This window comes from Paramisgurnus dabryanus, chromosome 24 (assembly GCF_030506205.2).
Source record: "Paramisgurnus dabryanus chromosome 24, PD_genome_1.1, whole genome shotgun sequence".
Lineage (NCBI taxonomy): Eukaryota > Metazoa > Chordata > Actinopteri > Cypriniformes > Cobitidae > Paramisgurnus > Paramisgurnus dabryanus.
Window position 1 is genome coordinate 24,753,985 of NC_133360.1, and position 72,089 is coordinate 24,826,073.

General features: G+C 36.8%; 2 protein-coding genes and 1 long non-coding RNA gene across 4 annotated transcripts in view; 1 reads left to right on the forward strand and 2 right to left on the reverse strand.

Annotated features, from left to right (window-relative positions):
* Nucleotides 1-16,716: 16,716 nt before the first annotated feature.
* Nucleotides 16,717-18,189, reverse strand: LOC135741227 (uncharacterized). Its single transcript, XR_010529386.2, has 3 exons — nt 17,650-18,189; nt 17,302-17,363; nt 16,717-17,142 (listed from the first exon to the last, which is right to left on the reverse strand). It is a non-coding gene; the product is annotated as an uncharacterized lncRNA (long non-coding RNA).
* A 9,929-nt stretch (nt 18,190-28,118) lies between these two features.
* dnaja3b (DnaJ heat shock protein family (Hsp40) member A3b) lies at nt 28,119-35,678 on the forward strand. The gene is made up of 12 exons (XM_065259596.1): nt 28,119-28,331; nt 31,560-31,693; nt 31,773-31,856; nt 32,027-32,227; nt 32,325-32,477; nt 32,570-32,717; nt 32,801-32,865; nt 34,487-34,615; nt 34,706-34,821; nt 34,903-35,000; nt 35,095-35,215; nt 35,353-35,678. The coding sequence occupies exons 1-11, from the start codon at nt 28,130-28,132 to the stop codon at nt 35,199-35,201; spliced, it is 1,437 nt and encodes a 478-aa protein (XP_065115668.1). The 5' UTR covers nt 28,119-28,129; the 3' UTR covers nt 35,202-35,215; nt 35,353-35,678.
* A 35,583-nt stretch (nt 35,679-71,261) lies between these two features.
* LOC135740996 (platelet-derived growth factor subunit A-like) overlaps nt 71,262-72,089 on the reverse strand; it is a 6,820-nt gene continuing 5,992 nt past the window's right edge. For both annotated transcript variants that reach the window (XM_065259598.2, XM_065259597.2), the window contains exon 6: nt 71,262-71,768. In XM_065259598.2, coding sequence (XP_065115670.1) covers nt 71,755-71,768 — 14 coding nt within the window. In that variant the 3' untranslated portion in view covers nt 71,262-71,754. The remainder of the gene's footprint in view (nt 71,769-72,089) is intronic.

Sequence of the window (72,089 nt, forward strand, 5' to 3'; positions counted from 1 at the left end):
TGGTATTTGCTGATCATTGGTAAATGTAGAGACAATAATAAGAAATATAAATGTGTCCAAGAAAGATTTTCTCATCCTCCGCAACAATTTTCAATCATTGTTTAAGCATTTAAAAAAAAAAAAAATTTGTAAGGGACATAATTGACTGTGACACTCAAGATGGCTACCAGGTAAGCAGTTCTTATTTTTTTTCTCCAGGTAAAAGTTGAAATTTTGTTTGTCATAGTACCTAGTCAACTTTTTAGTTCTCATTACCAAAACATGAGTTTGTAAATGAATATATTTAATGTAATATCATGTTGCGGTAATGATAATTTTTGGTGATGATAATCAAAAAAAATGTAAATAATTCTATAGGAAATATTTTTTAAATCCTCTAAAAATAATGTTTATAGGAAGTTCAGACCTTAATCTTATTTGGGCAAAACAAAATTTTTGCTTCAAGGGCTTTTTAAAAAAATCCGATGCTGGACACCTTCTAAGTCTGGATTTCGTGAGAATAACCCATATGCGTCAAAATTCCCGTAAAGTATCCTCATAAACACAACCATTTAGGGCTCAAGAGAAAGTAAACAGCAGAAAAAATACATGTGTAAAAGTATTTTAGATCCGGACTTTAGTCTTAACTCTTTGCCCACCATTGACGAGTTAACTCATCAATTAAGAGAAAATGATTCCCTGCCAATGGCGATTTTTTCCGGCAATCCGTATTTCCGCTATCATCCACCAGGTGGCGCTCCTACCCATTTTATAAAACCCAGAAGTAACCACTAATGCCAAATAGTTCGAAAGTCCTTGACAAAAATGCAATTATCTTAGCTTTTGCTCAAAATTTCGTATTTTTAAAGAAACAAACATATATGAGTGGTGATAAAAAGAAAACAAATGAAAATATGATGAAACTTTTGTTTGTATTTTGACTAAAAATACTTTTGCCTTAATAAATTACTTTTACACTTTTAAAATAGTTTGCTTGAGTTTTTTTTTAAAGTTTGTATCTCAGAAATCCCTCATGTTGGTTGATTTTTTGGTGACAGTGCAGATTTTGTCTGTGTGCACATGTATGAGTGAGTCATTGTGTCTCAATGATGTGCGTGTTATGTAAGTGAGAGCAGTAGACAAAAGCTCAAAATTCCATAAAACCAGCTGGGCTCAGAAAGCCAGAACACGGAGAGTCAATATTATTACAGATGAGCAATGGATGTTCATGGTCAGAGAGAATCAAAGATCGTAAATGATAAATGGACTGCAATTATATAGCACTTTCATAGACCAATGGCCATCCAAAGTGCTTTACAATTTGCCTCACATTCACCCATTCACTCACACGTTCATACACCGACGGCGGTGAAAGATGAATGTATGCTTATTCTTAAAGGTAAACTGTGTCATTTCTGTCATCGCTATCGTCGTTTCTAAACCACTCCCTCCATTGGGAGCACAAACAGAACCCCACCCCAATGGAGTCAACGTTGGGCCGATATGAGGCTAAGCTAACCCTAGCTAAGTGTAACGCTATAACACAAATGTAATAATTGTAAAAAGAGACGAACAGAAAATTTTGTGAAACTAAATAAATTTTTTTTTTAAATGTTTTGTAAAATATACCATTTTAAAGTACTTGAATAATATCTACAAGACATATGTAGTGCCAATAATAAATAAAAAATATAAAAAAAAAACAAATTTGAAGAACACACAAATTTTTTACGAAGTCAAATAGGGGCCGATATATCAGCCATGGCAATATATCTGTCTATCATTAGCAGAAAATTTGACTGTATATTAAGCATGAGGCTTTTACTTTGGGCCGTATCATACACCCGTCGCAATGCGCAACACATGTTGTATACATAGCAAATGCATTTGCACGCATTTGTGCGCCCATGGGCGTGCTGGTCTGAAAACGAGGTGTGTTACAAATAAAGCATTTTTAGATTACAAACCTTTTCTTGCATATTTGTTCAATTCAATTCAATTTTATTTATATAGCGCTTTTCATAATTGTTAATTGTTTCGAAGCAGCTTTACATGAGTAGATGTAGGGGAAAACACAGAAAATCAATAGATAATATAAGAAGTAGAATATAGCGGCTAAGGATAAATCATACAAGCGAGCGTAGTAATAATGTAACGTATACGGTAAAGTGCTAAGTTAAGCCAAAGTTGGCTGACTCTCCCGGGTATGAAAAAAACCCCTAGGAGAAAACCCAGTGTGAAAAACTCCTAGAAGGACAAAAACCCTTGTGAGAGATTAATATATATTTATATATATAAACACGGTAGGGATAGGAAGCGGGTAAGCGGATTAAACTGGTTCAGCCGGTGGTCGTTGGTCGCGCATCGGCTAGGCAATTATTCTTTGAGATTTCACTGATCATGTAGGCTCTCCATACAATTACAGCAATTAAACGCCTGCTAATTTCACTTCCAAAGACTAAAATAAAAAGACTTTTAAAGGTTTTAATACAAAAAAAATTCAATACAAATAAAAACAACGCAATTTTTTAAACACAATCTTAAACAGGTGGTTTTCTTCCTCCACTTAGTTGTTCAGTTTACAAATTCTGCCATCAAAATAGGAAATCGCCACGGTGCAAGCGCAACTGGCTTTTAAAGGGGATGAGAACTGAAATTGGTTTATTGAACATTACGCCCAAAACACACCCATTACTCATTACGAGAATAGGAACAACCCTTTTAGACTGTGTGCTAGGCGCACAAACCATTTTCCCGTCGTTAAGTGGATTCGGACACACCCTTTTAGACCATGCTCTTAGAACATTAAAATATGGCCCAATGTGTTTGTTCTGTTTGAAGCTTGACAGCCAATTTTCAGTATTATTTCTTATTTATTCAGGATTGATATATTTGACCCCTTTTAATGAATAGGCGACCGGTTTGGATTGTAAGGTTTATAGACTCAGCATACTTAATGTGGGTGTGCAGGATGGACCATGGATGGTTACAGGAAGGCGTGCGGTGTTGTGTGATTTAATACAAGCACTTTAGGCCCTGTTAGCATTTCAAAATTTCCCTTTCGTCCATCATAACCACATACACAAACACACTTTTCCCATTCTGGGCCCTTTCTCACCTCGGTATGCACACTGGCAATCTACCATATAATCACACTGCACAACGTAAACCTAAACAGTATGATTTAAACCCACACGAATCTGCGTTGACAACCTCTACACGGCCTGCCAGGTACTTTCCTTTGTCCACCCCATCTATCTCATCGCTCTCTTTTCTTCATGAGGGATTCATTCATTTTACATAAAGCATGAGGGACTTTTATAATATCTGGACATTTCTCACAAACTTTTGTCTTTCTTTCCAGCTCACATCATCCTGTCGTCTATTTCTGTTACAGTACTTTAACACAGATCACACAGAAAAATAAATAAAAGAATGTGAGCTTGATTCAACCACGTTTCAATTTGTTTTCTCTCCGTCTCATTACTTTTCTTCCCTGTAGCTATTTCTTTTATTTATTCTTGTACCTTACCAATAATGACAATGAATTCTCCACATAATTCACAAATGTGACCATGGACCACAAAACCAGCCATAAGTAGAACGGGTATATTTGTAGCGATAAAAATACATTAGGATATTAAAGAGCACCTTCATTGTTAAAAACACATTATTTTCCACATACCGTACATTTTTGTAGCTTCAGATGTTGCTCTCTTCCTGAAACGCACGGATTTGAAAAGCTCTGTGTCCCTGATTGGCCAGCTAATCTGTACGTTGTGATTGGTCTGAATACTTTTGAAATCAGCGGGAAATGTGATGCTCCTTACCGTGTTTGAAAGATTAAAAGCTATCCTACTGGATTTACTCTTTCCACGCCATTGACGAGTTATCTTGTCAATTAAGAGAAACATTTGCATAAAAAAAACGTGTTCCTGATGATTTTTTTATGTTAATCTGCAATACCGCGATTATGCACTAGATGGCCCTTACCCAATTTATGAAAACTGAAGCCAAAATGTTATGGATTAATTTTAAACTCTGTGTATGTTTTGATAATCGTTCTTAATCTGATCTTAAATAAAATTCCTTCACAAAATGCAATAATTTCCGCTTTAGGCTAAAAAAGTATTTTTTTTGAGAAAATTACCCGTATTTAAGAGTTTATAAGCAGAGAAAAAATATGGATAGGATGAAACGTTTTCTCCTATTTTGTTTGTTTATTGTTTGTTTGAAAGCAGATGGTCTGTTCTTTCTTTTGATATATTTGTATGTTTGTATATTTTTAGAAGAATTTTTCCTGGAAGGCATTTTGTGAAACATTTGTGAAAATCACAAAAAATGCTGGCGGGCAACTTTTCAAAAGATGTCTGGCGGGGAATGAGTTACAAACAAAAATGACATGATGCTTGTTTATCGGAAGGACAGCAGGCAAAACTAATAATAAACAGGATGTTTTATCGAACGTATCGTTCATTTCAGCATAGAATGACAACAGTACAAAGTAGTGGCGGGAGGTAGTTGCCCCTTATGTCACTTTAAAAACAAAAGAAGAAATAATAAATAGTTTATAGATCTAAATTTTTTTAAACATACTCATATAATTGTCCATTTAATTTTTTTATTTGATCTGAGAAGAAGTTAAACACTATGGGTGTACTGTTTCTTTAACTGTAGTTTTTCTCATAATAATAATGTGCTAGATGCTTTATTGAGGGAGACGGCGAGAGTGAGAGAGAGGAAGTAGGGGTGATGTCTCTATAGACTATTTTTTGTTAAATATAGCTTCATGGTGAGGCTTTCATCCAGGGACGTTCTCTGTTTGTTTTCAGTTCGTTCTCTTTTAGGGGTAGGGGGACGACGGGGGTTGGGAGAATCTTCCCACGACCCAACCAAGCGGGACGAGTAACTCATTTTGGACAGTTCCCTAGCGTAAAATGCTGTGTCCACAACTACCATCAAAACCTCTTTGGACCACCAGATTCATCAGAAAGACAATGCTGGTGACCTGCTTGTTGGACTTCTAATGTATTCTCAACACTTTTTATCAACAGATTTTTAGAGCAGAAATTATTTCTGGACGTCAGTTAACGCTTTAGGGTCCCAATTCCAAACCACAATAAACAAATGCTAGAAAATGAGCTGTGGGATCTTGATCTTCGAAATGAAAGGTAGGAGGTTTTGAGGAGAAGGTCAGACTATGTTACTGTTGGATGCTTCAGGGGCGTTCTGGAGAAGATCTCAGGGAGACGAGAACCTTAAAGTAGAGGCAAAGCTGGCGAGATGTAGCTGTGTAAACGCTGCCCAGGGATCCATCAGCGCTTGGTTCTCACCGGTGTAGACTTTCAGCAGCTGGCTGAACACACTTAAACACACAAAGCTCTAGCATGCACTATAAACTTTTTTTATTTCACTTACCCAAATAAGTACGCACGCATATACACACTTCTGATGAAAGATAGCATAAAGATGAGAAGAAACAGAGCAGATATTTTTGGAAACACAGCAGTTCCAGACAATGAGGTTGAAGGTATTGCTATAATAATAATAAACCGCAATAATGGAAAGCCAGCTTGCTGGTCTTTCAATTTGGTCTGGTTTCTTGGTTTTAGGCATTCGAATATTAGTCCCATGCTGGGACCTGCAAACTAGTTTAGACTGGTTTAAGTGGTTTTTCTCATAGGGAAATACTGTATTCCCCTATGAGAAAAAAACTTAAACCAGCCTAAACTGGGTCCGATTCTCATCGATAATAGTTGCAGGCTGTTTTTCTCCACTTTGTCTACATTGCAACATAACCATGTGCTTGTAGTTTACACTGTTATAATGTGTACACTTTAATTTTGACATGTCACAGCCCTGGCCTGCAGTGTTGACAAGATGTCAGTCAAGGATCAATCCCTGTAAACATACAAATATACACTTTCAGAAAAAAATGGTCAAAAGTTGTCCCAAGTCGTCACTGGGGCAGTACCCTTTAAAAAAGACGTAATATGTACCATTTAGATACAGAGATGTATACATTTGGTACACGTTTGCGCCTCTGAGGTACTAATAGTCCCAGACAAAAATGCATGTTTGAGCTGCCTTCGTTTAAAAACACCTTGTACTGGCACATCTTAACATATATCAGGGCCATTGTTTTGTCTCAAGATGAAAAACAGTATTGTTTTTTGTAAGGTTGTTTGTAAAAACGACTTAAATGGACTGCAAAAAATGATTTTCAAGAAAAAAAATTCTTTGTATTTTTGTTTTGTTTTCAGTAAAAATATCTAAAATTTCTTAAATTACGATTTTTTTTCTTGATGAGCAAAACGACCCAAGAAAATAAGTCTGGTTTTAAGACCAAAAATATCAAAGTTAAGTGATTTTGTGCATAAAACAAGCAAAAAAAAATCTGCCAATGAGGTCAGCAAAAAAATCTTGAACATTTTTCTTAAACACTAAATTCAAAAAATTTTGCTTACCCCATTGACAGATTTGTTTTGCTCGTTTTATTCACAAAATCACTTAAATTTGATATTTTTGGTCTAAAAACTAGACTTATTTTCTTGGTCGTTTTGCTCATCAAGATAAAGCATCAAAATTTAAGAATTTTTAGATAATTTTACTGAAAACAAGACAAAAAAACTAAGAATTTTTTTCTTGAAAATCATTTTTTGCAGTGCGTCCTAATAGAACTAAGGCCTATAAACTGGGAAACTGCCCTTTTAAGTGCAAAGGTGTACAGCAAGGGACCATTTTTTGACCATACTGTATCTTTCTGACAGTGTATGTTAAAATGCTAAGCAATGAAGATAAACATCCTGCTAAGATTAAAGAAACATTCGAAAGATTTAGGAGAAAAAAAACTATTTTTGGTCTCCACTTGGTATCCAGTGTTAAATCCGAGTTCTCAACCAAACCAAACCAAAGTTTTAATAATTTAGTAGTTTTAACATTTAATATTTGTATGCGCCAAGTTTAACAGTTCCAGTAGACCCATCACCCACAACTGTTTTGAAATCACATCCTATAGGAATTAAATCAATCATTTAGCATTTTGTTTGAGTTGGATACATTCTGACTGGCTGATGTGTCTTCGCAGAGAGGTTTGTGTATGAAATGGCTGACATTCAGGCAGCTCCACCTATACATCCAAATAGTCTTTGTTTAATTCGTTTTCTTCAGTTTCTACATATTTGTGCAGTGTGTGTTACTTTTTCTGTGATCATTTCTGCATGTAGACATATGTGTGTATGTGTGATTACACAAATGTACACAGCTGTAAAGACACAAATTCACTCGTTGCCAAATCCTCTGTTCGGCAACATCCATCATCTGGGTGTGCGCTGAGTGAAAGTATGTTTGCAATCATTTACTCTGATTTTTTCTAAAACATCTGAAAATTTTGTAGTTAACATTTATTGTGTGTTCTCTGGAGGGTTATTTCCCCCCCAAAATGTGGTATTTCTGAATGGCCTGAGGCCCAGATTAAGCAGATTTGAAGCGAAAGTATTTTATGAACATATAATATGTGCCGAGAGCATTCGGTTAAAGGGGACAGAGAATGAAAAACCATTTTTACCTTGTCTATGTTGAATAATGGTAGTCTACCCACATTCACAAACATACAAAAAGTGCTAGACATGCTAAACATCTCAGTCTCATAGAAATTCCTCTTTTAGAAATGTCAGCCAGAAAACGGCCCAATCTGAAAAACTGATGCTTATGACATCACAGGCATCTCACTGCCCCTCCAATTTAAAATAATTGGCTACATTTTTTGAGTGGTAGCAAAGTCAGCCAATCAGTAATGAGATTGCAAGTTAAGCCAATAGGGGGAGCCAAATAGGTGCAAAACCACTTGTTTAAAATCCCCCACCCTAATAGAGCTATCTGAGAGAGGTTTTTAGGAAGCTTCTAAGGCATTACAGACCCAAACAAAAACATTTTTGTCTACATGTCACATCACAGAACAAGGATAAATAACCCGTTCAATCATTCTATGTCACCTTTAATATCATAATTTATATTTATTTTTAACGGAGGTGACGTTTAGCGCCTTTTGCATCTGAGCTCCTCATATGTTCATCAAATACTTTCACTTCAAATCTGCCTAATCCCAGCATCAGGTCATTCAGAAATACTGGTTTGTTGGCAGAATGCTTTATTTAGAAAGACTTAGAGACTTTTTTGTAAAGTGGAGAGTTTGCATGTACTTAGAGGGTTTTGCAGTGAAACAAAGTCAAATTTGTTAAAGGGGTCATATCATGAATATATGACTTTTTCCATGTTTAAGTGCTATAATTGGGTCCCCAGTGCTTCTATCAACTTAGAAAATGTGAAAAAGATCAACCAAGTAACTTAGTTTTGGTAACCCAAGCATGTAAAAAAATAGGTCATTGACATTGGCTCCCCTTATGATGTCAGAAGGGGATACATGTAAAACCACCCCCTTAATCTGCCCTATCCAACCACTGCTCTTCCATTTAGTGCAGAGATCAGCTCATTTGCATTTAAAAGGACACACCCAAAACCAGCAAATTTTTGCTAAAACCTACAAAGTGTCAATTTTAACATGTTATAATAAATCTATATGAGCTATAACTTCTCATATGTACTCTGTGGACACCAAAGATTTATTTGACATCTTAAAAAATGTGAAATGTCCCCTTTAAACATAAATGAAATGATTAAAGTGACATTTGTGAAAATAAGGCATTCCAATTATTCACTAATAACCTTTTTTATTGCCATTAAAGTGTCAGACGCACTTACTGTAAAGGGTTTGCATCTGAGCTCTTCAAATATTCTTGACTGTTCTTATTTTTGCATTGAACAATTTATTTAAACCTTTAAAAATGATATACCCAAGCTGTCATTGGATAGGCTTTTCCAATGTTTAACACCAGCTTTAAAGAGCGGTTCTCAGGATACAATATTTAATTTAAACAAACATAAATCTGTTAAACACACAGACACAGATAACAATGTTTAACTCCCAACTCTTTACACACATTACAATTAGCAAACATTAAGCCTAACAAAATCTTTATCAGGGTTTCACAGGCTCATAAAACGCAGAAGGAACAAAGTTACAAGGTGTCTTCAAATGAAATAATGTTTGAACAAAGCATGATGACCAAGCTAAATATGAAAGGTCCCGTATTATCTTTTACAGCATCAGAAAGAGGAAGCACCAGTATGTATTCACAAACACAGACACGTCTGCAAATCAGCTGTTCATGATGCTGCATTTAACATGAAGGAAGAATGTATTTTCCTGGGAAAAGCTAACCATGGTTTGCGCAGATGGTAAAAAAGCACTTGTTGATGCAAAGGAGTATGAAAGATGAATATGAAGTGCTGACATAAGTTTGCAGGCCCTGGGGCCATGGTACGTTTGGAAACTCAACCATAAATATATGCCAAATGTAGAAACTCATTTGTTTTTGGAAAATTGTTATGCTCCAGACCTTATGTCATAGATGTAGTATATTCTCCCTCAAGGGAACAATTACTAAAAGTAGTACTGGCAAAACGACACACCTATCTTGCATATGTGTGTGTGTGTGTGTGTGTGTGTGTGTGTGTGTGTGTGTGTGTGTGTGTGTGTGTGTGTGTGTGTGTGTGTGTGTGTGTATGTAATGCACAATGACTTGATTGTTTCATTACTAGACTTTGTTTTATCAGATGACGTCTACAGTCCCGTTTGAAACTTTCTCTACAGCTTGTCCCTGGAAAATTACTGTACTATTAGTAACAGTATTAGTGATATGATCTAATGCTATACTGTCATGTTTAATAACCTTTGGCAGTCATTTATACTTTTAATGTCTTTTATATGTTTATTCAAAGTTCCGTATTTTGCATGATACCTGAAATAATTCATCATTGTTCAGGAGAAGTGCATTTGGCTTTTATAACCAACAAGACTTGGCAGATGATAAAACGTCTCTAGGGAGTAAGGCAACCATCCAGAACACCGAAGCAACCCCCTAGCAAATACCCAGAATACCACAACATGATGCTAACAACCATTCAAAACACATGAGCAACAGCGCTTCAGTTTTCAAATTTAACTTGAATTTTAAAATGCAAAATAAACCCTTGGTTTTAATAACTAAACTTTGAAAGATTGTTTAAAAAACAGGCAAAAATGTTGTTTAAAGTGCACCTATTTCATTGCTCAAAAACAACATTATTTTGTGCATTTGGTATAATACAATGTGTCTGCGTGGTTTATGGTTCAAAAACTCACGTCATTGTTTACTTTGGGATTTGTACCTTTTGCACATCATTAACATATGAAGAGTTTCATTGCAAAACTACGTTTTTTTTTATTTTTCAGAAATCTCGTTTTTTGGTTGTGCATTCCAGTTAATATCAATTCAACTGCAGTTTGTTTTGATTTAAACCTTCATCACTTAAAAAATACAGCTAAGTAGCACCATAAAACAAAGTAATAACATGATAACATAATAATAAACATGTTTTGACAAAAATGTATTTATCTCGTTTTGCAACGCAACTCTTCATATATTAACATACAAATCAAAGGAAATGTAAAATCGTGAATCGGATAATTGGTGCTCTTTAACTGAGCTAGCATCGACACTCAACCATCTGTCCAGTTACAGTAGCTAATGTGCGAACAGTTAGCTTAAGCAGCTAACGTTTAGCAGATGTCTGTCTTCTGTTATTAAAATAATACGTAACTCAGTCCCTCCAGAAAAACGCGATTATGCAATTGCATGATTAAATGCATAATGAGCCAAAGTCAATTTTTTTTTTTCAAATAAGCCGCACTTTCGCCACATAAATTGCAGATTTCCACAAGCAAAATATAATTGCATGATTTCATAATCCATGCATTTTCATAGCAAAAAGTCGCAAATATCTTGAAATTGAAAAATGTTGCATTTATTTCACGAGCTAGCCATGTCCCGTGTTGCCATGGGAACATTATGTGACGTAATTACGCGACCGAAGTTGTTGCAAGTTCCCGCAGTTTTTGCAAGTTTCCGCAATTTCATCGCATAAAATTGCATGAATATCCCACATATTCCATCGCGTTTTTTAAGAAAACGTGCCGCAAAATCAAGGATTTTTACCCGCAACAATCACAAAAAAAAACAACGCATTTTTCTGGAACGACTGAGTAACAAGTAATAATTACTGTAACAGTTTTTTACAATTATTATAAAAGTTTTTGCACCTTGTTTTAATGCTTATACACTGCAAAAAAAATTTTTCAAGAAAAAGTGTTCTTAGTATTTTTGTCTTGTTTTTATAAAAAATATCTAAAAATTCTTAAATTAAAATGCTTTTTTGATGAGCAAAACGACCCAAGAAAGTAAGAATATTTTAAGATCAAAAATATCACATTTAAGTGATTTTGTGCATAAAACAAGCAAAAAAATCTGCCAATGGGGTAAGCAAAAAAATCTTGAACATTTTTCTTAAACACTAAATTCAAGAAAAAATCAAGAAAAATTTTCTTACCCCATTGGCTGATTTTTTTGCTTGTTTTATGCACAAAATCACTTAAATTTGATATTTTTGGTCTAAAAACTAGACTTATTTTCACTGAAAACAAGACAAAAAAAAATAATCTTGAAAATCATTGTTTGAAGTGTAGTCAACGCAAAAATGTTTCGCCGCCTTTTCATTCCTGAGCGTCTGTATTCCCCTCTTTCGTTTCTGTCTTCTTTCCACTGTTTTCCTACACTAATCGACATTTTCCTACACTAATCGACATAAGGGGTATATACAGCCCAGCACACTTCATTTCTAGGTCCAAAAAAAGCTAAAATAAGTGATTGGAACGTTTCCCAAAACAACAGGACGCGTTCATTTAAGCGTTCAAGTTGAACTGCGTATTGCTGGACCTTGCGTCGCGTGTGCAGGCATGCATGTTGGTACGCATAAATCATTACTCAGTCATTGGCCCAATAAGTTTAGTGGAAATCACAGGTTGTAGGAGTCTCCTACCCAAGAGTCAAAGCTAACAGCACAGCTGTTTCAACAAAACTAGCAATGAACCCCCGTGTCTTCAGGCATTTTCCTCTGATCTCACACCTTTCACTGTCCTGAAAGTGACCAGATGTGATGGCAATGCAGAGCTCTTTAACAATATGAGGCAAAAAACGGTAAAACAGAGATGAATGAAACTAAGCAGTCGCGACAAGTAAGGGGCCAATCACACCAAACACATCTTAAACGGTTGGAAACGCAAGACACGCCACACTGCCTTTTTGGTCAAAAGAGCAGTGTGGCATGGCTTTTTATATTGCTAGGCAACCACTGAGGCAGCTGTCCTGTCAATCAAGTATTGAAGCACGAGCGCTCTTTTGCTGTTAGCTGTCAAATTAGCAGAAACGTTAAAGAGCACCTATTTCATTGCTAAAAAACAACGTTATTGTGTATTTGGTATAATATAATGTGTTGTTTATGGTTATTTTTGTAGCTCCAGATTTACTCTCTTCCTGAAGCACACGGATTTGAAAAGCTCTGTGTCCTTGATTGGCCAGCTAATCTGTACAACGTGATTGGCCTGAATACCTATGATGTCAGCAGGAAATGTGACGCTCCTTACCATGTTTAAAAGATTCACTCACAATGCAATGCTAACAGGAGTAAACTTACAGGCTGTGAGTCCGAAGCGGAAGGAATTATGATAATGTCGGTCTTTACTACATCACCAATCCCAGGAAGTAAACTGTTGCCTACAATCCGTATGTTTGTTGTAGTCCAAGAAAAGAAATTTACGTTGAAGACGATAACTCACGTCTTCATTTACTACAATATGTCCATCGCTGTAGATCAGACCATTAAACCTTAGTATAGCTGATCACAGGGTAATGCAAGGGCCATAAGGAGAGCAGATTCAATATTTTTCATGGACACGTAACGGAGGCCAGTGTATAAAAGCTTTGTGATAAGCTTTGTGGTTCGAGTCCTGTTTGAGGCAGGAGGGAGTTACAGACACACACGTCCAAAACTCTGAAAGGTCTAAAGTCTTCCAAAAAAGAGAATTTATGAGGGTTATTTGGCCAAACTTAGGTGGTTTTATATACCTTGGCTGTATAATAATTAACATTAACCTTAAAGTGAAATCACAAATCATCAATTGTACAGATTATCGCCAGGTTTGAATTTTTTTCTTAGACAGATTTCAAAACAGCAGCTCAGGGGAATAAGACTCAGCAATGTGAGAGGTTTTGAGAGTGATGTTTGGATTGTGGGAGTTGTGAATTTTGACAGCTGGTTTTAAGGTCTGCTCTCTTATTGGCTTGTTGTTTACAGGGCTGACCTGACTGACATCCCAGCAAACTTCCTTATATAACATATAAGATTAATACTTTGTTGAAAGCTTTTGAACAATATTGATAAATGGATGTTACTCACTGTGTATTTTCATGCGTTTTTCGTATTGTGTTTCAAATTAACAAATTATAAGAGTCCGGATTGATGACTAGTATTGCTACACTACAGTTTCATGGCAGGTCAACGTGGCCCATCTTTCTCCTATGGCCATGTTTTACAAGTCTTGTAAGACATTAAGACATGTTCCCACAGAGAGCCCGACCCCTGAGATCACCCAGTCACCAAACAGCCGCATTGGGAACATAACAGTGTGCTGGTTCCCCTGTATTATGGGGTCAGAGGTCAAGGGCAGCCTGGCTGAGAAAACATCACTGTAACATCTACAAGTGCTTCGCTTGCTTTATGTTGCTTCCACAGAAATTATATTATGAGATCTTACTTTGAAATGAGGTGTCAATGATGATCTACTGACATCTCAAAAAAGCAAGAAAATATTTTTATTATGAGTAAACATTAAGGAGTTTAATTGATTTTATACTTGGAGGTCTCAGTGTTTGATGTATGCAATTTTGTTTTAAAATGTTCTTCCTAAAATTTTATACAAGATGCAAAATGAATGACAAAGAGCTTTGGAAGATTTCTAGACTTGGAAGAATCAATGAGAAATCTGAAAATGTATTATTTTCAATTGACCCTTCGCTAAGCCACGGCCAAAAACCGCCACAGGCTAATCGCGGTTTAGCAACCGTAACTAGGCGCGGAAGGTCTGTCAAGCTTTCGAGGGAGGGAAACATGCCAAAACGTTGTGAGTATGAATTGTGTAAATCTGATACCCGGTATCCTAAAAGTTTGGACGTGGTGGTGGAATTTTTCCCTTTCTGAGACCTAAAACCCAAGGGGAAAAATGCTGTACGTGGAACAGGCAGTGTTTAAGGCCTCATTCACAACTAAATGTCGATAGGATTAACAAAAACACCTATGTTTATGTTAGCTAGCTAGCTAACTCAGCACATTATTGTTTGGAAATAATGACGGTTCTTTGTTCATAATGTATATACTTTAACGTAAAATAAGATGATTAATTCTTTTTTAAAAAGTTGCCAGCCAGTGCCAGCATTTTTCATGATTTTCACAAAAGGTTAAGGCCTTCCACAAAACTGTTATTCCTAAAACATATAAACATACAATATATCAAATCAAAGAACAGACCCTCTGCTTTCAAACAAACAAACAAACAAACAAAAAAAAATAAAAGTTTCATCCTACCTTCATTAGATCTCTTTTTATTACCTCTCAAATATGGGTAGGTTTCATAAAAAATACCAAATCTTGAGCAAAAAGCTGAGATAATTACATTTTTGTGAGGACTTGTGATAGAGCAAAACATACACGGACATACAGATGTTTGCCCTAGGGCGATACTTCCGAGTTTTATAAGTTGCGGAAGAGCGCCACCGGGTGGATAATAGCGCTATTGCAGAAATTGGCAGGGAAGTGTTTCTCTTAATTGACGAGTCAACTCGTCAATGGCGGGGAAAGAGTTAAAGGCAAGATGGAGGCTGACTGACATAGTTTAAAAAATATTTTAGCATTTTGTTAAAGGACGGCCTACCCCTGCAACCCAGAATCATGAAATTAAATTTGTCACGTAAATTAAGTCACGTAAATTTGTGAGTCTTTTCCGTGACACTGACATGCCTTTCTGCCTTTTGCGTGAATATGTTACGCATTTCTGTTTACGTGTCACTGTCACATATTTGTTACACAACTGTTTTGGGTAACACTTTAGAATACTGTATCTTACTTACTGTGTAACTAATAAGGAATTACTGCAGAATTAATCGTTAGTTCTTCATTAATTCTCAAGTCACTACTAAGGAATATGTGTTAACTAATCAGTATGTCATAGCCGTTTTTAATTGTGTCAAGTAACTATTAGTTAATCAGTAGCTAATCAATTCAGTCATGCCTCCTGAAGAACTACGATTAAGTAACTACTAATTCCGCTTCAGGAGGAATAAGTATTAAGTAATTATTAATGAACTGTGATGCTCAGTATTAGGTTATGGCCTGTCTTATTTATGGCCTGTTTTGTCTTATTTTAACATTGTTGCATTGGTTTATGGTTAGATTTACATAAATGACATCCTTACGCCGGTTTCACACCGCAAGCGTGAGCAGTGCGCAAGCGGCGCGTGTTTTTTTCGGCGCCCATGTTAATAAGTTAAAGTACACCGCACGCGTGAGCAGCGCATGCTCGCGTGGCAGGAGCGTCGCTGAAGCAGCAGTGCTGTGATCGTTTCGGCGTCTGCTCTATTTTTGCTGCTCTGCTCACGCTCAATTAAAGTGACAGTGCATTGTTTATGCTTTAAATGGTCGTGGATTGATGCAAAAAAGGGTAATTTTACCATAAAATCATAAATGTGACGGCAAGTGTGTTACAAACAGTCATGACTTTGAGCAATTTAAAAGAAAGCTATGAAATATTTAAAATCATTAAGACTGCGCTGTCATTCACTGTCTGCCAAGCACGAAATGAGTCCTCATCCATAATCTTCTGAGAAATAGATACATAAATCTATAAATCTATGCTTAAACTGTTGAAGGGAAACACGATCGACTGCTTCATATTGTAAATCACTGAGTGATTTTTATTTTATTTTATCGTAAAACTTCAGAGAAACAGATTTAATAATGTGCCATGGGCTTTTTATGTCTATAATTGTGTATTGTGTCTATATCTGACGTTACACGGACCAGAACAGCACGAAAACAATGTGGGTTAAACAAATCACAGTTATATAAATTTCACAGACCGTCAAAAACAGTCTTGAAGAGGTTTTGCTCATTAATGCATGTAAAATAATGTAATCTTGAGATTTTTATGCTGTTATTAAACTGCACAGTATGTGCCGCAAACGTAGCTGGTGTAAAAGCACAATGGACACGCAACCGGCGTTACCCAAACCCAACTCTAACCCTAATGCCACACTGTTAACGATTTCCCTGTATTTTTACAGTACGGTACTGGCAGCACGGTTGCCAGTAAGTTACTGTATTTTGGTTTTACAGTACTGTACTGTAATACCATTTTACAGTACACAAACTAGTACTGTATAGTTACAAAGCAGTACTGTACTGTAATTTTACAATATTTTATTACAGTAGTCTATTTTTACAGTAATTTACTGTAATGTCTATATTGACCCATAAATACTATTTATTACTTATTGCAGTTAATACAATAATATTATATAAAATAGCTAGAGATTTAGGTTTAAATCTATAGTTATTAATATGGTAAAAATGCTAAATTAAAACATAATGAATTAAAAGGCAATCCAAGCAATGTATGTATCAAAATTTTATTTAAAAAAACATTTAATTGAAACAAACATATTTAAAACAAGATTTTAAACAATAATAAACATAAAATCAAGTAACATAAAATAAAATCAACAAGTATAAACAAGTTTGGAGACCCCTGCTGTAACATATTTAACTCTGGCAAATAGAACACTGTTCCATAGTTTGAAGTTTTCAGTTTAAAGTCCATCATCGACTAAAAGGTAACATTTCACTGTGGTAAAAAGAACACTGGCCCATAGTTTTAAATATTCTACTTAAATTTCATTTAACACTAAAAATAAATGCATTAAACTGTGGCAGACAGACCACAGTGGCCTTTACTTTGAAGTCGTCCATTCGAACTCAATCAGGGACTGCATGAAGCTGTTCACATGGGGGTTAATGGCCACAGCTTTTCTCTGCACCAAGTTCCTTGTCTTTTTGCTTGCTCCTTGTCTGGATGTGCACTTTTTCCCATCTTTGGAATTAATTCTATCCAGAAACCTGTTAGAAATATCATAAACATTAAGTCAACAAATATAAGATAGAAAAAGATTCTTAAAAAATTAAACTCAGCCTTGAATTTACTCCTATTCTGAAACCTTTTGCTCTTATTCTACTGTTCCACACCTAATTTCACTAAAATACAGAAGATTCACTTACCGCTGAACAAACTCTTTCCTCAATGGACAGCATCCACATGGATCCTGTCATGATTGAATGTCCTGAACAGAAAGTACAATTGTTACTGATTTGGACACAACTTTTTATTCTGAAAACAAAATCTTTTGTCAATAAAGTCCAGGGACACCTCTGCTAAATAAATACAATTATTAAATTAAATTTCTTATAACCAAAGTCTGAATATTTCTGTTTGTATATTTCTACATGGCAAACTAAGACAATTGTGTACATGTTGTGTATGGTCGTGTTACAGTGTTGTGTGTGAATGAGTGAATGAGTGTATACATGGGTATTTAAAGAAACTGTAGTGGTAAAGTGCAAACTTACCGAACATAATGTGCTTGGTGTGTGTCTGGTGTCACCCGTTGTGCCTCCACATCTGCCTTAACTCCTGAAAAGTGCAATGACACTCATGTAAACTACAAATAAAAAGTGATCAGCACATTCCTGTGTACTTTTACATGTGACGTGAAAGCATTTAATATTGCAGTCGAAAAAATACATGACTTGTAACTGTACATCATGTACTTGCCTGGTGCCTTTAAAGATGATCCATCTTACCCAATCCAGTTTACAAGCAATGGTAAGACTGTAAAAAAGACAAATGTTACAAAATCTGTTAGCCATAGAAATAAATAGACATTGTGAAGGAAATGGTAAAAGAAAATTTAGTAACACTTTACTATAAGAGTTTATTCCTTAACATTTGGTAATGCCTTAGCTAATATGAACTAACAATGAACAATATATTTTACAACATTAATAATATTTGATAATGTTCATTGTGCAGAGACAAAGTGATTGATTTAAAAATTTATTAAGTGTTTAAATCTAATATCATGCTATGCTAACAAATAAAACATTACTGTAAGTGTTTAGTCAGTTGTAAAACAAATATATATATATATATATATATATATATATATATATATATATATATATATATATATATATATATATATATATATATATATATATATATATTAGTTGTTATATTATATATTATATCTAAATAAGTCTTTTTTTAATTATAACATCTTGTCTACAGAAAATCTCTGAAAATGTCTCTTTTAGTGCAGAAAATAGCGATTTATAGTTATAAGGTAAAAAGACTGTCCCTTTAATGTTTTACCCGGACCGGCTGCGGTGTAACACGCTATTTCACGCAAAGTTTTTTAACAAGTTAGTAGCTAGCTGCTCACTTTAAAGATAAACATGATCGCCTAAATCTGAGCAATCCTGGTGATGCCAGTTTCCTACACGATGTTATAATGGACTATTTTACATCCAGAGATGAAGGATCAGATGACAGAGACGAGAAGACAAAGGTACGTAAATGCGGAGCCCATTCTCTTTTCGTGCATTGATTTGATGTGTTTTGGAAACTTATATATACTGCATGTAATGCATCTGAAGTGGTGGAAACAATATGCCATAAAAATGTATTGGACAACTTACTGGGAGTGTAAAACGCTTAAGAGAAGATATTCTCTGCTTTTGCGGATATACCGTAATATAATAACAACAACAATACGCGCGGCAATCCCTTTCGTTCATCTGATATTAAGATGGTCTGAATGATATTTGGTCGAAGTTAAAGCTGCGATGAGTTCGATGCATGTATCCAGTTAAATATGAGGTTTCTTGTTTTCACTTCTGTGGAGGAGTTCGGTATGCTGTGTACGGCGTGTCAAGTCCTGTCTGTTTACAACCACAGCCTTACCAAACAGTCGAACTTAATACTTTTCTCTGACGCTAACTGAACGGATGAAACGCCGAGATAAACGACCGTTATGCTGGGACCGCAAGACCGCGCTGGCGGGTTGTCTTTGTCCATTTCGTTAAAAATAGTTTCATTGTCACCACACTTTCATTACAATATAAACTCACCAAAACCCTCATAATTTAGTTAAAACAACCCTATATTCATTAAAAAAGGTGTAAAGCGAGTTAAAGCAGTGGTAGACATCTGTGTGTAACGTTAGCTTACTTTCTGAGGGAGATTGAAACTTTGTTGGCGACCGTTTTTTTCTCTCATTGCACGTTTAAAACAATATTGTGACAAACTATTGACAACATTCTTAAACTAAAAATTAAGTTTTCATGAAACAGAAATATTTCAAACTTACCGAACTGCCAGAAATCAATCATCCTCCTTCAGCTGCAGCCAGGAGTTGTGCTCTCTCTCCCTCTGTGTGATTTGACGTTGGCGCACTTTCTCTGATTATTGCAAGTACACCTGGCACATTACAGCAATGGCTACAGCAAGGTTACATCAAGACCAAAATATACTGTAAAATTTTCCCGCTCAAACAAATTTACCCAGAATGCATTATGAACTGCAGTACTGTACTGTAATGTATACATACAGTATAGTACTGTGGATTTTTACAGTAATGTACTGCTAAATCTACAGCGACATCTAACAGTGCAGGCAACAATAGTTAAAAAAATCATAAAATATAAATAATAAATCATGAAAAAAAGGTATAAACCAATACTTAAAGTGACATCCTAACGCAAACACCAAATCAAGGTGCAAGGCTTAGTAAAGGATCAATTGTATACTCTTATTAAACTGTGTTTTGTTGGAGGAGGAGATAGAAAGACAAAATTTGGGTTGATTGCTTCCATATTTCTGCTGTATTTTATTTTATTACAAATTTGTCTGTTTTAAATAACAATTGTCATTAATTTATTCATTACTCTGTAAAATTGCTATCCGCTATACCTGCCCAGGGACTACAGGTGAAATTTAGCAACTGTTGCTACAACCTGGCTCGAGACATGTTCTAGTTTAATGTTTAATTGTGCATTGTCCCTGTTTCAAATAAATAATTTCCATTCCATTAGATTGTGACTTGCTGACATTTCATCTGAAACTTCAGAGGAGACATACAGGACAAATACAGTAGAAGACTTTCGCTTTCCACACTGTTGTCTATAGAAAGAAACAACTAAAATATAAAGTATAATATGTACTTAATCTGATATATAGCAATTTACTATTGATGTAAACAATCTCCTTCAATACATATCACATAACCCCTCTTTAGATTTGCTTAGAGGTTTTGTATCAGTCGGAAAGGCTCCTTGTAAGTTTTCCTTCTTAAGAGCTTGCTGCCCATAAATCTGACAAACTCCACACACCGTCACCAAATTGAATGTTTATGTTCGGAGGCTCCAGACAAGAGGGCAGCAATGGGCCATCACAGACAGCGACTGGATCCACACAAGCTGCAGTGATTTTGGAATCTGTCAACTCACATTGGATATAACACAGGCAATACAAAACAAAACTACTTTTATTCTCGGGCTAATTATAACCCGGGCTTTAACCCTGCATAGTGTTTTTTTTTTCTATTTAATTACATGTCTAAAAATAATAAAAGTAGTTGTTTGTCAAATGCCCATTGTAGTTTGTAAGTTCCCTGCCTATAACAAGAACACATTGTGGGTAGAACACATACACTAAACCACAGTCACAATGACAGAACTGAAATGCATAGTGGCCAAGCTTTATTTAAATTCTTCCAAGACAAGTTTAATAATATAATCTTGGTCCAGATGGTATTGGTTTGCATTCAAGTGTTATCACACCAGTTTTTGGGGTTAAAAAAACGTGTAGGTGGGTTTTAACGAATTCACAATCCGATCCAAAATCAGATCATTCATTGCATGTTAAAGGGGACATTTCTTATACTGTGGGTTCACACAAGATGCGAGTTCAACAATTGCACGAGTAGATTACATACAGAGTCAATGCAATCGCATGAGGCAAAACAAATGACTCAATATGGGCGTGGTGCGTTTTCAGTGGAAACACGCGCTATTCGCCTCAAACGCTTCTTCGCCCAAGTTTAAAATATTCAACTCGAGCAAAAAATTAGCATGACACAAAGTTAAATCCCGCGAGTAATCTAGAGCAAGTAACGCGATACCCCGCGTTTGTTGTGTACGTAGCATTATGCTGCGTTCAGACCAGCCACGGTAGAGGCGTCAAGCGCAAGTGATTTCAATGTTAAGTCAATGTTAAGACGCATTGACGTGCGTCTGGAGGTCTCGCGGCGCGAATGAGGCGTTTAGCGCAGTGCTGTAGACTCGATTCCACCTCATTTGCGCGTCTATTTCGCTCAAATGGCGTGAATTGAGCGTTGCCGCAGCAAACGCACGAGTTGAAAAATTTGAACTATGGCGAGTGTGGGTGTGTCCTTTAAAATGCAAATAAGCTGATCTCTGCACTAAATGGCAGTGTCGTGGTTGGATAGTGCAGATTAAGGGATGGTATTATCCCCTTCTGACATCACAAGAGGTGCCAAATTTCAATGACCTATTTTTTACATGCTTGCAGAGAATGGTTTACCAAAACTAAGTTACTGGGTTATTATTTTTCACATTTTCTAGGTTGATAAAAGCACTGGGGACACAATTTTCTATCGGCGTGAATGAGGCGTTTAGCGCGACGCGGTAGACTCGATTCCGCCTCATTAACGCGTCTAGTTTGCGTGAATGGCGCAATTTGAGCGTTGCCGTGGCAAACACATGAGTTGAAAAATTTGAACTTTGGTGAAAAAACGTGCCACGTTAACCAATCAAGAGCTTGCTCTAGTAGTGACGTGATTACAGGAAGCGAGCGGAGTCGCAGAAGCCCCTCCCATGACGCGAATTTCCGCGTGAATGTCTCGATGACTAGAATTAATTTCACGCGCGGCTTTCATGCGTAAATGAAGCGAGTAAACTCAAAATATTCAAGTGGCAAACTAGACCTGATAGACGCGATTTTGACGCCTCAAACGTGGCTGGTGTGAACCCACGGTTAAAATGCCAAATAAATCTTTGGTGTCCCCAGCGTACGTATGTACGTATTTAGCTTAAAATACCATATAGATAATTTATTATAGCATGTTAAAATTGCCACGTTGTAGGTATAAGCAAAAATGTGCCGTTTTTGGGTGTGTCCTTTAAAATGCAAATGAGCTGATCTCTGCACTAAATGACAGTGTCGTGGTTGGATAGTGCAGATTAAGGGACGGTATTATCCCCTTCTGACATCACAAGAGGAGCCAAATGACCTATTTTTTCACATGCTTGCAGAGAATGGTTTATCAAAACTAAGTTACTGGGTTATTATTTTTCACATTTTCTAGGTTGATAAAAGCACTGGGCAATTATAGCAGATTTTCATGATATGTCCCCTTTAATTTTTTAGATTGGCCTCCTGTTGTCTTTTCAAAGAGGAGTATATTTCCTTTCCTGGTTTTCATTGAACCTCTGTAATTGCTCTGTTAAAACAAAGTTTCTCTGATTGATACGGCTGTAATCAAGATACCGCTGGGACCGTACCAAACCCTTGCTTGATTCAGGTTTAATTACTTTGTCCCCAATCCAGACAGTTTGGTCAACCTATCCATCTGCTGTGGGTTTACTTCCAAACTCCTGGGAAAAAATCTAGGCTACATATTGATCCAAAACACTCCACCCAGCAGCATCTAGCTTTCTCAAATTTTCCCAAAACAGGAGTTGTGGTCACTGGAAAATTAAAACAAAACAAAGTATCTATGGAACAAAAGATTTTCTAGTTCCAAATAAAACGCTGTGTATTTCTCCAGAATCACTCTTTAAGCCATCTCGGTTATCTGATTGGTTGTCAGGATGTTGTGCAAAGACGTAAAGAAATTCTGCCAAGTGCCTAAACTTTACATAATAGCCCACTACCCATAATACAGCTTCTTCATTTTATCCTATTCATTTCTAAATCCATTACCCTAATCTAAGATCCTCAATAACACCAACCAACCTACACATAAATCAGGTTATAAACGTATGTTATAAACGCTTTTAAGGCTTTCGTTTGGGGTAATGTGTGGCCTTGGTTGAACAGACGTAATCAAAGTAATAGCTCTGTAATGCAACGCTGAATTGCGGTTAATTTTGGAAAACGATCAACATCCCTCCGACCTCCAACCTTTGGTCCCTCCTCACTCTGCCCCTCGACCCGCATGTGGCAGTTATCAGAGCCAATAACAGTGCAGGATCTGAGAATGAGGGGAAATAGGACTAATGGGAAACATATACATGCACATTTATATTTTGCAAAGTTGCAGATATCTGGTCTGTGAAAATCTCATTGTGGCTGTCGAGCGGTTGGTGTTGAACTCTATGATTAGGGTTAAGCTGATGTGTTGTCTATCATTTGTGACTTAAGATCTCTCCACATCTCCACAAAATCACATAATTTTTTTTTGCTATTCCTTCAGATTTTTTCTTAAAAGTGACACACCCATAAACCACCACCAGTACGTTAACTAACTGCCTGTTGCATGTTGTGCAAAAATATCACTTAGGAAGTTTGTTTACAAGTTCAGGTTGATCCAATATGCACTTTTGAGAAGCAGCAGACCACCAGATTTGCTAAGTAGTACCAAAGATATTAGATTGCATGAATAGGAGACAATGCAGCGCTCAATAAGGCCGCTCTGGCGTAGAAGCAAAAATTATGGTACGGTTGATGTCAGGATTATTTGTTGGTCAGTAATATGCTGTTTAATTGTGATTTTAGCACACGATTGTAGAGCTATCTGTCTTTCCCTAGTCAAGTAGACAGAACTTTAGTCTTGCATGACTGAAAAAACTGCTGGAAGCATTGTAAGGACCTAGTGACGCGACTTAAAGGGACACTCCACTTTTTTTGAAAATATGCTCATTTTCCAGCTCTCCTAGAGTTAAATATTTGAGTTTTATGGTTTTGGAATCCATTCAGCTGATCTCCGGGTCTGGCTGTACCACTTTTAGCATAGCTTAGCATAATCCATTGAATCTGATTAGACCATTAGCATCGCGCTAAAAAATAACCAAAGAGTTTTGATATTTTTCCTATTTAAAATTTGACCCTTCTGTGGTTACATCGTGTACTAAGACTGACAGAAAATTAAAAGTTACAATTTTCTAGGCAGATATGGCTAGAAACTATAATCTCATCCTGGCGTAATAATCAAGGACTTTGCTGCTGGAGGCTGCAGGAGGCGTAATAATATTAAGCAGCTGCCGAAAATAGTCCCCTGCTATTGAAAGTTACAAAAGGGGACTATTTTCAGGCACTGCGTAAAATCGCAACTTTTAATTTTCCGTCGGTTTTAGTACACAATGTAACTACAGAAGAGTTACATAGGAAAAATAGGAAAAATATCAAAGCTCTTTGGTTATTTTTTAGCGTGATGCTAATGGTCTAATCAGATTCAATGGATTATGCTAAGCTATGCTAAAAGTGGTACCGCCAGACCCGGCGATTAGCGTAATGGATTCCAAAACTGTAAAAATCAAATGTTTAACTGTTGGGGAGCTGGAAAATTAGCTTTTTTTTTCAAAAAAAGTGCAGTGTCCCTTTAAGGGACATGGTAGTACCCAGTAAACTAGATACCGACAACCAGAATTTTATATTCCAGTTAAAAAACACAATCATTGGTCCCCTTAAATGTCAGTTAGATTGGTTCTTGTCAAAGTGGGTTGATGTTGGCCAGATTGCTTTAATAGTCCAAAACCTGTCTATGCAAGACAAATGGCACTATGGGAACACCAGATGTTACTCAAGAACCATGGACCACCCCAAATCCCATATGTACATAACGGTAATAGTTGAATATTTGTAATGCGCTCCTGCACACAGACAGCAAACACTTGCTGAGCTTTGAGTACATATAATAAAATGAATGTTTAGGGAGCAACCATGTATTCATATGGAAGAATGTCGTAGTCAATCGTTGCCTTATTGGTCTTTAATGAGTTTAAGGGCCCAGTTATATGAAAGACCATTGGTTTCTACGATCATGCGTAGATATACGCTCTTGCTCTATAAACCAGGAGATACACAATTACAAATATAAAGTTTGGTCATTGTTGTGCTCATAATATCCAAAGTGTGAAAAAATAACAAAGACTTGAATTGGTGGAGAGATCCAGTCATAGAGAAACCTTTGACCAGTGAAGAAAACATCCTAGCGACCACATAACAACTTGAGTATTAAGTCTGCTTAAGTATTATTAAATGTGTGAGATAGATACACAGAGTTAAAAAAAAAAAAGTCAAAATGTGTACCCCAGCTGCCGCTAGGGAAGTACCTTTTAAAAGGTCCTAATGTGTACCATTAGGTACTCATATGTATACATTTGGTATCTTTATGAACTCTTTAAATGCAATATTTTTTGGAAGAGTACTGTCCTATTGAAATTGAGGTACATATTTTGACCATATCATCATATAATGCAGTATAGTAAGAAAAGAATAAGAGAAACTCATCTGGAAATGTAGAGGAACGGGCCTTTCGTGATTGAACACACATGTTACTCATGCTTGTTTTTGTGATTGTAAAATTATTACCTTTAAGATTTTAGTAAAAAATGACCAGAACTCGCTTTTTGCAATTCCCACTACATCAAACGTCAACGGGTTTGTACACACGCAGATAATTATCTCAGTGAAGTTTCCATAACTCTATAAAAACACACCACATATGGGTTCCCAGAGCTGACATAAGCCCATGGAGACACTCCATCCCCCTCTTTAAAATCTTTATCTCACACAAAAATGGGCGTATTTCCACTTGCGGAGGTGGCGTAGGAGACACAGTGGTTAAATTCACCACAGGCACAAGCCTCTGCATCCAACCAGCAACCAACATCATCATGACATCAGCCACATTCATTATGACATCATCAGTGGAGGGTCGCATGTCTTTCCAAACCGTATTTACCGCAGGCTACCAATGTTGCGCTGTGCTGTATTAAATACAGCCAGGGTTAAACCGCACTTGGGGAAATTGTGGAGTTTTACGAGTACAGTATATGTTGTTTAAAATATACTTCCTTCCCCAAAAAACCTCAGGCTAGTTCAACTTCTGACTGATCTGCTCGGTGGGAAAGACAATGTGGAAGTACTTAAATATACATAAACTCATAATTGTAAAGATGGTACCCCAAGGATAGCGGTTAATGGCTGCCATTTATTTCAGCAAAGAAAACCGGTTCAGCTTACTGTATAATACAGAGCTTTGCACATACAGTATTCAAATGTGGATCATAACCTTGGCCTGAGTCTAGCACTGCGTCCCAATTGGCATATTTTTCTTCCTAAATATTATTCAAAATTGATGTCCCAAATCGTAGTATGTTGAAATGAGTACCCCGGATGGTCTAGGTTGGGTGAAAATTCAATGCAGATGCATGCATACCCTGACAGCCGAACTCGCTGCGATGAGGACTTTAGTACTGCTACACTAAATTAATAAGTTAAATTATATATGAACACTACACAAGAAATAATGAAAGAAGACAAGTATTGTATTTTGATATTTGCGCCTGTTAACAATTACAATGTGCATTTAGGTAACAACAGTCAATTCTGTTACGCATTAAAGGGGACATATCATGAAAATCTGACTTTTTCCATGTTTAAGTGCTATAATTGGGTCCCCAGTGCTTTTATCAACCTAGAAAATGTGAATAAGAACAACCCAGTAACTTAGTTTTGGTTAACCATTCTCTGCAAGCATGTGAAAAAATAGGTCATTGAAATTTGGCTCCCTTTGTGATGTCAGAAGGGGATAATACTTCCCCTTAATCCGTGAGCTAAAACTTCACATATGTACTCTGGGGACACCAAAGATTTATTTGACATCTTAAAAAAGTCTCGTGAGATGTCCCCTTTAAGTAACAGTACTTATACTCTTTTACTTTACATTCTCAAACATTTAAATTTACATTTATGTACTTTCCCAGAGGTGCAAAGCACGAGACTGAGATGCAGCATATGTGTCTATGTTTGGTCTTCAGATCTGAATATGCTTGGTCTTGGACTGGGTCCTGGTTTTGGGTTTCGGGGATTGGTCTTGGCTTGAATCTTGGCCTTGACTGGGTTAGTCTCTAATTATCATATTGACCACATTGCCAAAAATTTAGCATCACAGAGAATCACAGATGTAGAAAGTATTTTAGTACATACAGCAGTGAAGCAGAAGCATGTATTTCGATCCTTAAGTCACGCTTGAACTGTCTGAATGTCATTGCATTGGATAACAATATAAAATCAAGTGACATCTGCATACACATTTTGCTGCAATTCAAGACTTCACTATTTTTGTAATGCAATTTTTGCAATTATTTGTAACCAATTGATGTCCTTTCAACCTGTATACTCATTATTTATATATTTTGCAGTGTAATTTTATGACATTTCTGAAATCCAGGATAAGATCTCATAATCTAATGATGAGATTAGGAGCATCAAAGTTTGATTTTGATCATTGATTTTGATCTTTGACATGATCTTAGTCAATAAGATATCAGTGTTATATTTTCACATTATATAGGATGTTTTTATGTAGAAGATCACAAAAATTTGACTTTTATAGCAGTGTCACATTTATAAATTGACTGTTATTTCGAGGTCACTGCACCTAATCCTAAAGTATCTGATCATACTACGCCTTTGGTCTCCAACATGGTACCCCCACGAAGCAAATTTATAGCCTCAATTTTAATATTTATTTATTACATTTTTTTATATAAGCTTGGCTTCTTTAATCTATGTTGACATTTTAAACAATGATAAAACATATTAACAAGTAAAACAAAATAAAATCAACAAGTTTTGAGTAGACTATATTAAAAAGTGGCCCTCCAGATTATTTTATCCATTTTGGTAGGTTGGAGACCCGTGCATCACGCTCATACAGCGCCATCTAGTGCTGCAAGCCGCAAAGCGCGTGTTAAAATAGTTTGCGCATGCGCAGTGCACAGCCGGCCCCATGTAAAGATGGCAGCGTCCAGTGCTCGCTGTGCTACACGGTGCCTGTCAGCCGGTTTACCTGGACTTCGCAGCACCCGTGGGCTTTTGAAGTCCTTTAGACACGGAGATATTACGGCTTTGGCGATATGCGGTGCTCGCAGTTATGTGACGAGAGTCAGTTTAAGCTGCTGGAGGAATGAAAGAGGAGTGACATTGAAGGGGGCGTCAGGTGAGCTGCTTACATGCCGAGTGATTACAGTAGTTGCCGTCAACTCCTGTTAGTATATTCAACTTGTTATTAAATTTCAGGAATAACATAATACGAGGCTATAGACAAATATATTTGTCAATTATGTTATTAGTTTTGGAAGAAAATTATGCACAAATATGATGCAACAGTCGTACGTAGTTGCAATATACTGTAGGCAAATAATAAAACATATATAACTGTAAACTGTATTTTAACTGTAATTGTAAATAAAATCCTTATTCTCACTGTTAATGTTATTACTGCAAAACTGTGAGAACTGTCATCAAAAAAAATTATTTATTAATTTATTATGACTGCTACTGTGCATGCTTATGGGACCCATGATGTTTAAGGTAACTTTGCAAAGTAAGATGTTAAAGAAGGTGCCAAAGAATGCATTAAAATAATATGTTAAATTGTTATTTGATATTTACGTAGCAGTATGCAACTTTATTAAGTGTAAAAAATATCCAGAAACGTTGTAAATTAAATTTACAATTCTAGGATTTTAAATGAAATGGTCTATTTTTGCCCTATTTGGAAGGGTCATGAATAATAATATTGAGCTCTGCTCTGATTGGCTCTGCTTTGCCAAACTTGTTGGGGCGTACATCTCGCCTGTGACATCACAGTCGGTGTTATGTTGAGATTGGCCTGTTTTCCAGCAGTCTTTTAGGTTTACATAAAAATAAGGAAACAGATGCGTTTGACATCCACATTTAACATCCTCCTGTGAACATAAGTATGTCACCCTGGACCACAAAACCAAAAGGGTCTTTGGTAACACTTTACTTGAAGGAGTGTTCCTAAGACTGACATGAAATGTGTCATGAACATGAAGGAGATTTTATGCATGTTAACTGTCATTAAGTGTCATTTGTTCAATTATGTCATTTTTAATGCAACGATGGCATCGTTTGAAATGTCTTTGTTATGACTTCTTGACATAAACCAAAACATCATAACTTGTCATAAATCTGTCATAAACATGGCAGAATTATTATCAAACTTAAGAAACTACCTAGCTTTATGGGTAAACATGACATTATATGTCATTAAATGTTAATGCTATGTCAAAAATAATTTTAAATACCTTAACAAAATGCAACAGACACGTCAAAAGATTATACTTAACTTTATGTATGTGCACAATAAATAATAAAACTGACAACTAACAGAACTTGTTCTTCCTCAAACAGGTGGTCCTGAAATTTTCTGACATAGGAGAAAAAACTAACAAAATATTAAGTTGATTAATTTAATGTAATCAACTGTTTTCCAGCAATATGGACCCACGGCTGCATGGCTTAACTCATTATTGTACTTTTTTCCATTTAATTTTAGGTGATTGTTCTCCAAATGCAATAAAATATTATTTTATTAATTTTAATTATTATTATTATTATTGATTTTATTTGTTAAACACATGGAGGAAACTTAAAAAAACATTATAAACTTAATAATATTCATGATGCTGTTATAGAACTATTTGAGTATTAACACTTAATGACATTTTAATGACAAATTATATTTGTACCACTGTAGTTGAGGTCAAGAAAAATATCCATAATGCTTTTATAAAACTACATGACAGAGTATTAACACTTAGTGACATTTTAATGACAAATTCAATTTGTATCATCGGTAAAAAGTGGTCAGTTATGTTGTCTTGGTAATGTCAAGTTGTCATGACAAAGACATCTCAAACAATTAATTAAATTAAACGAATGACACTAAATGAAAGTTGTCATAAACGTGCATAAAATCTCATTCATGTTCATGACACGTGTCATGTCATGATTATGAAGGTGTCATGTCAGTCTTATGAACACCACTTCAAGTAAATTGTTACCAGGGCTTTATTAACATTTATATATCATCTGAAAAATGAATAAATATGCTTTCAATTAATGTATATTTGTTAGTTAGGATATGACAATATTTGGCCGACATACAACTATCTAAATTCGAAAATCGCCTTTAAAGTTGTCCAAATGAAGTTGTCCTTGGCAACACATATTACTAATGATAAATACATTTACAAATATCTTTATGGTACATAATTTTATTTTTTATCTTAACCTCTTACACTCTGAGGCTATTTTGGGGATTTCCACCTGGATTTGGCCTACCCAATTTCAAAAGCTTCTCATACCCACAAGCAGAGGTGCACATACAAAAGTTTGGTATCATTTTACAGGAAACCCTTTGAAATTACATAAAACACTGTTAAAAGTGCTCAACATGGTTATATGTGTTGTCAGTCCTCTAATAAACACAAAAATAAATAGGTGCTTTTTGATGTTTTTTTTCTAAAGTCTGTATTTAAAAGTGTATAACTCTGGCCCTCAGTGGTAACGAAGCCTACAGACAGTTTTGTTTGATTCCAGCAATTGCCAGCTTACAGAGGAAAAAGGAATTTTTTCTCTATCATAATAAATGCAAAAGTTATTTTACTCCAACTGATGGGAGGAATAATACCCTTTTTGTATACAATTTCTGCCTAAAAACATTTGAAGTGTCCCCATAACCACATACAGTGGAATAAATGCAATATCTTTATATCATTTTGCAGAAAACCATTTGAAGTTACATAAAAAGCTGCTGTTTGTGACAAATATTGCTATTTATGTTGTTTTTCATATGATGAAACACCAAATTTTCTTTTTTTATGTTGTAAATACTGTTTTGATAGTGTATAACTCTGGTTCTGGATGCTCTAGCAGACTGCAGACAGTTCTGGTTGTTAGCAGCAGCAGACAGTAAACACCCAAAAAAAGAATGATCTCTTTAGCATGTCGCATTATATAGATATTCTTATTTTACTGAAGGGTGCGAAAATACATTTTTCATATAAATATTAATTTTTTGTTTTGCACATATAATAAATAGCAAGGGATTAAAAAATGGCATTAAAAACTGATAATTTGGATCCATACAATATATTGTTGGATATTGCTACGAAAATACCCTTCGACTTATAAGTTTTGTGGTACAGGCCTACAGGGTCACATGTTAGGTATTCTTTGAACTAGACAGGCCATATTTTTGAAAATGTACATCTGTTTAAAACTATTACTACTACTACAACTGCTCATAATAAACATCAATGCAGTCGCATTAATAAGATGCAGAAATATAGCAGAACAGCGATATTCTGATGCCAGACGTATCTGATGACTTTCGATAATGTTTCTTTCTTTTTAGAGTTGAGAAGCCACAATGTGTCCAGCTCTCATTTCTTCCACACCACCTCTGTATGTCATCAGCAGGACTTCTATGGGATTCTGGGGGTTCCTCGGACAGCCACTCAGAAAGAGATTAAGAAAGCGTACTACCAGGTTTGAGAACCCACTTAAAAACAACAAATCTCTGAGGTCACGTCAGCTCCAAAGAGTTAATGTGAACGTTTTCTCTCAGTTAGCCAAGAAATACCATCCGGACACAAACCCAGATGACCCCCAAGCAAAAGAGAAGTTTGCCCAGCTGGCAGAGGCGTACGAGGTGAAGAAAGTTTTCAAGTGCATTTTATATCACGAGGTGTACCTTTTTTTTGGGCGAGAACATCTCATATTCCAGCCCAAGATCAAATGAAGCTCACAAAATGTGATTTTGCACAATGAAAATAAAAAATTGTTTTGCATGTTTTTACCCATGTATTTGTTGGTGTGTAGACCCTTAGCGATGAGCTAAAGAGGAAACAGTACGACACTTACGGTACAGCTGGTCCAAGCTCGAGTGGGGCGGGGCAACAGCAGTACTGGAGAAGCGGGGCCAGCATCGACCCAGAGGAGCTGTTCAGGAAGATCTTTGGAGAGTTTGCTGGAGGGCGTGGCTTTGGAGACCTCAACTCAATGTTTGACCAGACACCTGAAGTGAGACAGCAAAAACCTAGCGATTACCATCTCTCATATGTATTTCTTTTTAAACCCTGACCATAAGTACATACATATAAATCTTCTTTCTCCGTAGTTTGTGATGGAGCTGACGTTCATGCAGGCTGCTAAAGGCGTGAATAAGGAGATAACGGTCAATATAGATGATATATGTCCACGCTGTGATGGTAAAGGTCATGAACCGGGAACTAAAGTCTCGCACTGTCACTATTGCAATGGAACAGGCATGGTGAGAATGCCAAATCAATGAGAATGATATGGCAATACCTTGCCCAGCTTTGTTACTTATACATTTATGTTTTATCCTCTTTGTATATATAGGAGTCTATAAACACCGGCCCCTTTATGATGCGGTCTGCATGTAGGCGGTGTGGTGGGCGGGGCTCTATCATCATCACGCCTTGCATCATGTGCAGAGGAACGGGACAAACCAAGCAGAAACAGACAGTCATGGTGCCTGTGCCTGCAGGTGTGTGTCTGTCTTTTGTGGTAGAAGCACAGAGCTAGTTGTGTATACAAAAGTACTGACCACCTGTTCTGGTTGTGTTTTAGGTATACAAGATGGACAGACAGTAAAGGTGCCAGTTGGGAAGAAATACATGTACGTCACATTCAGGGTGAGTACAATTTTTTTACACTAAGGGTAAGTTTACCAGTTCTTCCAGAAAAACGCAGAGTTTTGTGTAATTGAAAATCCTTGATCTTGCTGCACGTTTTCTTAACAAATGAAATGGAATATGCGGGATATTTATGCTATTTTATGCGATGAAATTTCGGGAACTTGCAAAAATTGTTTGCAGCTTTTCAATTATGTTCACGTCGCGTACTTGCATCACATCCTAACATTCCCTTGACAACAGGGGACATGGCTGCGCTTGTGTACAACATTTTAACTTTCTGCTAAGATATATATGACTTTTAGCTACGAAAATGCGGGAATTATGAAATCATGCAAGCCCCGCATATTTTGCGAGCAGAAATCTGCAATTTATGCGGCGAAAGTGCGGCGTATTTAAAAAAAATCGGGCCCCACATAAATATGTGGACTTTGGCTTATGCATTGAATCATGCGACCGCATAAACATTTTTTTTTTTTAGAGGGACTGGTTTACACAACACCGTTTTAAACAAAAAAATAACATTTTCATCTCTGTGTAAACTACAAAAAAGTGAATATGTAAATGCAGTGCGTCAGACACATGGTATTATGTGTTCAGACATCATGTGACATCGCCAACTACTGCCCTGGTATATGCAGCGTTTTTAGTCCTTTTCGTAGATCATTTGTGCGATCTTAAATCAAATTGAACTTGAAGGCTACACTGGAGAAAAGCGTTTTTTTTTCTGATAAAAATAAAGACTCTTCGGAGGTAATACTACTCTATAGACGGTTTCAGCAGTAACAACATAAACAAGCGGCTTTCGTGGTCAACACGTAACTTCCGGTAAACTCTGCTAAGAATAAATAACAACAAAGTACTTTAAACGTAGTTTATTTATATAACAAGCAAAATAAACAACACATAGATTACCTAGGAAACCAAATTTTTTTTATTTTCGACGAGGTATTTGTTTAAGAGTTCATTTAAGCAACTATTCAGACCTTAAAAAAAACTGAAAACGGAAGTAAAGTTCGGACCAGACTTGTATTGCGTCACCGCATGTGCGTCCGATGAAACTGTCTATAGGTACTCAAGTTCAGTGTTGGGGGTAACGCATTACATAATAATATTACTTTTATAAAGTAACGAGTAAAGTAACGCATTGTACAGATTAATATTTGAGTTATTTTTTAAAAAAGTAATGCAAGTTACTTTTCAGTTTAATTAAATCAAATTAAAAATAAAATAATGTACTGAATTAAACTGAACATATTAACGTAGAATAACGCACTCTGTGCACCTGAGCAGGAACAATTTGAGCCAGAAACGGCAATGCCAGCCCATAGCTTGACATTTTTTTTGCGATCATAAAAAACACCTGCAAGCCCTGAAAGAGATCAAGCCTCAGCCAAGTAAGAAAAAGTAACGCAAAAGTAACTTAAAAGTATCGTAATCATTACTTTCCATGAAAAGTAACTAAGTAATGCAATTAGTTACTTTTTTGGGAAGTAACTTAATATTGTAATGCATTACTTTTAAAAGTAACTTTCCAAGATTAACATGTGATGAGCAGAAACAGCATGTGTTATGTGAGCTTCAAAGGATTTTAATGTGTGTCTCATGTCCTGTGTTGCAGGTCCAGAGGAGTCCAATATTTCGTCGTGATGGGTTTGATATCCACTCTGATGTGATGATTTCAGTAGCCCAGGCCATTTTAGGGGGAACAGCTAGAGCACAGGGCCTGTACAGCACCATCGACATTGCGGTTAGAGAATATGATGGACATATATGGGATCCATACATATAACTTAAGCATATTTTCTAATAACTAAAATAAAACAGGCCTTTCCTGCAGATTCCTCCAGGCATTCAGACAGACCAGCAGATCAGACTGGCTGGAAAAGGCATCCCACGCATGAATAGCTTCGGTTATGGAGACCATTACGTACATATCAAAATCCAAATTCCCAAGTAAGAGGCATTGGCAGAAACTCATGCACGGATGCGTTTCCAGTTTGTGTTTGTCTTATGTATTGCATGGTTCATTCGCAGGAAATTGACACAGAGGCAGAGAACGCTGCTGCTAAGTTATGCAGAGGACGAAACGGATGTGGAGGGAAATGTAAATGGAGTAACCAAACCAGCTGCAGGTAGATCACCACACCAACATGTGCATGCAAACCAATCTGGAAATTTACCTTTAATGTAATACGAGAAATCGCCATCTATCCTGTGGGTTTGTAGCTAGCTCTCAGGACAGACAGACCTCAGAATCAGCACAGAACAAAGACGAAGAGCCAGAGAAAGAGGAAGGTGGATTTTTCTCTAAACTGAAGAAGATGTTCTCCTGAAGGGAAGAAGGAAGGTACAGTTGCAGCCTTAATAATAATTTAACAGACTTATGTAATTGAACACACATTTATCTAAATTGCCTTTACATAGAATATCCAGCAATTAACACTTTCAATACAAATATGGTTCTTTTGTGGCTCTGTTCATCAGGAAAAATACGTTCACCGGACTGAACTTTAGGTGCTTGGGTTGTACTTCTCTTATTTGCTTCAACGAAGGAAAGAAGTATGCACACTAAGAAAGAAACACAATCACCCAGCAGAGGGCATCCAAGCAATTCCCGCCGAAGAGAAAATGTCAGGAATGTCCTGGTTCTGGTCAAGATTGATACTGGTCTGGTCTGGTCACCAATTTAAAACCGTTTCTCTACCTATTATCAACCTAATGCTTAGCATCCCTGTGCTGATGTGTGTTGTTCCTTGTATGCTGTTGTTTTTGTAGGGAAACACCTGAATAAATGTTTTACTAAATACTTAGTGTTGTGTTGTTAATACAGATATGCTGATTTGGAATTGGGCAATAAAGTATAAGAGACTGTGATGTATATGTAGTCGATGTTAAAGGCGGGGTGCACGATCTCTGAAAGCCAATGTTGACATTTGACACGCCCCTACCCCAATAGAATCTGGACTGTCTTTTGATAACCCGCACCACACATATGGGTGATTCTCGCGAAATTAGACTCATGAGGTGTCATGAAACATTTTGATAAAAAAAGTAAATGCAAAGTGTATCAAAATAAGAAGCATAAAGTTACAAACATCTCTTCATGTACCTTTTGCACATGATTTCAAATGAAATGCAAACCAATTTTGTTGTTTTTTCCACATTTAAGGGGAACATTTTCATTACCGCAACGCGTCCATGACTGGATTTGGGTTCTTTGACATGGAAAATTTATAATTAAGAAATCTAAAAAATAAAAAGCTTAAGTGCTTTTTATTTTTTCTCAAAATGTAAATAATTCTATAGGAAATATTTTTTAAATCTGGACCCCTTCTAAGTCTGGATTTCGTGAGAATCACCCAATGCAACCCAGGCAACGATGTTGGTTAGTAGACACGCCCCTTACTGCTGATTGGCTACAAGTGTTTTTGGTACTTGGCCTGACTCCCTTTTCTCAAAATTAGTGCACCCCGCCTTTAAAGAGTTTTGTTTTGAATTCTTCCATCGAGAATTGATTGGATAGTTTGAAGTTGGGTTGTGTTGCTAATTGCTAATCACTGTGATCGTTTACTGAACCCCACCCAGTTCGCCATACCACCGGAAATAATGAGTGTTCTTTTTGAGGAGGGGAGGAGATTTGCGGTTTTTTTTTTTAAAGATTATGAGGGCACATGCATTTAAAAAAAATAATGAAGCTCACAAGTAAGTCATTTGTAAACATACCACAATTTTTTAAAAAATACAGTTTTTCATTTCAATTTCATTTCGACTAGCACCTTCATTTGTGACCGTAACATATCCTGACTCAGGATTCCCGAGGGAAGGGAAGTCAGATGCATGCAGACGCTTTTGCTTAAGGGCTCTCGTTTTTGGAGACAGATTTGTTAAAACAATTACCTGAGCTGTAAATAATGTCCCAACATGATGGCACCACAGTGCCTCTCTATCAACTATCCTGAGCTCTGACATCAAAGGACAAAATTCAATCACTTCCATGGTTATAAATGCCTTCCAAAAAAGTAAATGACAAAACATCCCAGACTAAAATCCACGTTTAAGCTGCATAAATGTATAAGTGCCATTATTTTGTCTCAATATGCACACAAGTATTGTTTTTATATGGTATGTCTGTAAAACTAAAATGTCCTAAAATAACTAATGCCTAGTCCTGGATTAATCTAAACCCTGTCTGGGAAACCGCCCCTAGTAGTACCATTACTAATGACCCATTGACAGTACTACCAGAATCTATAGTGCCAGCCAGCTGTAAAATTGTAAATCATTATCTATACATTTAACACACATTTTAGCTTTGCAGCTGGTGTTGTTGCCATGAATTTGTTTTTAAATGACTTATTATTAATAAGTTACTATAAAGGAGCGGTGAATCAAAAACTCAATTTTAACTTGATAATTTATTATATAAGAGGTCATCATACTTAAATGAACATCCTGCAAGTTTCAGAACTGAGAACGTCCGTGCTACTGAAATATAACAGTTTTTGGCACCAAGCCAGCTAAACACTCCATTGTGGAATTCGGAAATCTATGACGTCAAAGTAAAATTGAAGCACCTACCCATAGCCAAATAGAGACAGAGCGCCGCGCGTCATAACCTGAAAACCACGCCCACCGGGGGGGAAAACAATCCAACCGTCTCCATTGACTTTGTATTGCGAGAGGCTGCCTCCTTGTCATTTCTGGCTTATAACAAAAAACTGAATAATGCCTAAAAACTGCTGTGTGACAATATCTACAGCTAACAAGCCAAAGAACCCAGAAATAAGTTTTTATAAGCTGTCGAGCCGTAAAACCCTGTCTTTAAGTAGAATAAAGTGGATCGCCGACTACGTTTCCCCCTATTGGACGCAGTTCTACTAATAGTATTACTATGAAAAGTTGCCTGTTTCCATTTTTGTGTCTTTAAACGCTCGTTTTTGGGGTCGACAGCTTATAAAAACTTATTTACAGATTAAAATTAAAAACAGAATAATACATAAAAGCTGCTGTGTGACAAGGTGTACAGCTAAAAAGCCAAAAAACCCAGAAATAAGTTTTTTTTAAGCTGTCGACCTCATAAAACGAGCGTTTAAAGAAACAAAAGTGGAAACAGGCAACTTTTCATAGTACTTCTATTAGTAGAACTGCGTCCACTAGGGGGAAACGTAGTCGGCGATCCACTTTATTCTCCTTAAAAGCTGGGTTTTACGGCTCGACAGCTTATAAAAACTTATTTCTGGGTTCTTTGGCTTGTTAGCTGTACATATTGTCACACAGCAGCTTTTAGGCATTATTCTGTTTTTTGTTATAAGCCAGAAATGACAAGGAGGCAGCCTCTCGCAATACAAAGTCAATGGAGACGGTTGGATTGTTTTCCCCCCCGGTGGGCGTGGTTTTCAAATTTGCATATCGGCGCTCTGTCTCTATACAAGGACCACTTTTATAGCCCCGCCCACAGCTTCGCGTGACACACGTGACGTGTGTCTCAATCAGTAAACATGTCTTTAAAGATTGCCAAATGTAACCAAAATGACTTTTAAATACATTTTTTCTGATAGACTTTTATTTTGACGCGGTGATCTGTTATGATAGAGAAACCATGGTAACGAAGTCATGGGTTGTGGAAGAACCGCGTGGGAACAACACAGAAGCATACTTTAATTCGGAGGCTCGGAAAATAACATGTAATGCGTGGATACAGGTTGTTTTGAAGAGTTCCAGCTCGCATGGGGAGTGTTTGATTACCTTGTGTACTGTGCGGATTCACTTGTAAAGAAGCAAGTCGATGCTGGAGAGACTGTGATTAAAAGCATCCCTAATGGACCACTAATCGTCTGGATCTGACGAAAATGACACAGCAAGTGAGACATTTTACTTTATTAAGTTACTGCGTTTCACTATTGCTTTGTTAGAAGAGATCGCTTGATATGTTGTAACACCCGTGTCTAAACACATATGTTTGACTGTTTTAATTTACTAAAAACATTAAACGATTAATAAAGGTACAACACTTAAGAATACGATTGTAATTTAACGGTAGAAATATGCAAAGGAAGGGCTTATCCTCCGCAATTTAGATTATGATGCCCGCTTACTGTGTTGTATACGGTAATTTAGGCAAGTTGCGTTTGAACGGTCAAACACTCAACAAAGCTTTTTTTATCATATAACTGTGGTATGTAACGTTACGTGTATCTAAGAGCAACTTCACAAGCACAATAGAAATATACAAAGTTATTGATAGAGCTTATCAGCCGCAGTTTATAATCTGATGCGCGCTTACTGTGTTGTATACGGTACTTTAGTCACGTCGAGTTAAAAGTTTTGTTTCTACTTTACTATACGGATTGTAATTTATGTGTATCATCTTTAGCACCCATAATCTTTTGTGGCTCAAACATATATGTGTTCGGCTGCTATTTTCACACATTAATGTTTTTAAAACATTTCCCCACATGTAATGACGGTGAATGAAGCTGTCCAAACATAGCAGTGGGTGTTTACGTCCAGGTCTTCAATGCGGCCCGCCCCTTCAAAGAAGCTTTTCTCCATAGAGAACCTATTCCATGTTACAAAATAGCCTATTACTTATTGTTTTTGATGTTTTTGAATGTAAAAACCACGCGAACATCATAAGTAGACCTCAGACAACAGTATAAAACAATAAAATCGACAAATTCACCGCCCCTTTAAAACATATTTACATCAATATTAACTTTAAACGTTTTATTAATAAATAACGCTTAAAAATCAATGTAATGTATAACAAAATGAAAAGTAACTATTAATTGAATTACCAAAACGTCCGAGTGCGTAGGTTAATTGGCGCCAATCTGATGAGGTAACGTTAACTATAGCAACGGTTAGCACGAGCGCTTTCCAAGGGGTTTCTGCAGTAGCCTATTTCGACATAAGGTAAGTTCTGTCGTTATATTTTACAAAAACTTATTTGTTAAAAAGAACTTGTGTGGAAAAGATGTTATAAAATACATTAATTTGACCAAATATGAAACCAACATTACTCTTGTTGCGAACGTCACTATTGTCCACTAGGTGGAGGACGTTCCTAAATCATAAAAATGACGACTTTACAGTGAGTGAAAAGAAGAATGAATGATTGTTTAAAAGGTTAAACACATTTTTTTTTCGTAGCTGACCCATGCTTACTTAAATTTGTAAAACCTTGATGATGAGCATCACAATTGTTCATCAGAACAACATCCAAGTTGTTCTTGATCAAATGTAGGCCTACCTGCAGTACTGTATCCAATGTACATTAACATTTATGCGTTTGTCAGACGTGTTGTCCCTGGATATTAAAACCACAGCCTTTGCATTGTTAAAGGGGACATTTCACAAGACTTTTTACAAATGTAAAATAAATCTTTGGTGTCCCCAGAGTACATATGTGAAGTTTTAGCTCAAAATATCATATAGATAATTTATTATAGCATGTTAAAATTGCCTCTTTGTAGGTGTGAGCAGAAATGTGCCGTTTTTGTGTCTTTTAAAATGCATATGAGCTGATCTCAGCACTAAATGGCAGTGCTGTGGTTGGATAGTGCAGATTAAGGGGCGGTATTATCCCCTTCTGACATCACAAGGGGAGCCAAATTTCAATTACTTATTTTTTCACATGCTTGCAGAGAATGGTTTACCAAAAATAAGTTACTGGGTTGTTTTTGTCACATTTTCTAGGTTGATAGAATTAGATTAATACAATGGCTCTCCTTCTTTTTAATTGGAAAACTCCGCTCACAGGATAGCAAAGTGTCCAGGAACTTTTCGCCTACTGTTTTTCGAATACTATCTATTCGGACATACTACTCGACTCGTCTACTGCTTATAGTATTTGCCTACTAGGAAGTAGGTGGTTTTGGATGTGGCCTCTGTTGTTTCTCTCCTATGTTGTTCCGGGAATTGCTCATTTCCATTATAGCTTTCCATACTGCATAGACTAAGGCCTCTGTAAAGTGTTTCTGCTTTCCGCTGTGTATAAACTGTTTACATGTACACAAGTGTCTCACAAGTCACTTTGAACATGGTGAAGCTGACCTATAAATTGTTTCTTTGACTAATAGGCCTGCAGAGAATGAAGGGTAAATGGACTTGTATAAATGCATGTCAATCTCGTCTCCAAAACAGTGGCACCATCACAGCAACATCACCTGAACAGAGCCTGGGTTGCAGTCAGAATGGACTTATACAGTAACTTGGATACGCGGTGGCAAAGAGCGAGATTATGTGCATGAAGGAATGTTGCTCCGGGGTTGTTTTAGTCCTTTTTCGATATTCAGACCCTATCAATCGTCACAGTGTCTTTAGAAAGCCAGATAGCTGTGAACTACAAAAGTAAAGATATGTGCACTACAAAAGTAAACTATGTACATACACACTTACTCAACGCACACAATTGCAAACTAACCTATGCTGTAGAGGCCTTAAGCAATGCACTAAGCTCTTAAACTCTTGGGTAAATAGGCAGTCGTACAGGATGAATGGGTAATGTATAAACCTGTAGTATATAGGTCATTCGACACACACAGACAGTCATGCAAGACACATCCAGTGGTGTAAAGACGCATACACTGCAGCTTGTACCTGTGCCTCAGGCAGGTGCTGTAGGATTATATAGACAGGTCGTACAAAGGTGAACCACACCAGCTCTATGCATTGAATAATGAGCAAAATATATTAATAAATAATAATTAATATAATATATAATATAATAATATAATAAAAGTAACTTAATATTGTAATGCATTTCTTTTAAAAGTTACTTTCCCCAACAATGAAGATCTTTATTAGAAGAGGTGTCCCAATATTTTCTCTATACAGACAATGTTTCGGACAGGAACGTTTTGAAAACATGAAAACAACTGCAACCATATGGTATATTATTATACTCACCAATACTGGTGGTCTGCAATATAAGAAATAAATTCTTTAAATGAGCAGTTCAGCCAAACGTTTGTCATTAATTACTCACCCTCATGTCGTTCAAATCCCCAATGGCTTTCTTTGTTCTTTGGAAACCGTAATGTCTTTCCTAAAATAAAAGATTATATTTTAATTAGGTTTTCACCAAACATGTCTTTATGCCTTTAAGACAATTGGAATATACGGCATGGGCCGCCTGGAGTTATTTAATGATGCTTTTGCATCCTTTTGAAGCTCGAAGAGGCATTCACCATCCAAAAAACACTTTAAAAACTGCGTTTTTGTTCCAAATAACAACATGAGAGTAAGTAAATAATATCTTTTTTTACATGAGCTAACTTTTAAAACTGTATTATTAGTTGGTGCATTATTTATCCTGTTTTATAGTCTTTAAAGGCTGTCATGCTACATACAGTACTACATAATAGCTAGAGTAAGTAGCCTATAGATTTGACATTTTCTAAAGAAAACATTAATTTAAAGGGATACTTCACCCAAATCGTGTTCCTTGTGTTTTTTAAACCTGTATGAGTTTCTTTATTCTGTTGAACACAATAGTAGATATTTTGATAAATAATGGCAACCACACTAGTGATGCAAAGTCCAATTCATTTCGGCTCATTGAATCAGTTGAAAAAGCCTGGTTCCTGACGTCATCAAGAAATGACATCACTACGATTTTATTTTCTAACGACTTATATATCAATGAAACATTCAAATAAAGTTGTTTGTGTCAACACATTGAAACATTATTTTTTGTTATTTTTCTGAATGCATAGCTGATTTATTACCTTTCATTCACTTAGTTAATAATTTTTGTGTCACATTTTTAATCGCGGATCCTAAATGTCAGATACTGACCAGTGTGAAGTATAAAGAATGAATAAACTTGTCTTTTAAACTCATTGGTTTTGCTTAAACAACTAAAATAAGATTTGCATGCACAATAAAGCGTACTAAAATTCAACTTTTCAATAACAATTCAGCTTTTTAATAAAACAAGCATATCTCCGGTATCCAACGTTTTGTTTGTTTTAAAGAAACTTCGCGCATCAGACTCATTCCAACAGCCTGGGTGATACACGCACAGTGTCAGCAACTCATTTGTCAGAAATCCTCTGTAATCCTCTGCAATCTTTGACAGTTGGTTGAGCCGACTCATTTTGTTATTTTTGACTCTGACGTGCTATTTCGGCTGTGCATCCTGCGTCATTAACTCGAAACTAAAGTTCGATCCAGTTTGATTTGTGAATCGGGTCGACTGGTTACTTCCTGAGAACCGGCTCAAAAGAACGATTCGTTTAAGAGCCAAACATCACTAAATCTCACAGTTTACGGTACCCATTGACCCAGCCTGATCTCACGAGAAATCGTACATATTTTACGAGTTGGCTATGGCTAATTCGTATAAATTCATGCAAAGTTAATTGTGCAAAATCGTACGATTCTCATAAAAACAACAACAACAACAAAACCGAACCCATAACCCCACCCCTATCCCCAACGTCACAGGGGTCAAGGCAAATCGTTCCAAAACTAAAGTTTGATTCAGTTTGATTTGTGAACCAGCTCGACCGGGAACTTCCTGAGAACCGGCTCAAAAGAATGATTAGTTTAAGAATCGAACATCACTAAACCACACAGTTTACGGTACCCAGCCCAGTCTGATCTCACGAGAAATCGTACATATTTTACGAGTTGGCTAATTTGTATAAATTCATATGAAGTTAATCATGCAAAATCGTACGATTCTCATGAAAAAACAACTACGAAACCGAAACGCTGACCCCGCCCCTAACCCCAACGTCACGGGTCAAGGCAAATCGTTCCAAAACTACAGTTCGATTCAGTTTGATTTGTGAACCAGCTCGACCTTGAACTTCCTGAGAACCGGCTCAAAAGAATGATTCGTTTAAGAATCGAACATCACTAAACCACACAGTTTACGGTACCCGGCCCAGTCTGATCTCACGAGAAATCGTACATATTTTACGAGTTGGCTAATTTGTATAAATTCACATGAAGTTAATCATTCAAAATCGTACGATTCTCATGAAAAAAACAACTACGAAACCGAAACGCTAACCCTGCCCCCTAACCCCAACGTCACAGGGGTCAAGGCAAATCGTACCAAAACTTACGAATGTGGTCCTATGAATTAATACTAATTAGCCAACTTGTAAAATATGTACGAATTCTCATGAAATAGCGTTGATTGACGTCCATAGTAGGATAAACAAATACTACACTCTAAAAATGCTGGGTTATTTTCAACCCAGCAATGGGTCAAAAAGGGACTAGCCCAGCCCACTGGGTTGTAATTTAACCCATGCTTGGTTTTTTCAACCCAAAATACTTGTTGGGTCAAATACATTGTCTGGGTTAATTTTTGACTCAATGTTGGGTTGAAAATAACCCAGCATTTTTTAGAGTGCATGGTAGTGAACGGGTACTGAAAGCTGTGTGGTTACCATAATTTCTCGAAATATCTTTTTCTGTTTAACAGAATTTTTTTGGCTAGAATAAAATCACCCTTTCAAGTAAAAAATAAGCTTAAGACTGAGTCTTAGGACTGATAAAGTAATAGCACATTTCTTTTACAAGCTGCATGATTTGAGATATCATTAATGTCCAAAAAATGTGTAAGATGAGTTACTTTCCACAATTTAGTCCTTCTTGTAGCGTTAGCTTTAAAAAAATAACCTAATAATAAAATTGATGCTTCAAGTAACCACATAATTTGTTAAGTCAAGGTCAGGTATGTAAAGCTTTCTGTTGAGGTATTAAAGTGGACCCTCAGACTGTAGTTGGCATCACCTCTAGTAGGGCAGTAAGGGGGAAAAGGGCTCCTTTGTGTGGTTGACTTAAGGATATAAAGTACAGAGGTGAGCTCCGATTACTTTACAGTACATGTGTGTAGAGTGAAATGGGTGGAGAGCAGAATGGATAGGCTTCAGTTCCCACACTCCTTTAGACTGATATATACTTTTTTTCTTCTGTGATGCAGGCTTTCCACAGGAGCTGCAAAGTTAGGCAACAAATTACTGGATTGCCACCACCGACTACGAGTGTGTGTGGTAATAAAAATATTTGTCTTTGGACAGACAGTTCAAGTAAATTGGCCCCAGTATTTTGACAGCCCTACTTATAGGGGCGGTTTCCCAGACAGGGTTTAAATTAATCCAGGACTAAACCTTAGTTATATTAGGGCATTTACTGTAAGTAGTTTTTTACAAACATACATTACAAAAAAGATACAGGTGTGCATCTTAAGACAAAGCAATGGCATTGATATATGTTATGATATGTCAGAACAAGATGTTTTAAATTAAGGCAGCTCAAACATGCATTTTAGTCTGGGACCAGGATAAGCCCTGCACAGGAAACTGCCCCATTATGTATAAATGTTGTATTATTAGCTATTAAAATATTCAATATGCAGAAAAAGTATTATTTTAGTTAATATTCAGGTGCCGTTCGGTTTGTTATTTTGTTTTGGAGTAACAACTGTGACACAAGTCCCTTAAGTTTCCTTTCTTCATTCTTGGGACTGTTTAAGAACCAAATCTGTAAATGTGATAGTAGTATATTTGTATGGTTTGTTAGGATAGGACAATATTTTCCGAGATACAACTTATATATTTGGAATCTGCAAAAAAAATAAAAAAACTTATGAGAAAAGCGCCTTTAAAGTTGTCCAAATGAAGTCTTTAGCAACACATATTACTAATGATAAGCATTTTATATATATATATAGGGTATTTTAGGGTAGTACGTTTACAAAATATATCTTCATGGAACATGATCTTTACATAAAAATCGATAATTTTTACCCATACAATGCTTTTTTGGCTATTGCTAAAAATATACTAGTGGTGTAAATCGGAAAGTTCATTAAGATTCAAAACAAATTTTATTTTCTCCGCCAGCGATGCAATTATTATTTTTTTACAATACATTGAACGCTTCTTCGATGCGATTACGTTTCGATTAATCATTTTCATGCTGTCATTTACTTTTCATTATATTTATATTGCTTTTCTATGTTTGTTCTAAAATGTATTTTCTTAAAAATACGTTTTATTACATAGCTTCGTTCGCATCTTTCATTGTAGTTTTAATGTTGTGTGCAAGTTCGGCTCATGTTTAGCGTTACAGTTCCCTGTTTGATAATCCATATAATTAATTTAATTCTACCGCTATTTTGTATATTTTTACATTTTTACTTACAAATGCAACCAAAATATATAACATAAGCATTTAATTAGGGATGCACGATATATCGGCCAACATATCGTTATCGGCCGATAACTGCTTATTTTTAATATTATCGGTTATCGCCCCCCAAATATAAAGAGTTATCGGTTATCGGTATCGGCCAAAATTTCCATATCGGTGCATCCCTACATTTAATTAAACTCTTTAAAAATGGTACAATCTTTGTCCCAATTGAAACATTTACAACAACAAACAAAATATACACTTTTTTTAAATATGTAATGAATGGGCGTAAATGTAGGCTTTTATGTGAAGGAATGAGGAGAGTGTCAAAATAAAGGTGCCTCAAATCGTTTTTTACATGTGGCATCCATGCATCGGATCATTAGAAATAAAATCAATGTATCGATCCATATTGATGTATTGTTACACCCCTAAAATATACCTGTGCTACTATGGTCCAGGGTCACTAATGTTTTGGGTTCTCAGGTATAAACACCACACCCAGCTAAGTGCTTTAACCCAGGTGCCCTGCAGGTACTGGACAGACTTATGGCCACCATAGCACAGGTGTGCTGGATTACCAGTCGGAGACTAGATAAGTATGCGAGCAGGGCAGTATTACTGAGAGTTTGTATGTGGACCCGGTGGCCTCGGGTCAGTGGGCTGTCATAAACAGCAGCCTTAAACACAGAGCGGGTCATGTAGGAGACACCCGTACCAGCCCTGCCTCGGGGCCGAAGAGTGATATAATACAGACCTTCTCATTAACTCATTTGCAGAAGATAATGTACAGTGCAACACACCCAGGCTTGAATCTTTCGTGGCCTAGATGTCAAAGCATGCATGTGCATGCACCTGTAAGTCTGTGATAATGGATGGGCAGTGGTAAAGCTCTAACTGTAACTGACCCCAGAGCAACCGGATGGGATGGATAGAAAGAGATTATTGTCTTTGAAATATGACAGATGAGTTATAGAGGAGATGGCATGCGATCATGCGAAAGGCTTCACCTCGACCTTTCCGTCATCTCTCATTCTCTGCTGCGTTCCATCACGGCCTTTTGTTCCGTTTCTCTTGTTTTTCTCTCTCTCCATCTTTCACTTCCTTTCTGTTTCTGAGTCATGCGAATTCTTGCGAGTCCCCACTGAGACACTAGTTTTCTCTCCCGCTGTTGATTGTTCAAAGCCTTAAAAAGGAGAATAGGATGTGTGTGTTTTTTAAACACAGCCTTTGCGGTTTGCCAAACGTTTTTCCAGCAGGGCTGTTTTAGAGTTGCACGATAAAATCCAAACCAGGCTTAATCATGTTCCCTCCACGCCACTTAACATCGGAGGAGCGGGAGGGTCTAAAACCAGACGATATCCTGAGGAGACCCAGACCAGACCACCCACATACAGAGGGCAAGCGGGGGACTCCCGCTTGACAGAGCCCTCGCACAGAAAACCTGAGCTGGCTCCGTTTCCACAGGCGCTCTTCTGTTCTCGAAGAATACCTGAGCCCATGACATCATCCTGCAAATAAATGGCTGTGATCTCTTGGGTACAATCATGCACTGATGACTGAAACATATCAGAAGATGGAGATCAAGGAGCGTGGGGGGAGCGTGTGTTTATGAAAACAGCATGGGATTTTATGTGAATGAAAGGAACTATTTGAACGAGTGTAGCAGTGCGCGTCTGTAAGAGTTCACGCGCTGTGCTGTGTTTCCTGCACTGCTTGTCATCGGCACTGCGCCACTGTTGCATCTGTTGTCAAAGAAATTATGTTTTAATAGAGATGAAGAATGATCAAAACAACGAGGGACCACAAAATAAAACAAATACATGTCTTTTGGTTATGTCACTGTAGATGTGCATCCAAAAGCAGGCTGATCAGGCTAAGTACTAATGATACATTAGTTTAGGAAAAGCCAATAAAGCACATCTGGCCCACCCTGTTTTGATCAGGTTAAGCCTCCATGTCCTGAAGGCATCTCTAACCGGCTTCCTACTGAACTCCCAGGTTAAGCCGTGCGATTTGAAACCCCACACTTTGGCACCTTCACTAAGTCCTCCTAAGTTTTTTTGAGGACTTCAGTGACTTTCTGATACCAAGCCTCCAGCTAGGTCATTGTGACCAACTGTGCAGATACAGATTTGTTTCAACATGGTAACCTTTATCCAAGACCACCAGGCCACTTTGCACTTGTAGCCCCAGGAACCTGTCCGATCTAAAAGTCCAAGTCCACAGTCACCATCTAAAAACATTCCAATCCCCGTAGCCTTAGGATATTTTGGCTTTGCCAAAAAAAGGATCTGGAGACCTAGGGCATATTTTAAACTTGTTGATGCTCAAAAAGCTCCTCAGTGCCTCGGGCAATGAATTAGAAATGTGTGTCCTAATATCTCAGAACATCTCCTGAACTCCCGAGGGCTGAACCAATCAAAACACAGCATAGGTCACAGAGGGCATTGAGTGCACTTTCTTCTGATTACAGTGCTCGCAAGGTCGCCCTCAAATTCTTCTTTTACATTTTCTGCAATTCATTCCATTTCAAACCCTTTCATTAAAAGAATAATTTACCAAAATATGACAGTTCTCTCATAATTTATTACCTTCATACCATCACAGATGTGTATGACTTCCTATAATCCTGTCTTGTGAACCAATAAGATTCAACCATATTGATGTGCCACCATATTTGAAAGTACTGCACTGATCTGTATATTTAAAATGCACCTATTTCATTGCTAAAAACAACGTTATTTTGTGTAATTGGTATAAAATAATGTCTTTGCGTGGTTTATGGTTAAAAAACACATTATTTTCCACATACCGTAAATTTTTTTGTAGCTCCAGATATACTGCTTTTCTCGAACGCATTGATTTTGTACAAAACTCGTCAATTTGAAAAGCTCTGTGTCCCTGATTGGCCAGTTAATCTGTACGTTGGGATTGGCCTGAATACCTCTGACGTCAGCAGGAAATGTGACGGTCCTTACCATGTTTGAAAGATTCGCTCACAATGCAATGCTAACAGGAGTTAACTTACAGGCTGTGAATTATGATAATGTCGGTCTCATCCACATCAACAGGCCCAGGTAGTAAACTGTTGCCTACAATTGTTGTAGTCCAAGAATAGAGATTTACGTTGGAGACGATAACACGCGTCATCGTTTACTTTGGGATTTGTACCTTTTGCATATCGTTTATATGTACTAATACACACTTACACACCAAAGGAAATGGTAAAATGTGAATCAGACGATAGTTTCTCTTTAAAATAATACACAATGTATCGTTCACTATATAAAATATTTAAAATATTAATCGTTCTATCTTACAAATGTATTCTCACGATTCAGTTGCAGGCGGTAAGTAAAACTGCATCAAATATTGGTTGTGTAAATATATTAACATATATTTCAAAATGTATTTCAGGGGCAACAAATACAGTTCATTTATAATTTTACAACTCATATGGCAAAAAAAACTTTTATAAGTATAAAATGCATAATTATGTATAAATTATACAATTATAAGTATATTTTAATCTTCTCAAACCTGTTATGTTTACTTGTAAAGTTTTTTCCAATGCAATGTTAATATATAAATAATAAAATGTTAAAAATATGTTTCAAAATATACAAAAATGGCCAAAAAAATATATTGGTAAAAAATACATTTTTGTAAACATATTTCAAAATATATTTCAGTACATATTTTTTTTATATATTTAAAATTATGTTTAAAAATAAAAAAAATTGCCTTATGGATAAAGACTCTTTGGATATATGAAGGATGTAATACTACTCTACTCAAGATTAACATGAGATAAGCAGACACAGCGCGTGTTATGTGAGCTTTAAATCGACATGCAGTATGTTTGCAAACAAAATTGTGATTGATGTCAAAGACAAGCAGGTTTAACCCAAACTTGGAGTCTATGCCAGTGCAAGCTGTCATTCTAGTTAAATACTTAGTAATTCTGCACTTCCTTTCGTTCCAACTATAAAATTAGTAACATGTTAAATAAAAGCTTTTTACTAGTGAAACAGCTGATTGGCCAATAAAGGATCCTATCGATATCATGACCAAGAACAAATGCTTTATATCATGGCAAGAAGAGAATTCATATGACATACATGCAAGTGAGGGATGAATAGGAAAAAGACAGCTGCAGGCAGAGGAAGATGAAGGGGTGAGAAAGATCAGGAAGAGCAGGGATGTTGACAAGGTATCTCTGGTTCACAGACACACATCTGGTGAGAGATTAGAGCTGGCACGCCAGTGCGCATAAGAGCACCGCTTCATTGCCTCTACAGTGTCTGAAAGTGATCAGAAGTCATTTGTTTTCAATATACGTAGGTGACATGAGCTACAGAGACTGTTAGCAATGTGACAACGATGAGCAGGGGAAATTTAGATGCATGAATTGCACTATTGGGATAAATACAGTAGATTTATGCCCATGATGACCTAAACTGATAAAAGTGTATACTTTGCAATACGGTGCTAGTTGCTTTGGATTAAAGTGTCTGCTAAATGCATAAATGTGTAGTAAATGAATGCCCACTGGCATTTAGGAACAATTTATTTGAAAAAGCAATAAAAAATATAATTCTAAAACAATTATTAAAGGAAAACACCACCGTTTTCAATATTTTACTATGTTCTTACCTCAACTTAGATAAATTAATACACAGCTATCTTTTATCAATCCGTGCACTTAATCTTTGTACAGCGTGTCGTGAATGTGTTAGCATTTAGCCTAGCCCCATTCGTTCCTTAGGATCCAAACAGGGATGAATTTAGAAGCCACCAAACACTTCCATGTTTTCCCTATTTAAAGACTGTTACATGAGTAGTTACACAAGTAAGTATGGTGGCACAAAATAAAACCAGTCCTTCTAGAAAAATTTGTAGGTTTTTTGTGATCGTTGTGGGCAAAAATCCTTAAACTTGCAGCAGTTTTTCTTAAAAAATTATGATGGAATATGCGGGATATTTATGCAATTATATGCAATGAAATTGTGGGATCTTGCAAAAACAGCGTTTTCGTAATTATGTCACTTCATAACGTTCCCATAGCAACAGGGGACAACATGGCTGCGCTTGTGTGAAGTAAATGCAAAATTTTTCAACTCTCTTCTAAGATATATGTGACTTTTGCTACGAAAATGCAGGGATTATGAAATCATGCAAGCCCTGCATATTTTGCGTGCGGAAATCTGCAATTTATGCGGCAAAAGTGTGGACTTTGTGCGGATTATGCATTGAATCATGCATAATCGTTTTTTTTTCTGGAAGGACTGTAAAACATTTTTTTTAAGCTGATGAAAAATTGGTTATCATTTTTTATCCGGTTAAAAAATCGCCACGTTTCATTTTGTGCCACCATACTTACTCGTGTAACTACTCACGTAACATGTCTTTAAATATGGAAAACATGGAAGTGTTTGGTGGCTTTAAAATTCATCCCTGTTTGGATCCTAAGGAATGAATGGGGCTAGGCTAAATGCTAATTCTTTCACGATGCGCTGTACAAAGATTAAGTGCACGCATTGAAAAAAGATAGATATGTATTAATTCCTCTAAGTTGAGGTAAGAACATAGTAAAATATTGAAAGACTGTGGTGTTTTCCTTTAATATCATAAACATGTTTGCTTATCAAGTAATTTTCTGTTGCACTGTAAAAGAAAATGCTGTAATGCTGCATGCAAGTTTATTGAACCTAATATTTTAGGTTTTTGACTAGTGATTATAAAACAAGTTGAAATTATCAAAAACGTTAAATATGATATGACATGATTTAGCTACAGTATGACGGTGTGGAAACTGACAAAACTACTTGCAAAGAAAATGATTTTTGCAGTGCAAGACCTATAGAATCTGTGCATAAATCCTTCTCCCTTTCTCTTTCCCTTTTTCTCTCATTTTTCCGCCATATCATTTTCCCAACCTTTCCCCCCACCCTTCTATCCCCTTTGATGTGAAATGCATCTCAAATCTAAAGACATCATGATCGCATTAAAACAGTTACCCGCTTGCCAGTGAGGCATTCTGTCTTTGATGAAAGAAAAAAAGTGACAGAGGTGGGCTTGTCAACTCAAAATCCCTTTTCTGAATCCTGCCCCAGCACGCCCAGACAAGCAGGGCTTTCCCCAAGCAGCTATCAACTATACCAGTGATTCCCAACCGGGGGTACGCGTACCCCAGGGGGTACGTGAAGAGTTTCCAGGGGGTACGCGAAAAGATTTACATTTTGCTTTGATCTCATTTACTTTTAATAAAAATGTCTTTCGTTTGTCCAGTCATTTACCTAAGATTGATTTTTTTGAGGAAAGCATTGTAAAAAGGAAAACTTTGTAATTTTAATCTTATCATTAATATAATTAGCCTTCAAGAGTAAATGCGCTGCATGATCCAAAACGCAATAGCGATGTCCAACTCAAGAACGATCTGACTATTTTCAATGAACCTGAATAGTTTCTAAAGACACAAAGTTTATAAACTATAAATAATGTTCAAATAATGCTATAATAATCGTTCCCGCTGCCATTACATTTTCAAATTATGCAAAAAAACTTTTGCATTGTTTTTGGCTAACATATATTGTCCCGTATGATGTCTTTTGTATTTTTAAAGAATGTCTTAACACATTTTGTTTCTCTTTATATTTTAACAGAATAATTTAACTTATTTGCACACTTTAATTATCAGTAACTTAAACTGAGATTTGAGTAAATTTAGGGCATTTACTAAAAAGGACGTGAAAGCTCAATTCCAAATAAGCGCCGGAGTGGATAATTTGCGTGTGATTTACTACAAAGGCGCAAATAAAATACACAGGCACAATAATGACACAAGCACATTTCTATAATGACCATTACAATCTACTAAGAGCAGCGCAAATTAGGTCGCAAATAAGAGAACTCGGCAGGACATCGCAATGAAAAGGCGGACTGCGGAGTGTGAAATTCCAGCTAAGTGAAAGTAAGACGAAAGATGAACGGTAAAAGAAATTTTGAAATACCTGATTTGACTTCTCCTCCTCTTTTCTCCAGCAAATTAAACATAGCTTGGCTTGGCAAACTCTCTATATTTTTTTTAAGTATTTTCCTCTGGCAAAATGTAATACTCTCCTCGCATTAATGCTGCTTCAAAAGGAAAAAATCTGCAAATGCAATAAGGTCGCAAAAATAACACCTTTTCAGAGCTAAATATCTACTGCGTGTCTTTAGTAAGTTATTTAACGACAAAATGATGGTTTGCGCAAGCTGTTAGTAAATCTGTCCCTTAAAGGGGTCATATGATGAAATTTTTTAATTTGTAAAATAAGTCTTTGGCGTTCCCAGAGTCCATATGTGAAGTTTTATCTCAAAACACCCTACAGATAATTAATTATAGCATGTCAAAATTGCCATTTTGTAGGGCTGAGTAAAATGTGCCGTTTTTGGGTGTGTCTTTTAAAATGCAAATGAGCTAATAAAATGAAAACACTGATCGCAATGATAGTGGTTTGTTGAAATAAACATGCTTCATCAGTCAGTGCTTTTTACTTTAATGTTTAAAATTAATAAATATTACTAATTATTTTTCTTTAAAACACAATAGGATTAGTTTCGATGAAGGGGTACTTGAGCCTTACTGATACGGCTGTGGGGGTACTTAGAGCAAAAAAGGTTGGGAACCACTGAACTATACGACACCTAGCTATATATCAAGTTATGTTTTATAAATATAATATAGTGCATAATGTGTTTTTTATATGGGGATAAGGGTGAGACATGCCATATTTCCTTTACAATATGTTTCCCAGCGATCTATCTTACCAAGGTCTCTCTTTTAAAATCTTTATCCACCTCCAAATCTTTTTCTCTGACCCGCAGGCCTTTCCATTTCTTTATTGCTATGCTCTTCTGATGTTTTTGCCCTAATCTTGGCTGTTCTGCTAGTTGAAAGACACATTTCTCTGTGTTTCCCCACTGTTTGATCTTGCACGTTAAGCTTGAGTATCCTTCTCAGTTTTAAGTCTCAGAGCTGCAGAGACCCTGAGGTTACGGGTAGCTTAGAACAAAGACCAGAATATTTCAGCTTTGCTCACATGAAAACAAAGATAAAACTGTCTAAACTCCGGCGTATGCACTTAAAGCCGAATGTTCAACTCTTGTCATGCAGGGATATCGCTGCGCATAAACAATCAAGAGTTTGCAGGTCGGTGCAGAATACAATGACTCTACCTTTGGCTTTACATAAAAGGAATTACTGCTGTGTTTGTGGAAATAAGATAATTAAAAAAATGTGCAATCTGGTTTATGTTCTAGTGTCATAGCTGCAATAACCAGGCTTTCGAACCACGTTTCTGATTCTGGCCAAAAACTGCCCACTTAGATGGGAAGGGGCCTAAACCACATGGAATATGACCGGAGGGGGAGGTAATCCTCTAATAATCAAAACTAGTAAATAACAACCCCCCAAAATGTATACAATGATTAATGAAAACATATGTACACTACATGACACCCCCCATGTTTAAAACAAATCTATGCCCTTGAATATGACTAACCACAAAGTTTATTAACATGACATTCAGGGAGGAGTTACGTAACAAAGCATAATAACATTCTGTTGAACACAAAAGAAAAAAATTTAATAAATGATGGTAAGCACACAGTTGAGGGTACCGCATTTTCTAGCAAAAATCACATATATCTTAGCAGAAAGTTGAAAAATGTTGCATTTACTTCACACAAGCGCAACCATGTCCCTTGTTGTCATGGGAGTGTTAGGAAGTGACGTAATTACGCGACGTGAACATTATTCAAAATCTGCAGAGTTTTTGCAAGTTCACGCAATTTTTGCAAGTTCACGCAATTTCATAGCATAAAATTGCAAACAATTCCTGCATATTCCATTGAATTTTTTTATAAAAACATGCCGCAAGATCAAGGATTTTTGCCCGCAACAATCACAAAAAAACTATGCGTTTTGCTGGAAGGACTGATAGCAGCATTAGCAGCGTTGTTATGCTAAGCTTGCAGGCTTTACTAGAGAGGGTCTTTGCTTTAGTAGGCTAACCGTATTTGCATTTCCTGTATCTGCCATTTTCTGCCATTTTGGCCATTGCTTTTTCAACCACCATCAAGTTTTATCGATTTAATTCTTATCGACAATTAATCGAAGATCGATAAATTGTTAAAATCCCTACTTGAGGGTGAGTAAATCATTTTTGGCTAAATTATCCCTTTAACATGCGCAATCTGACAATCTCTTGTCAGTACGTACATGTTTTACAAGGTGGCTATTGCTAATGCGTATCTCATTTGTAGGTTTCAATATGATCTGTTTTCACCTCAGAAATCACCATAAGTGCATTTTTCTGTAAGATCAGAATGCACTTTCCAACAACGAACATTAATTTAGCTAACTAAGACTAGCATGAAGGATTGATACAGCACAGTGAACTGAGAAGCTCTCTTGCCCTAAGCGCTGAAGTCCAGTGAAGATAAGTGACAAAAAAGATGAAAGTAAAAGGGCAGATCATATCAAACAAGTTATCAAACAACGCACTAAACATATCAAATCTCAATCTTGTCATATTCTGACCCAGATCAGATTACCACCCATATACTGTACCCAGGAGCAACTTTGTTTCCTGGTGGACTGATAAAAATCTAGTGCATTCTGATTCCTAGAAAGCCAGCCAATAGATAAGACCTTGTGATTTTGAGAAAAGCCCTTGTCGTTTCACATCAGATTGTCTTTAAACAGTCTGTGAATTGTTCGTAGGTGCGTCAATTGAGGCCAATAACACTGCATTTCCTACAAAGTGAGGAAACGAGGCAGAAAATATAAAGGATGAATGAGTGACCCTGTTGGGAATGAGAAAGAATGATGAGAAGATCAGTATTACCTATTACACTCGCAAGAGCCACAAGCCAAAAGTGTAACAAAAGTTCAACATGTATTAAGATAAGAAGCCAACTTTTGCAGTATTTCACACAGCAAAAAAAAAGAAAAAAAGATGCAAGCTTGCACACCAACCAAACAAATCAAACTCTAGCAAAAACTCTCAAAAAGATAAATACAAGTACATATGCATCTCCTATGTCTATAAACAGCACAGACACAAGCTCAGGACTCTTCAAACCTACTCTTTGATAGCTACAATGGGTATCCATTGGTAATCATTAAAGGCATTTAAGCTAAACTAGCTGTCTGAGCTGCCGAGTCACCCAGTGGATGGTCCCTAGAGAGGCTCTTCTCTTTCATCAGCTGTGCAATAATGCTAAATCTTATTTGTTTATCCACCGAGAGTACAGGGCGAATGGGTTCGTATGTGAAAGGGAGGGAGATGAGGAGGGGGGTGATGGAATCCCATTTTGCCTCGGGGCAAGTTGGCACCTGACTGCTTAACAAAGACCCGGTCAGAGGTTAAAGGTCAGATGTCACGGAGAGAGAGCCCCTACATGGAGGGTGCTGAATAAACGCCAACTAAATCTTCCTTTATGTCCCTTTAACTCATCTCTTTCCTTCCCCGTCCTCCCTTCTCTACTCGCTGCTTTCTTTATCGGTCTGGACTGGGCGTCTTGAGCTCTATTCTTTGGGTGTGATGTATGTAAGACAAGGGTGAATGTAAACCCGAGGGCTCCTCAATCATCTGCCTGAGGGAAACGGTTTAAATCCTCATACCCAACTCAAAGACCTTTGTTCAGTAGATGATGTTGAAGGTGCTGAAACTGACAATACACTGGATGTGGAGGTGATGAAAAGGTTTAAAAATATGACGTTGTAAGATGGTCTTAAAGTCAACTTTTGTGTTCTGTCTGGGGTGTGTGAGACAAAAGCTTGCATCTTGCTCACATCCATGTCCAGTATTTGGTAGACTGTTTGTAAGTCCCAGGTCATGGGTTTGATCCAGAACACACATACTGATAAAAAAATGTCCATTTTGCCAAATGCATAAATGCAAATTGTAATTGTAAAGAAAAATTGGTTCAACTTTAAAAAGTAACCTGGTTGCCTTAAAGGGGACATTTCACAGTTACACAAGATTTTTTTAAGATGTCAAGTAAATATTTGGTTTCCCCAGAGTACGTATGTGAAGTTTTAGCTCAAAATACCCCACAGATAATTTATTATAACATGTTCAAATTGCCCAACATGATCTCACAAAGTTCCGTGGTATAGTCACCAAATGTTTTGCTAATTTATCCATGTCATTGTCATGGATAATCTTTGTTTTCACCCTCGCAAACGGAAATACCTATGACGCAGTTTTTTTACCTGACAGGAGGGGTTCTGGTGGACCAATCACAGCACTTGCGGTCTGCGTAGAGGTGTATGTCAGGCTACGCAGGGCTATGCACAGGCTATGGATAACCTACGGCGTAGAGCTTACACACGACTATAAATATGGCTTTAATTGAACAAATATTTACTTTTTTGAGTGATGTTTTTTAAGTTGTATTAATTCAACCTTTTATGGCAACCAGGTTACTTACTTTTTTAAGTTGAACCAACTCTTTTTTACATTGTATTTCCCAACCAGGGGGCCGGGGCCCTTAGCAGATTTCCAAGGGGGCCTTAAGATGACTTAAAATGATTTAAAAAACAACCATTAAATAAGCTAAAACAATCAAAATCAAGATGTTTCTTATTTCTTTGGCCATTTTAGTGGTGAATATACATCTGTGTAGTCGTTCCAAGTCCTATTTTATTTTATATGGAAAACGTTGAGTAAGTGGGGGGCCTTCAAATATTGTTGTGCGCAACTAGGGGGGCCTTGAAGTGAAAAAGGTAGACAATCACTATGAACTTAAATGACCTTAAATTGTCTAGTTTTGTACTTTTTCACATCGCACGTAATAAAAACATCACTTGAGTATGTAACGGCATGAACAACCCCAAACATAATAATGAAGTTATCTCAACAGAGCATAAGTTAGAACATTTATTAAGAGATTAAGTGTGTGGATGAATCATGGGTTTCCCCTTCTTTCTCTTTAACACTCTCGCTCTTTTTTCCTCTCTCTCTCTTTCTCTTGTTATGGTCCAGTGGTCTCTAAATCACAGAACGCCTCGGGTTTCCCCTTCTCTCCTGTGTTGTTTTTACACCTCCCCTGTTTCTCATTTTCCCCCGTCTCCCGAATTCCTCCACCTTGTTTTCTAAACATCTCCTCCTTGTTCCGTGAAGTGTCTCACTTGTTCTCCCGTTCCTCCTCTGTGTCTTTCCTCTCTCTCTCTTGGCTTTGAGGTGTTGTTATTCTGAAGAGCCAGACATCCTTTGAATGGCATGCGGCAACTGCTTCTTTTCATTCTTCACTTCTGCCTTTATTCATCTCCTTCGTTTCCCCTCCCCTTCATCTTGAGCCAGCACTTGTACAAGCCATGAGTCAAGCGTGAAGAGCAGGCAGGAGATTTAGTTGGAGTGCAGGTCACAGCGAGGACCAATAAAGTGTGTGGAATAAAGCGATACAATAGCTTTCAGTATATGTTTTTCTAAAAGTTTGGATAAAACACAGATGTTGTGTTCTTGTAGTTTAATTCACTTGTAGTGTCGCATTCGCAGTGCAAATGTCAAGGGATAAAATGTATACATCAAATGTACTGTAAGTCACTTTGGATGAAAGGGTCTGCTAGATGCATAAATGTATGTGAATTGCTACCAAAGCCATTATATTCAACACAATCTCAAGGCAAGTCGTGTTATAGTCACAAAGTATTTGATTTATTTATTCGTGTTCATGGACACGATTTTCTGATTTTTTTCGTGCCAATGAGCACGACTGTCTTTTTCGTGTCACTCAGCACAAATTTCTATAAGTTTTTTGTGTCCTTGGCGCGACTTTATTTTTCGTGTTATTTTATATTTTGTTTTCTCATATTTCTTTCCTATTTTTAAATCATTGTTCCTTGGGGTTTGGGTTAGGATGTCTGAAATGTAACAGAAAGTTATTCTAACCCCAACCCCAAGCGACGATAGTAAAAAATAGGGAAAAAACTATGAGAAAACAATACATAAAATGACACAAAAAAGAAAGTCATGTCATAAAATTTTTTATAGAAATTCATGCATAGTGACATGAAAAAGACATTCGTGCTCAATGTCATGAAAAAAGGGGAAAATCGTGTCCATGAACACGAATAAATAAATCAAAAAAATTTTGTGACTATAACACGACTTGCCTTGAGATTGGGTTATATTGGGCCGCTGTGTGTGTGTAGTGAAGATTTAGTGATTCAACTTGTCAGCTCATAAGCTTCCCTTTGTCTTTTCTGTGAGGCTAAATCTGTTTTATCCCTATAATTCACTCCTTTGGTAATAAAGACTTACTTTTGCTCCAGTGGACCTGAGTACCCCTGCTGCCCTTACCCCAAAATACTCAACCCCAGCCCTTTAACTCTCGGCACCTCCGACCCTATCCACCACTTTCCCATTATCTCTTTAAACCTCTTAAGGCATCGGGGATTAGCTCTCATGCTAATTATGAAACAACTTAATTCAATATAATTAAAAAAAATTACTTTATAAAGGTTTTTACTGATGCTACACCCTTTAAACAATAATATTAAATCAACGTATATTTTAATATTATTTTAACTTAACAATTTAAGTTTAACAATTTCAACTTGTTTTATAATTTATTTTACAGTTGTCTTTAGACTATTTATACATAGTGGGGGCCGGTGACTTATTTTTTCGAGGGCGCCTGATGCAAAGTTCGTCACAACATGTATGTAGCCCGTCATGTTTGTGGTTTGTAATTTCAAAATATGTGTTCTGCTACAGACGTGTCTAAAGGGTTTATGATAAAAGTGACGCTTGCATTTGCAAGATACTCGCATAATCTCATGCATAATCAGAGTTTACTGTTAAGTGAGTCTCTTGTGTTTATTTTGTGAACATGTGCGTCTTTTTTATCATAAACGGTTTTGACGCATGTGCAGCAGGCACTTATATTGACAAAACACTTGATGCACATGGTTCACATGATGCAACAAACACATATTTTGAAAACACAAGCAAGACACGACACTCCGAACACCCTCTGATGAGCCACGAGCCGCCACTGTTTATATATAAATACATAACATAGAACCTCCAAGTGCGATTTCTTGTTCATTAGCATTTTTATCAGACTCTCAATGGATTCTGCCTAAACATTTTTTATTTTTAAATGGTTTGAGAGTGACATTAAATGGATTTTACGTGAAGTCACGTCGTGCCGCATTACCACCTTGGGTGTGCATTATTTTCTTATAATTCAATGGCCCGTCGTCAATTATTCCTTACATATATCATTGTTTCAATGCATAAAATAAATAAAGAAATCCATGCCCTTTACTAGTGCAACCAAGTTATAAATAGCTGTATATATTAATCTGGATTAGAAATCTTAGCTCAGGATATCTCGGTCTTTCATTTCTCTTTACCTCTCATTCTCATGTGTACTCAAATGGTTTTAACACCAAATCCCTCAGTGGAGTTTTTCCACGTTAATCCCTGTGTCTCAAATGCATTTGCTGTGCAATCTGTAATTCTGGAAAATCCAATCCTTTCTTTGAATGATGTCTCAAGTGATGCCCTGGTGTGTTCAATAGTTTTAGAATTTCTTTCTCTCGCTCGCTGTCTCTTATATGGTCACTCGCCCTTACCAAGCATCCCCAGTCTTTAATGGATTTGCGAGTAATGAAAAACTGCCAATGGATTAAACCAGAACGTGAGCACAAACTGAGTTGTCGTCACTGCCACAGGATGAACAGAAAAAATTGATAATCCTGCAGATGGGTGGCATGAGTGTGACATGGAAAAGAGTAGATTGGGGACAGTCTTTTAGGAGGAGACAATTAGGGACTGTGTTTGGGACATAATGTGTTTGTGATGTAATTTATTCTGGTACGTGTGTTTAAATTTAAAGAAAAAGTTTTTATTAAAAGTTTAAGAGTCCTTATAACTCAACCTAAATTAAATATAAATAGTTAAACCACAGGGCTGTTAAATGCTTTATTATGATTGGCTGAGAAATGTTCCATGGGTATGCATTATTTTTTGGATAAACGTACACCTGACCTTTCAAATCTCTTAAAATAACCACCAGAGCAATGTCTTAGCAATGTCTGTTGTAACCGTGGGATGAGTGGAATAATTGACTCTGTTCCTTTATTAAAGGGATAGTTCACCCAAAAATGAAAATATTGTAATTAATGACTTACCCTAATGTAGTTCCAAACTCATAAGTCCACCGTTCATCTTCGAAACACAGTTTAAGATGTTTTATATTTAGTCTGAGAGCTTGTTTACCCTTCATTAAGGGGTTACAAAAAAAATAACAGCTGGGGCGCACCACATAACACGTCAGCCGCGTCACTGCAGTCACGTGACTTTAGTCTCGTGCATTAGCTTCAAGACAGACGCGAAAGAGAAGACAATGCTGAATAAAGTCGTAATTTTTGTTATTTTTGGCCCAAAATTTATTTTTGATGCTTCAACATATCCTAACTGACCCACTGATGTCACATGGACTACTTGATGATGTTTTTATACCTTTCTGGACATGGACACCGTACGTATATTTTCAATGAAGGGTCAACAAGCTCTCGGACTAAATATATAACATCTTAAACTGTGTTCCAAAGATGAACGGAGGTCTTACGAGTTTGAAACGAGTCATTAATGACATTATTTTTATTTTTGGGTGAACTATCCCTTTAAGGAATAATTGATGACGGGCTGCTGAATTACGTAAGGAATAATCGAATCCGGTCCTTTAAATTATTCTAAAATAATGCACACCCAAGATGCTTTGCATCATGCCGCATTATCACCTTGGGTATGCATTTTTTTCCGATAAACGTACACCTGACCTGTCAAATGTCTTAAAATAACCACCAGAGCAATGTCTTAGCAATGTCTGTTGTAACCATGTTATAAGTGGAATAATTGACTCCGTTCCTTTATTAAGGAATAATTGATGATGGGCCGTTGAATTACGTAAGGAATAATTGAAGATGGGACGTTAAATTGTTCTAAAATAATGCACACCACAGGTGGTTACACTGCAAGTGTGATTATTTTGTAAATAAATCGAAGGACCGGAGTCAATAATTCCACTTATACCACGGTTACCAAAGTCATTGCTCTGGTTGTTATTTTAAGACATTTGACAGGTCAAGTGTGCATATATCGAAAAATAATGCATACCCATAAAACATTTCAACCAAATAACCACCAGAGCAATGTCTTAGCAATGTCTGTTGTAACCATGTTATAAGTGGAATAATTGACTCTGTTTCTTTATTAGGGAATAATTGATCATGGGCCGTTGAATTATGTAAGGACTAATTGACAACGGGCCGTTTAATTACGTAAGGAATAATTGAAGATGGGACGTTAAATTATTCTAAAATAATGCACACCCAAGGTGGTTACACTGCAAGTGTGATTATTTTCAAATAATTCAAAGGAATGGAGTCAATTATTCCTCTTATACCACGGTTACCAAAGTCATTGCTCTGGTTGTTATTTTAAGACATTTGACAGGTCAAGTGTGCATATATCGAAAAATAATGCATACCCATAAAACATTTCTCAACCTATCAGAATAAAGCATTCAACAGCCCCGTGGTATAACTGATAATATTGCACATTTGCTTTGCATCATGTCACATTATCACCTTAGGTGTGTGTTATTTTTTTTACAAATTTAAGAGCCTGTTGTCAGTAATTCCTTACTTATACTCTTACTCCTAAAACTACTTTTAGGAATCACCTTACTTCCTCTTTACTCGCTAAACAATTTCAGTTTACTTTTTAGGATGATTTCTCGCTTTGAAGAAAAATCAAATTGGTGCCATAGTAACAATGCTAACACTAGAAAACTCATAAACTCAAAACTAATTTTTAACTCATAAACATCTAAAAAAATGAATTTGCCAAGACAAACTTTAGTTCTAGAAGCTTTATGTTTAAAGATATAGTTTAAAAATAACATAGACAGACAGATAGAGCCAATGTAAATCCAAGGGCTTTTAACGGGATTTTTGATTGTCCCCTGTGGGAAAGCATCTAAAAAAAGAAAAAATTACACGTAGCAAGCTTATTAAGTAAGAACAGCCTGGAGTGATATTCAGAGTTTGGTGGATGGTTAGAGATTTTTAAGAAGCCCAAACTGAAGTTTGTACAAATCAAGTTGACGCAGTAAAAATGTATAATTGCAGAAACTATTTTGACAAGTTAAATGGATGAAAACAAAGATGTTATAACACGAATGAAACATTTTCACGGCAGAGTTACTCTGAGAAGCAAATCTCATGGTAAATCCCCTCCATTAGGACCAATCAGTTCTACCTTTTACATCACTTAAATAAATAAATATATTTTCATCTTTTTTTCTTTTACACTCACAAACAAAGCCCACCTGCTGTTTAAGTGACTGCAGAGCACAAGCAGAGAGTTCATCAAAAAGCACTTAGCGGCCACAACGCATCCTCTTATCAGTTCCTTTTATCGCTCTCTCTTTCTCTTTTTCCTTCACCCTCACTTCTTTTGTCTCAGGGTCTTACTCAGACAAAATGGGAGTTCAATGGGGGGGCTCGTGGATGAGACGCACAAATGTGTGTGCGTGTCAGGGACGATTGACGGATAGATGAATGGCGCTAAAGAGCTGCTCTGTGTGGAGCATTTAACTGATAGCGATCAGCCAGTTTAACTTAGATCTACCCTGTCCCACCTCATCTTCCCCCTTCCACTCCATCCATCCTTTTGTTACGGACCTGCATGTCTCGACTTCTTATTGTCGCTCTGATTGAGCTTCAGTAGTTCCCATATCACCACACACACACAAATCAAATCCTCCATCCCTCCCCCTAAAGTATTAACCTATCCTGTTCCTTTAAGTAAGTAAAATGTCACAGCTGGACTAACCCTTCACAGGCAGACCTGAGACACTGGAGTTAGTATAAGTAAAACATTTATAGCTCTGGGTGCAAGCTGTTGTACAGTATATAACCGTAATAAAATCACTGTAACCCCTTTATTACCATATACTATTTAATACAATGATGAATAAGTTTCGGCTCAGGTACATGACATAAGAGGTGTGATTACATGTAACTCTTTGGTTTTGGAAGTGGGACGGGTTAAAACAGGGAATGGACATACCCGCCTGGCGGCCTTGTCTTACAGTATTGTATCCTTCGTATGAGATCACTTTGTGAAACAAAAGCCGTTTTATTTAACAATCATGCTGTGTTCTAGAGAATATATTTAATCCTACCCTTAAGGAGGTAGCGATGGAAGTCAAAGGGGTGATGATATCAAAATCTGGCAATTGCTGATGTGTAAGGAATACACAAATGAAGTATTTGTTTATTATACTTGCAAGAAAGCTTTCAGGATGGGGAAATAAGAATGTAAGGAGAAAAGGAAGAAAATTGGGCTGAAATGTGAGTGTGAGAAACAAATTCCCTGTATCCTTTCCATTGTTTGCTTCCGTCTGGGGTCAGAAACCCGAATCCAGAAGACACTCTTGGAATAGGCCGTTCTGTAATTCACACTATTAACCACAATAAACCTCATTTCCACACATGACAGAGTTTTAATAGCTGAATTAAGCTTCTGTGCTTCAACGCAAATTGTGTGAAACAGATCTTCTCTCCCTCTTTCCCTCTCTCTTACCCTCTCTCTTTCTCTCACGGGGTAAATAAGTTCAGACTGATCAGACTATACCTATTTCCAAACCTAGTGACCAAAACTTTGTTTTTCCCCAAAAATTTTAAGAAACCCATTACACAAATAGTACTACTCATGATAAAGACCTGAGATGGCGAGTCCCAATTCACCACTCAAAAAAGATTTACGATGCAATGTCGCCTCCTTCCATTGTAATGAATTGAAGCAAGAAATGTTCGACTATGGTCGCCGCCATAGCATGGGGCATGCGCAGAAGGAATTGTGCGTGTAGCCAGAGGCGGAGTCGCGATATCAGACTTCCGCCCAAACACTTGCACGCATCAAATTACTAGCTAAAATAAAACTTAGCATAAAAATGAACAATCGAACATATATTAGCGTGCAACCCAGTATCACGAAATTACGTACCTATAGTCACGTATATTTTTGATTCTTTTCCGTGACACTGTCACGTATTTCCGCGTTTATACGTGACCGTATCACGCATTTCTGTTTACGTGTCCCTGTCACGTATTGGTTACTCAACTCTTTGGTCCTATTTTCTTACCATTGTCGCTTCAGTTTAGATTCAGGTTAGATTTACATAAAATTACATTCAAACCCAACTCAAACCCTTACACCAGGCGACAATGGTTTAAAAATTAGAAAATATAAAAAGTAAATCATAAAAAATTGTATAAACCAATACTTAAAGTGACATCCTAACACAAACACCAAATCTAACCCTAAACCGAAGCGACAATGGTTTGAAATTAGGAAAATGCAGTTGAGTAACCAATACTTGACAGGGACACATAAACAGAAATGTGTGATACGGTTGCGTATAAACGCGGAAAAATGTGACAGTGTCACGGAAAATAATCAAAAATGTATGTGACTATAGGTACATAATTTAGGGTTAGGGTTGTATCGTGATAAAAACTACCTGAAAGGACCAAAACCATCTTTCGAAAAATTTTATTGGAAGTGTAAATAATTTTTTATTTAGAGCAGGTCCCATTCGTTTGAATGGAGATGGCGGGGTTTATGACTTGTACCGCAGCCAGCCACCAGGGGGCGATCAAAGAGCCAGAGGCTTCACTTTTCAAGACTTATGAGGCACACCCGACTTATACTATGCATTAAGGGGATGTGCACACCAAAGCTTTTAAATGTGGCTGAAAACACCAGGCGGACGTCGACTGGCAGCTTTTTTCAGCTGAGCGCTTTTATTCCTACGATAGCCAGCTGCTGGCTTTTTTGAAAAGCGCCGGGATTCAATTGGAAACAACTGAAAACATACGCTGTTGCACGCCCGTTGCCCGTTAACAGTATGTACTGTTTGGTTATGGGAAAGTGTATAGATTTTAGTACATAGCAAAGGAGTATGCAATTACCACCAATAAACATGTAAGTTGTGTCCCAATTCGTAGGCTGCAACCTCCGAAGCTTTTCAGGAGCGATTGCGTCACAGCAGCGACAATGCAAAAGAAGGCTAGTTAGGGCATCCCAATGCAAAGGATGCTTAAAAATGCGTCCTTCTTTCCAAAGGATAGAACGAATGGATCCTTCACAGCCTAGCTATCCCAAAATTAATTGCACGTCACATTCGAAGGATGTGACCTCTGAAGGATCCAGCCTTCGAATTGAGACACAGCTAAAGGCTACTGTAAAGGAAGTGAACATTGTTATCTAGATGCATATTGATCATTTACACACATCAAAATACAACTCCTTGCATTTCAGCCTTCTTAATTCATTATTCATCTTTTATAATGCATTTTTTACAGTTTATATAATGTATTAATGCATTGCAGCATCATTAAACTCGTCTCACAATGAGTAGTGGGTAATATCAGACGTTAAAGCGTGCTTGGATGATCTGCACTTTAAATTTTCACCATAAAAGCAGACCATTCATACTTTAAGGAGACTCATTTTAACATTGTACCATTTGAAACATATTAAATCTTATATCTATTGTGGACGAATAGTATGCGAATTGGAACTTAATCAAAGAAAGCTATTCATCCATTGCACTCCAGAATTGCCTTTTCCATGTAAGATCCTGACTAAGGGGGCGTGTACACCAAAGCAGAGTTTACACCTGTTTTCAATGGTTTCCAATGAAAGTGCCACGCTTTTCAAAAGCGCCAGCAGCAGGATGGTTTTATCCACGCTGAACGCCCAGAGTTGAAAAATGAACAATTTCAATTTTATAAAAGTGCTACGGTTTTCAAAAATGCTGCCGTTTTTTTTTCACGCTCAGTGCCCAGAATTGAAAGAATATTCAACTTTGGGTGAAACGCTCAGCTCGTCAATGTCACTTCTCACTCGGCTGTCCAATCACAGTGGACAAGGGGCAGGACAAATATCACAACAACCAACCAGCACATCGTTCAACGACTGATAAATAAAGGAGAAGTATTATAGCAACCGAAGCGCTTAGCTGAAAAAACTATGGCAAAGCGCCACATTCGGCATCCGCCTGGCATTTTCAGAAGCACTTAAACTCTTTGGTGTACACGGCCCCTTAATCATGTACTGCCATCGTATAAAATTTACATAAGCAGATTTTCATTGATTTATCTCCTTTGTGTTCCTCTTTGAAAGTTTGAAAGAATATTTTTGGATGAACTGGTTATTTAAAATGCTGTCTAGGTAGACAGCTCACTGTCTAAAACACAGTCACATGCCTTACCATTATATGGTGATGGACTGATAATGCCAATTCACGCACATCCTTACACACACATCCTACACATACCATTTCTATTGTGCTTTCAAACACACCCAACCCGGTGGTTTACAGTAAAGCATGAATCTTTAAGCGTGTGTTGGCACTTGAACCGACACGCAACAGAATTGTTGTGTTAGCATATATAAAACACACATCCTCGCATTTGAGGGAAAGACTTGTTACGTAACAAGACCTCAAACTGTTATGATGTTATTCTGACCTTTTCTCTTTGCTAACCACTGTCTGCACTTGTTTGTTTATGTATTTAAAAAGTGGTGACTGTGACAGTAGTTGGTCATTCTAATTAGCCCTTATTTTGATAAAATAGCATCATTAGTCAGCGTCTCTGGAGAACATAGACATAGAATGGTCAGGAAACAGCTAGGGCTGAAGTGATCATTGTGGTTTATGTTTGACTATGTGTTGGTTGTGCCAAAATCATTATAATGTAACTAGGCAGTCTCCATACTTCCAGTAAGTTTGCATAGTTTGCATAGATGACCGATTTAGCATCCTTGAAACATCTAGGCTTTAAGGCTACACACTAACCTAGTGACACCGTAACCTAACCAAGTTTACAGCATCAATTAATTTAAAATGGATAATCAGTGTTGAAAACTGTCTCCTTACCCCAATTCACAACAGTAAGCTTATAAAATATTTATAATTTAAGCTGTCGTGAACGATTGCACACTGAGTAATTTCAGTTTGACTTTATTTGATGTTAACCCAAGAAAATAACTCTTTTGGAAAATTTAAGGTAATTTTTTTTTTTTTAATTACTTAAATTGGCAACACCTAAAAATTTAATTTGTTTAACTTAAAGGTGCCATAGAATCAAAAACAGTATTTACCTAGGCATAGATAAATAATAATAGTCCTGTCCATGGTAATGACATATCGTGAGCCTCAAATGCATTTGTTTTCTCATTTTCTCATGTAAACCTCATGCATGTAAAAGACTGCTGGAAACAGGCCAATCTTAACATAACACAAACTGTGATTTCACAGTCGAGATGTACGTCCCAACATTAAATGACTTACAAAGTAAAATGCTAGCTCTACATGCTAATTAGTGCTATATGCTAACGTTTAGGCTGAAATTCTACTATTGACTCTACAGTTACGTTTTGCAGGTCCATACTGAAAAAAACATCTTACCACTCAGAATCGTTAATTAACAATCTCCAAACAATAAGTTGTTCCTCAAAATCTGTATTTTCGTCTGAGACTCAAACATACAAGGTCTCATTTACTGTGAGCTACTGGCATGAGCCTCAGAGCAGAGCAATTAGAGCAGAGCTCAACATTATTATTCATGACCCTTCCAAAGAGGGCAAAAATAGACCATTTCATTTAAAGGACAAATCGTAAATAGACAAGTTAAAACGTTTCTGGATAATTTTTGCACTTAATAAAGTTACATACCTTCTATGTAAATATCAAAGAACAATTTAACATATTATTTCAATTAGGGATGCTAAACAATTAATCGCGATTAATCGTTAGCAGAAGAAAAGCTTTTGTTTACATCACATATGTGTGTAAACTGTGTATAATAAATATGTATATATATATATAAATATGAACACATTCATGTATAATTTTAAGAAAAAAAATGTATATATTAAGTATTTATATTTATATATAATATAAATTATACATAAATATACAAATGTATATACACATGTAAACATTTCTAAAACATATACATGCATGTGTGTACATTTATTTATACAAAGTTATTATACACAGTTCACACACACACATATATGATGTAAACAAAAACTTTTATTCTGCTAACGATTAATCGCGATTAATCGTTAAGCATCCCTAATTTCAATGCATTCTTTGGCACCTTTACATTTTCTCACTTTAATTGAAGAGTTGAAAAAGCTTACATTATTTTTAGGTGTGACCAATTTAAGTATATTTTTCATTCACTTTAAGTTGAAAAAAAAAACGTTTTTAAGAGTTACCAATTTTTCAGAATAATTGCACCATAATGAGGCGAGAAATGACGAGTGAGAAGGTCAGGAGCGAGGATACACAAGTGTATCCCATGTGGAAGTGTTTTATCAACTAAACCAAATGCGCAAATAAATTCTCCTCCCCCTTCACTTCCTAACCTCTGTAAATCATATATCAACACACATAAATGTTAGTATTTAAATTATCATAAATGTACATTAATTTCTGTATATTTAAAGGCGCTCTAAGCGAATCTGCGAGACGTCACTTTTTGTTGATGTTTGAACTGTTTTCAAACAAACGGAGCATAGCTAACTCCTCCCCCTCCCTTCCGTGCTTTCATGAACGCGCCCAACCCCCACCCCCAAATCCTTCTTGTCGTTTATTGGCTGGAACACTTTGTTTTGTTTCGTGGGGCTAGGTTTGGCCACTGTGTTTATATTGAAGTTTGTAGAGCCTGGGCTGTCTACAGAGATCGCGTTTTTTTACAGTATGATCAGCGGACAGGCAGCAAGCAGATAGTGAGGAGATGTTTGCTGTATGTAACAAAAAAATGTTTTATGGTCTAAAACGTGTTAATTCGCTTAGAGCACCTTTGATATTAATGTTTGAACACATTTTTATTTTAAAGCACTTTTGAGAATGTATTTCACATATTACAGCACCCACTGTAATATGAATAATTCAATTCAATTCAATTTTATTTATATAGCGCTTTTCACAATTGTTAATTGTTGCAAAGCAGCTTTACATGAGTAGATGTAGAGGAGAACATTGAAAATCAATACATAGTATAAGAAGTAGAATATAGCGGCTAAGGATAAAAAACCGTGTAAGCGAGCATATTAATAATGTAACGTATACAGTAAAGTGCTAAGTTAAGCCAAAGTTGGCTGACTCTCCCTGGGACTAAAAAACCCCCTAGGAGAAAACCCAATGGGAAAAAATCCTAAAAGGACAAAAAACCCTAGGGAGAGATTAATATTTATATTTATAATATATAGACACGGTAGGGATAGGAAGCGTGTAAGCGGATTAAACTGGTTCAGCCGGTGGCCGTTGGTCGCGCATCGGTTGGGCGTCACGTTGAAGGACAGCCAGTTGATCAGTGGTGCGATGACCTTCACAGCAACAGGAACTGGGTCTGTTTGTCTCATTGTCCTCAGAGTCGAGGACGAGACAGGGAGACAAAAACAGAATTCTATTAGCGTAGGGGCCGTTCGCATGTAATGCAAGTGTCATACATTATAGTGGTTTAATTCAGCTCGGTTCCAGACAGGCTAACTAATAAGTCAGAACATATTCAGTACTTTTCTGATAATCTATTAAAGTTTCGACTTACAATTTTGAAATTCATAATGTTCACATACTTTTTCACATTCCGACAAAGACAGAGCTTTTCATTTTGTTGCATTGGTGCATCAAAATGAAAAGCGAATGATGCGTTTTATCTGAATTTTTTAGTTCTGATGCCAACAAAGCAATGAGTGTCAATAAAAAAAATCTGGTTTGTGTCACTTTGGCACAGATCAGCTGGAAGAAAATTCCCCACTGCTAAATATAATATTGTGATGTTTACTGTACATACACTCATCCCATAAATACAATGTTCAACACAGACCTGTCAGAATTTTAGACCAATAAGATTACACTGTGGACAAATGTACTGTCGCCAACCACTTGCTGGAAAAAAAACCTGTAAACATGAATGAGATAAGATTTATCACAACACTCCCTAACTTGGTTAGGACACGCTGTAATGAGCTTCCCCCCATGTTTCATTGTCTCATTAAACTGCGCATATATCACAACCACGACCACTGTGGTTGACCCAGCCATCTATCAAAGGAAAACGGGAAAATGTGCTGTATACACAGTGTATGTACTTTATTAGTATCAATTACTGTAGTTTGTGTTTGGTTGTACTTGTTCATTCTACGGCATATACAAGAGATTATCAGTGTTGATAGAAAACTGGCAGTTATAAAAATGATACAGATACTTGCTTGCAGAAAATAAATTTTGATATACAAATAAAGTTGTGATAGATGCTCCTTTACAAGGTCGTGAAAACAGATCCCGACGTCTGCGACACAAGCGTTTCGCTATGCGAGTCTCTTTTATCGCAGTCTCTTTCTCTGCGTAGTTCCTCTGGTTTTTAATCCAAAGGCAAAGTCTTTGTCCGAGTCCTTTCAAAAAGTCCAGAGTGATCCTAAAAGACCTCCCTTATTCGCTCAGGGTGCACCAGCTTGTCTTTTCAGATGATATCGCTCACTGGCTGTTGTGCTGTCCCAGTTATCTGATTGGATGTGATGGCTGCCACTCACCCCCTCGACTCGCTTTCATCCAGTGCCACGCTCACCTTTTATCTGCTGTGGAGAAAAAAGAGCCGTTGTTAAATTGTTAGCCTTTGGCAGCACATCTGACAAACAGTAATGAGGGACTGACAGTCATGCTTAAAAGTCTATGGGCCAAATTTTGAATTCCATTGCATTTTTCCTTCACATAGTGGTGAACGTCAAAATTATTTTCAATGGGATAATTTATAGCATTCCAAAAAAAAGTTTCACTTATTAATATGTCTTTAATCCTAGCGACTTTAAGATCTATTGAGAGCACACATTTGAAGTAATATCATAATCTTTCTTTCCCACATACAGGGTTCCCACACCTTAGTTAACTTCAAGGACCTT

Bases quoted from the DNA above. Each gene is read 5' to 3' on its own strand.
- dnaja3b (XM_065259596.1), top strand. From the start codon at position 28,130: ATGGCAGCGTCCAGTGCTCGCTGTGCTACACGGTGCCTGTCAGCCGGT. The intron at 32,718-32,800 runs GTGTGTGTCTGT...GTTGTGTTTTAG, and splicing joins CATGGTGCCTGTGCCTGCAG to GTATACAAGATGGACAGACA. The intron at 34,822-34,902 runs GTAAGAGGCATT...GTTCATTCGCAG, and splicing joins ATCAAAATCCAAATTCCCAA to GAAATTGACACAGAGGCAGA.